Source organism: Mesoplodon densirostris, chromosome 11, assembly GCF_025265405.1.
Source record: "Mesoplodon densirostris isolate mMesDen1 chromosome 11, mMesDen1 primary haplotype, whole genome shotgun sequence".
NCBI classification, from domain to species: Eukaryota; Metazoa; Chordata; class Mammalia; order Artiodactyla; family Ziphiidae; genus Mesoplodon; species Mesoplodon densirostris.
The window spans coordinates 18,606,120-18,658,191 of NC_082671.1; the positions used below are offsets into that span (position 1 = coordinate 18,606,120).

The 52,072-nt window shown below is 35.7% G+C and overlaps 1 protein-coding gene across 1 annotated transcript; it reads right to left on the minus strand.

Annotated features, from left to right (window-relative positions):
- Positions 1-1,258: 1,258 nt before the first annotated feature.
- SLCO1A2 (solute carrier organic anion transporter family member 1A2) lies at positions 1,259-47,880 on the minus strand. Its single transcript, XM_060112837.1, has 14 exons — positions 47,815-47,880; positions 43,047-43,188; positions 40,912-41,044; positions 36,840-36,946; positions 33,780-33,926; positions 31,025-31,123; positions 30,237-30,455; positions 27,474-27,638; positions 25,944-26,139; positions 21,540-21,705; positions 13,938-14,110; positions 8,154-8,218; positions 7,466-7,583; positions 1,259-1,475 (listed from the first exon to the last, which is right to left on the minus strand). Exons 1-14 carry the CDS (start codon positions 47,869-47,871, stop codon positions 1,259-1,261), a joined length of 2,004 nt encoding a protein of 667 aa, XP_059968820.1. The 5' UTR covers positions 47,872-47,880.
- Between the last annotated feature and the right edge of the window lie 4,192 nt (positions 47,881-52,072).

Below are 52,072 nucleotides of genomic sequence, written 5' to 3' on the forward strand. Positions count from 1 at the left end.
AATTCGTGTTTGTATTCTAACTTAGGACACCTTGGGTGACATAAGCATTAGACTAAGGAGGCCTCCTGAATCTGGGAAACTGATTTTTTGGATAATATCTGGCAATACAAACAGCCTTTAAGGACTAGTGTTTTTCGGGACTTCCCTGGTGGCACAGTGGTTAAGAATCTGCCTGACAATGCAAGGGATACGGGTTCGAGCCCTGGTCTGGGAAGATCCCACATGCCACGGAGCAAGGAAGCCCATGCACCACAACTACTGCACCTGCACTTTAGAGCCCACAAGCCATAACTCCTGAGCCCACGCACCTACAGCCCATGCTCTGCAGCAAGAGAAGCCACCGCAATGAGAAGCCCATGCACCGCAACCAAGAGTAGCCCCTGCTCGACGCAACTAGAGAAATCCCATGCACAGCAACAAAGACCCGACGCAACCAAAAGTAAATTAATTAATTAATTTTAAAATACTGAAAAAAAAAGGACTAGTGTTTTTCTAGTATTGACCTTTCACACTTTGACTTAGACATTTGTTTTTAAGAGAGAGTTCAGTTGCCAGGTTTGAATTGCTGAAAAAAATATCCAACAATCTTTGCTACATGATTTTTAATTACCTGTTTAAGTTTGTCAGTACTCTGAACAAAATGAGCAAATATATGACATGAGTCAAAAAGCAGGGAATGAATTGAAATCAAGTGATGGCATATTAGTGAGTAATCTATTTTAAAAGAATCATGTCTGGAATGAATGGGAAGAGGTAAAGAACAATTCCAAAATAGATTAAAAAGATTTACTCTTCTTTCACATGAAGTGATAAATTTGAATAAAATACTTAAATATTCACATAAGAAGATAAGAATTTCAGTCTCTAATCCTGATATCAAAGCAGAAATTCAATGGAATTAAATAGATTTTCACAGTAGGAAATTTTTAGAATCATTTGGAAAAGATATGGGAAACATGCCCTTATTTTGCATGAGTGAAAAGAGAAATTGCTGTTTTAACAATTTAACATAAAAATAAAGCTGGTTCTGATATCTTACTTTGAAGGTTGTGTATAAATGTCCCTCTGAGGAAAATCTCAAATACCATTGTTCCTTCAGAAATACTATCAGTGAACATTTTTTCAACTTGAGTAAAGAAAAATGTTGAGGTTCTTAAAGACAAGGAAAAATTACCTGCAGTAAGTACCTCTATTGATTTTAAGAACAATTAAGTTGTAGTGTGTTCTCCAATTCTGCGAAGCATGATATAAAAGAGCATTATAGTTTAGTTTTCAATTCATCATCATTCAAAACTTTGGAATTTTGGTCCGTCTCTTTGCCCTCATTTTCCTTCCCTGTAAACTTGGCCTCAAGCATAGTTTCTGAAGAGGCATTTTCCTCTGGTAGATGATACTTCCTCAAAATAATGAGGATTAAAAAGGCTGGAATATAGCTTGATCCTCTTAGCACTGCTGGCAATCCAAGGTAGATGTATCTATCAAAAAATGTAAAACATATTAAAACTTATAAAGATAGTTTTGCATATTGTTAATTATTAATATTTTACTCTCATAAGGAGCAGCAGCTACTTGTTTTGCACGTCAACCTTATGAAGTAACCTCATGAACTCACTTATGAATTCTAATGTTTGCTAAAATGCGTTTTGGGATTCTTTATCTAGAAGATGGAAATTTATTTCCCTCTTTGCTTATCTTTTGTTACTGTTTTTATTTTATCTTTTTACATTGAATAGACTCCTCAATTTAAATTTAATACTGACGGGGATAGCAGTTTTACTTCAATATTTAGTAAGAATGCTTCCAAAGAATCACCACTAATTATAATATTTACTCCTGTGTTTTCTTAGATGATCTTAATCGGGTTAAGGAAGCTTCTTTCTCCTCTTCTGAGTTTGCTCAGAGTTTTAGTTGTGAATTTGTAAAATATCACTAAATCATTTTTCTGTATGTAATTAGCAGAATATCTAAGATTATTATTATAATTCTGTAACAAACCCTATTTGTTAGTTTTTATACCTTATTGGATTCAGTTTGATAATCTTTTGCATGTATATTTACAAGTAAAATCAGCTTATACTTTTTTCCTTATACTGAACTTGTCTAATGTCAATATCAAGGTTGCACTAGCTTTGTAAAATGAATTGGGAAATTTTCCCTCTCTTTTCGTTTCTAGGAATAACTCATATAATGCAGGAATCATCAGTTCATTGAAGGTTTGTAATACTTGCCTTAAAAGCTTCTGGACTTGATGTCTTTGGAAGATGAGAATTTTTGACTGATGCAAATTTTTTAAGTGGCTATGAAAATATTCATATTTTTTATATATTTATAGCAAAATTTGATAATATGTATTAATCTAGAAAACTATTTAACATGTTTCCAAATTATTATGTATAAAATTCCTAAGTCTCTGTACTTACATTTCCTTTTTAGTTCCTAATAGTGTTTATTTGTGCCTCTTCTCTTTCTTTATTTGCCTTTCCAGATTATTGTTATTATTATATTTCAATCTTTTAGAAAACACAGCTTTTTGGGAGTTACCTCTATGGTGTGTAGTCTATTTATTAATTTCTGCTTCTTATATTCATTTTCTATTTCTAAAATTTTCTTTTATTAGGAAACATTTCAAGAATGCAGGAAAAAAAGAGTTAAGCATATTTGTACTCACCATCCAGGTTTTTTAAATGATTAAATTTTGCCATTTTTGTTTCAGACCAGGTTAAAAGAAAATATTTAATTCCTGTGATCCTACTACATTCTAACCCATCCCAGGTATAACACTATGTTGAATTTTATGGATTTTGTTCCTAGTTTATTTTTATAGCTTTACAAAGTATGCATGTATCCATTCATAATTTATACAATTATTGTATATATTTTTACATTTTAAATAATTGGCATAATACTATATTTTTATTTTGAAAGTTTTTCTATCAACCCACCATTTTAAAACTAGGCTCATACATGTAGTTCTACATCATTTATTTTTAACTGTTGAACAACATTGTGATGTATGAACATGAAAGCAACTCTTCTGCCCCTTTCCTGTTTACCCATTTCTGTCCCCCTCTAACTTTAAAACCCTAATTATAGGAATGAAATCACTAAACAATTGAAACTAACTCCTGACTTAATGCTTTCTTTAACGCACACCATGCTTTGCCTAGCCTGTTAATTCTTTTCCTAGTTATAAAGAAGTAAGAGTGAAGAATTAAATAGTTAAAGAGTGGTTAGCTCTCTGCTCCCAACAGCTCCCTTAGCAACCTGCAGGCAGATCATTCAGGCAAGATAACATCCGAAGATAGAGTCAGCCAGTGTGCACTCGGTGGGAATGATGCAGAACAATCTCCTGCCTCCATGATTCACTGAGATTCTTCCCACCCTCACCACCCCCCCAACATTTTTTCCTTTAAAAACTGTCATGGCTAAGCAGAATCTTCGGATTTGGTCTCTGGACATGAGTCGACCTTCTCCCCAGATTGGCAGCTTTTCTGACTAAAGCACCTTTCCTTTCTACTGACACTGCTTCTCAGTGTATTGGCTTTTGAGTGGTGAGTAGCCGAACCTGAGTTCGGTAGCAAACACGCCATGGTTTATTATCCATTTTCCTGTGGGACGCTTTTGTTCAAATTTTTTAAAATATCAGCAAAACTGCAACAAGACTTTGTTGCCATGTCTCCTTGTGCATGTGAGCAAGAGTTTCTCTAAAATATGTGTAAGCATCTTAGAGGATGCAGCTTAGTAAATATTGCCTAAAGGTTCTTTTCAATAGTTTTTATTCACCGCCAGCAGTGTATGAGAGTTCTGGATGCTTCCAATTTGTGTTCTATCATTCTTCACTGTCTATGGTGTTTTCTGTTGCAAACATTTTTTAAAATTTTATATGTAGTCACATGTGACAATTTCTTGCTCTCTGGTTTGGGTTTTGGTTTCAACCCAAACCCAAAGCAGTAAGGATCATAAAGATATTAGGATCTATGGTTGTTGATGACCTATCTGCTATTGGTCTAATTGTTATTTCTTTATAAACCACATGTTTATTTCTCTGGGTAGTGTTTATGTTTTTTCTTTATCTTGAGCCTTTGTAATTTCACTCTGATATGTCTATTTAATTTATTCCATTAGTCATTTGAAGTGCACTTTTGATCTGAAAATGTATGTCTCTATTAAATTCTAATGAATTCTAAGCCATTAGTTCTTTATCTCTGCCATTTCCTCTATTCTCTGTCCTAGAAAATTTCTGAAATATATCCCTTTAACTGCTACTTGGTCTTTAACATTACTTATGTAGTTCATTTTTGTTGAATCCGTTCAAATCATTGATTTACATTCTAGATAAATTCTTCTGTACTCTCTTCCATTTCACCAATTCTTATCTTATGTTGACTTGAAATTTATTATGTATTTAGGATTCTTTTTATTTCACTGCTATCCATTTAATTGCTAATATTTCCAAGAGTTCTTTTTGATTTTCTGCTAGAATTTTTTCATAATTTCTTATTCATTTTTAATGGGTATTATGCCATCAATTTATTATTTTTAAACCTATCAAGCTGGTTAAACATACTTATTTTAAAGTCTTTGTCAGATTCTTACATTAGATTAAAATTCATCTGGAATAAAGTCATGTTTCAGTTGGTAGTTTGTGTGCTTGTCTTTCTTACTGTTGCATTTATTCATGTATTTTAACATTTCAGTTCACAAGCTCTTCTTGAGTATTCTGTTGTTGTTCTTTGTTTATTTTGGTTTTCTTTGCTGTTTTGTTTCTCTGTATTTGCTCTTCCAAATTTGATCATTCTCCCTTTGCTTATCCCAGTCCCCCAGGTTCTTAGGCCTTTCCTAGTTCTTTCCATAGTGATACTGGGAATAATCACAGAGGGAGCAGATCACTCAGTCTAGTTCTTGGGTGTATCTGTATCTTATTCCCTACTTAGTATCACTGCAATAACGTGCAAAAGGGTTTCTTTTTAAATCTCTTTTACAATGAGGTTTGCATTACTTTCCTATGGTTGCTGTTAGTTGGGTTTAAAAAAATCACTATATATCTACCAATAGATAATTTTTTGCATGATTGGATGGTTCAATCTTCTATAGTCTCACGAATTTTTCATCTGTATTTTATATTCACTTGTTGTAGAAGTGTGTTGAAAATTTCCACTAATTGTAGATTTCTTCTTGTAATTTTGTGAATTTTTGTTTTATATATTTGAGTTTATGTTGATAGATTTATATGGGTTCATGATTGTTATATATTTTTGGTGAAGTGCTTTTTTTATTATTAAGTAATACCCTTCTTTAATTCTATTAATTCTTTTCACTTTAAATTCTACTTTGTCTTACAGTCATTAATATAACAACAGAAGTTTGAATTAATATTTGTCTGGTATACATTTTCTGACCTTTATCTTCAACATTTCTTTGCATTATATTTTTAGGCTATCTCTTGTAAACAACATGTAGCTGGAATTTGGAAAACTTCAATATGAAAGGCATTATCCTTTAAGAAGCAAGTTCAATTAGTTTACATTTATTGCAAAACCTGGTATATTTAGGCTTTATTTTCAATTATTTTCTGTGTTTTTATTTTCCCATGCCTTACTTCCATCAAATTTTCCTTAATCCTTTCCCCGCTTTTCATTAGATGGTAATAAATGTAAGTGATCATCCTTACATTTTTGGCCAATTTTTAAGTTAGTCAGTATTTCTGTTCTCAAGAACTGTAAAAGAGTCCTAGATCTTACCTGGATTTTAAGCTAACAAGTTAGTCTGCCATAGCTGCATGGAAGCTGGCAGAAGATACAAGCCTCCATGGTCAGAGACAAAGGACTTTTTTACAACAATCAGCACAAGCTTCATGTTCAGGTTAGTTTTCACCCCCCAAGTCCCGAAGTGGAGACTCAGGAGACCCAGGTGGATGCTGTGCACCCACTGGGTTCGGGTCGCAGCTAAGCAATCCTGAGTTTAGGAAATCCCTATCATTTAAATGGGTTGCAAGCAAATCTGCCAACATTTGCCCCAGAGGGAGATGTTACCTTTATCATCCTGGACAGAAATCTCTGCTCCAGAGGGAAAGACCATTTTTATATTCCAAGGTCACTTACTGTTCAAACATCTTTGAAAAGATAGTTCAGAACAAAAGCTTCTGCTGACAAGATATGCCAAAATTCAAGGAACCCATGAAGAATTGTCCATCAACATGTAACTCCTGTTTCTACATTGTATTAGTTTCTGATGAATTTTCTCATGAGTACACTTCATTGGTCACTCTAATTCACCTGACTGACAGAGGATGGTACCAAATATAATAATTTTGTCTGAAATAGCATTTAATCAAAGCTACTATAAACAGGAATCAAAGCAGCAGGATGAGGCCAACCTACACTAGGGATCCTTGGCTTTCCTTAATTGTGATGCAAACCCATTGCATGCACAGCATGTATCTGTGCCCACCTCCATATTACCCCTGTGGAACTTTAGGGGAAAGGGGAACTGATGAAAACATGAATCGCATTCTGTCTGCTCTCTTCACAGTTCTTGACATATATCCTTTTACTGAGCAAGAGAAGACCTTAGACTATTTTAAATAATGCTAAATCATTTCTGGAAAATGAGTTTTCTTACTGCCCCATAAGGAGAAATTAATATAAATTTAAACAAAATCCAGGTCTCCAACTGGAAAAGAATGTGAAAATAAAAAGAGAAAAATGGAAGAGTTTTGTTAAAAAACAGGTTAATATTATTATATGAGGTTTGTTCAAAATCAGGTCTGTTATTAAAAAAAATAAAGCTTTAAGAGACATGAAGAATATTGTGTCAGTGAAATTTAATAAGGGAGAAAAAATACCACTTTAAAGATCAGAAGTGGATAGTGAAAGGAAGTAAGGATTTAACCTAGTAAGATGTTGAAATGATGTAGGATTAAATGGGGATACTTGAGAGTAATATAATTTAGATAGGTAGCTTTTGTACAGCCATGACCTTCAACAATATATTGATTGCAGCCAATTTAAGGAACAAGCTTTTTTTTTTTTTTTTTTTTTTTGCGGTATGCGGGGCTCTCACTGTTGTGGCCTCTCCCGTTGCGAAGCACAGGCTCCAGACGCGCAGGCTCAGCGGCCATGGCTCACGGGCCTAGCCGCTCCGTGGCATGTGGGATCTTCCCGGACCAGGGCACGAACTCGCATCCCCTGCATCAGCAGGCGGACTCTCAGCCACTGAACCACCAGGGAAGCCCAAGGAACAAGCTTTTGAAAGGCACCCATGCTTATATTTATCAAGTACTTTGAAAATATTGAGGAAATAAAATTCTAGTATATAAATAAGTATTGGAGATACAGTACCACTAGCTATTCTGGAAACAAAGGCAAAAGTAATCTAGTCCCTTGACAAAGAAAATGTTAGATATGAATGGTACCAATTTACACACTGTCTATGCTTAGAAAGCAATTTAAAAAATTATCTTTACCTGAAGTTGGTGGAATCATATATCCTACATGCCCCTGACTCACCACATTTCAAAGTACCCCAGTGTAAACATGTGGAGTCCACTAAAGCTCCAAAATATATAGGTGCGGGAATTCCAGCTACAATTAAAAGGGAGAAAGAAGAATCCATTAGCAAGGTAAGAAGATATATTGTTTTGTTGGGAAACATTTTAACTTTATTCGTAGGACAAATAAAGTTTAACAAAATATACATCTATTGCTTTAAATTTTACTTTTACAAACTGGAAGTTACTTTTACTGTAAAGTTTTTAGATTATAAAAAATTAGTAATCTGAAGGATAAATGCAAAATAAAAATCATCAGTAGAGAAAAACACTGAATTAATGATTCTTTACATTTTTTTCTGCAATGTTTTGGGCCAATCACATGCACGTTATACTTTAACAAAGCATTTCCTGTTCCTTTGCTTTTCAAATTGCATTGATGAAAAGCAATTGATGAAAAGTGGAATTAAGGTCAGATAGGCCTTTTTCAAATAAAAAAGAAAAGTTCTCTATTTCTTTTTGTTCTTCATTCTCACACTAATTACAAAGTGCTGTTTACAAGCAGAAGGGATATTTGCTAGACTGTTACTCTGAGGGAGTGATTTCATCTACTTAGAATTTAATAGTGGTCTGATTTGATGTTGGGAAAAATAACTATTTTTACCTAATACCCTTGTGCAAAATGCATGTAATCCCACACCAAGAGACTTCTCTTCAGGCTTGATACACCTAAAAAATAAATGAATTCATAAATTTAAAAAGTAGACATTTAAAATCTACCACAGTTTCTTAAAAGAACTGTTTGTGTGCTAGTAACACACTGAGCCTTAGAAAATTTTCCTGCCTGCTCAGGTCTTGGTTATTCAAGGCCTGATTATCCAGTTCATAACCTTCACAGGAGCCCCACCTCTGGTCCTTGGCATTTTATCCATCACTTTTTGCTCATTCATTTCTATCATAAAGTTATCAAGGAAGAAAATGTTTCATATCAGTTGATTTCTACCCCAGTATCCTCTTCTTGAATAGTATTTCTTGATTCTGATGGTTAAAACTTTAGCCTAAAACAAAAACAATGCAACCCTAGGTGTATTTAAATTATTTGTATTAACAAAATACAGAAAAGCCAAGAATTTTAAAAAATAAATGTAAGGAGAAAAGAAAGCCAGAATAAAAATTTTCAAAGGAAAGTGATGAAAAAAATCCAAAGCAAACATATTTTAAGTGACTTGGTATCTTTTCAAGAGTGGCACAGATTCCTCCATTCTCTCCAGAAATTCCCTGATGTTTTCACTGTTGCCTGAAATTCCTATGAGTAGAAATGAAGACTATAATTCCCTAATGGCATTTTTTGTGCTCCACTCACTTCAGCATCAGCATGGCTACCTGCTCCAAGAATTCACTTGGAGAGTTCCTCTGTATTCCCTTCCCTTCTTTGATTAACTCAAAGCTGAGAAAATGAAAGCAGCTTTCTTCACAAAAGGACACAGTACATTTTTAGCAAAAATATCATATTATTGGCATTTTCTTGGCATAAGTATTTTACCAATTCAAATAACTCTTCAGTGTCATAGACTCAGATACAGTTGATCTGGTCATTATCTATCTAACATGTAGATTATTTAGACAGCATCAAGGATTTTACTAAGAAGGAAGTAAGAAAAGCCAGGAGACATAGCATGACCCTCTTGCTCCCATAGTTACCATTTAATACAGAAAATAGGGCATTTACATTTTACTGAAGAATTTTTCTTTCTCTTCTATTTCTAATATACCACCTTATGATCTCACAAAAGCATGAAATCCTTATAGCTAAGAAATTGTAAACAGTTTAAACTGTTCTCCAAATGCTGTCACTATTTGATATTGATAACAACATTAATTCTAGAATCCAGAAATAAGAAAGAAAAATTAAAATGCAAATTATGGGAAAAGGCTGAGAGAAATTAAAATAGTTCTTAAAAACTGGCAGAGTAGCATAGATGTTGCATCCGTCTACCATCATGGTAGGAGATCCATGAAGATTCCACAAAAATAGAGAAAAGCCCAAGTATATCCATAAAAATCCAGGTGTTAAATTCAACAATGTGATCTTGGCAAGAGCTGCAGGAAAAGAGTAAAGATATGAAGAGAGCTGAGAACATGATTAAGTATTCATCTCAATAGAAAGTAGATATTATTACTGAAAAGTTTTGAAATTGATAGGTAAAACAGAAATGTAGCTAATAATTTCAATAATCAGGCTAGCTATTGGAAAGGTATGACTTTTAAAGCAGCAGAAGAAAATCCAATAAATACAATGGAAAGCAAAAAAAGAAGCAAAAAGTCAAATAAATAGAATATATGAAATAAAGTGGCAAAAGAGCCCTATCACATTAATTACAATAAATATAAGTGGGTTAAACTCACCAATCAGAAATTACAAAATCAGATCTAGCATATTGTCTATAAAGTGAAATAGAAGATTGAAGATTGAAAAGAAAGGGAAGGAAAAAGGTGTAACAGGAAGCAGTGAACCAAAGGAAAGCCAGTACTGCAATTTTAATAAGAGACAAAATAGAATTGCCTGAAAGAAATGACTAAAAGATAAAGAAGAAAATTAAGTGCTACTAATAATAATAGCCTCCAAATATATAAATTAAAAAACTGACAGAATTATAGGAAGGAATACATCAGCAATTTAAAAAGATTTTAACATCCATCTCCAAAAAACTGTTCAATTAAGCAGACAAAAAACAAGCATAGACTTACAAAATTTAGATAACACAGTGATTAACTTCAATCCAAGAAATATGGAAACTGTATATCCAAAATGCAGAAGTTACACTTTCTTTTCAGAAACACATGAAACACTCAAAAATTGAACATGCATTATGCCCCAAAGAAAGCCACAATATTTCCCCCCCAAACCCCACATCTGTCAGATTATATTCTCTGAACGTGAAAATGAAATAACAATAATAAAGGATACCTATAGAAATTTCTCATAGATACGGAAATTATATAACACATAAATAAATTTTGGTTTGGTGGAGCAAACATAAAAGATATTACAAAAGAGTTAGAAGTAAACTTCATGGAAAATACTAGTTCAGATATAACTAAAGCAATACTTGCAAGGAAATGTATGATTTTATTTACATTAATCAAAATGAACAGATTATCTAAGTGTTAAACTCAAATAGTTGGATAAAGAAAAACAGAGCAAACCCAAAAGGAAAAAAAATTTAAAATAAATAAAATTAGGAGCAGAAATAGATGAAATAAAGATTATCAAAACCAAAAACTGGTTCTTTAAAAAAGAAAAATAAAACAGCCTCTGGCAACAATAATCAAGAAAAAAATAAAGAAGATGCAATAAACAAAATACAGGAAAAAATGGAAAATCCTTCAGATATATCAGAGAATATCAGAATGATAAAAGAATATTATAAACACCATACACTGACAAGTATACAACTGGCATAAGCAGATACAGAAAATGTGAATAGACACTAACATTAAATAAATGAAAATAATAACCAAGTATCACTGACCAAATAAGCCCAAAGTACAAATAGTTTTAAGGTGAATTCATAAAACTTTCAACAAACAGATATTTAATGCAACTTGTTCCAGAAGTTTAAAAATAGAAAATTTATTAATTTATTTTGTGGGCCTAGAAAGATTCCAAAAAAACAAACAAAAAAGAATAGAAAATAAAAGGTATGTTTTACTTATCAACATAGATATAATTTTAAATAAATTATTATTTAAATCAAATCATATATAAAAATATATTGTGATTAAGTATGGTTTTTCTTAGATATGCAAGCAGTTCAATGTAGAAAAAAACTATCACTTTTTTCCACTACACTAAAACTACTGAGTTGGAAGATTATATGCAGATTTTTTCCTAGATGAAGAAAAATATATTTGATAATTTAATACTGATTCTATTATTAAAAACTCAGAAACTAGATGAAAACTCATACTAAAAATCTATAGCAAGCATCATATTTAATGGAAAAATTTTACATGGTTTCCATTAAAATTAGAAAAGAACAAGAATACTCACTATCACCAAATAGTTTAACACAGTTTTGGAGGTCCAAGCTGATGCTGTAAGAAAATTTTTAAAACCTAAGATGTGTAAGGTTTGGAAGTGAAGAGATAAAACTCTCCATATGTGCACATATTTCTACACAGAAAACCTAACAAAATCAACAAGTTATTAGAACAAATAAGAAAACTTGCTGGATAAAAAGTAAACTTTAAAAAATCAACAGCATTCCTCTAAACCAACAATAACCAACTAGAAAATATAAAAGAAAATAACATCATGTTAAATTACAAATAAGTACATCTCCATATATGTATGTTTGGATATATATGGGTACATATATATTTGCAATTGTACATGGTACCATTTTGTGTGTGTGTGTATATATATATATATATATATAATATACGTGTGTGTGTGTGTGTGTGTGTGTGTGTGTGTGTGTAGTATCTATAAAGGAAATTTTAAATAAATGGAAAAATATTCCATGTTCACAAATATTTGATGTCAGAGTTTCTCCAATTAATATATAGAATCCATACAATCAAAATTCATATGTGAGTATAAAGATCCATGCATTGATAGCTAAATCAATTTAGGAAGAAAAGAATAAAGGAAGAGTGAAGGTGAAAGTGGTGGGTGGGTGAGGAAGAGCTACTGTATGAGACATTAACATATGCAATGTCACTGGTATGAGAACAAGTAAACTGTGGAACAGAATAAGAATGAAAATGGCCCATGTTATATAAGAACTAAATATGATAAAGATGGCACCACAAATCAATGGAAAAAAGACCTCTTATTTGTGCTGTGATGCTGGGAAAGCTACTTTATCTTTTGGAGAAAAATAACACTGAATATCTCTCTCCCTTGAGCCACACATAAAGATAGACTTGTGATGACTTAAAGAACTAGGTAAAGCTGTATAGCTGGTAGGATAAAATTTAGGGGAATACTTTTATAAATTAGGAATATGGAAACCTTTTTGAAATGTGACTCCCCAATACGCAAACCTTAAGGCAAGAAAATTGTTAGATTTCACTACAACAAAATTTAGGATTTAATTTCATAAAAAATACTATGAAAAAAATCAAAGGAAAGATGAGAGACCAGGAAAAGATAATTGTATCAAGTAAACAATATTACATTAATGTCTATAATTCACCAAGAAAAGTATAGGAATTATAATGAAAATGGGCAAAAATAATGAATAAGCATCTTGAAGCAAAAGCATTAATAGCTAGAAAAAAGTTTGAAGAAATTCTTAAACTCATTGAATTAGGAAATCACATATTAAAACATCAGTGAGCTACCAATTTACGCCCATTGGAAGAGTCAAAGTCAGAAAGTTCAATAATTCTAAGTGTTGGTGAGGCTATAAGGAAGTAGAAATTCCCATGCATTGATGGTACAAGAATAACTCATAAGTACTAGCAGTACTTGGTGAATTTATGTATCCATGTGCCTTTTGAACCAAAACAAATTTATGGCACAACACTATTTGTTTGAATATAAAACACAATACACAAAAAACTTAATATTTTACAAAGGAAAATATGTATTTAAGAACGTATGTCTATCATATTAATATAGATGCCGGTGGTGATAGGAAGTGGGGAATGGAATGAAAAAAATTAAAATAAAGTGAAATAAAACAAGAGGGAAACCTTACCTCACCTAGGATAAACTATGAACTGAGAATTATGATCAACTTAACTCTGCTTCAAGATGAAGAAAAGAGAAAACAATGCACTTTGTTTACTACACATGTTTAGAATTGTTTACAAGGCATGAAGCTGCTGTAATTGGAAAAATACATGTAATAAAACTAAGTCTGAATCCTAGCTCTGCAATTTCCTAGTTTCAGTAAGCCCTTCAATGTTTGTGTCTCACAGTAGCCTTATAAGACAGTTGAGCATTCATTATATATCCATTTTTTAATTAAAGATAAAAGGAGCTCAGAAAGATCAATTGACCTGCCTTTTGCCCTGTGGGTAGTAATTGGTGAAACTGAGACTTCCGACAGCATTAAACTCTGCTGTCCTATAGGTTGAACTATAAGAAATGACAGCTAGGCAACCACTCTGTACCTAGGAAAATGATCATTTCATATGGTTTACCCTAAAATATAAATGTGTCTCTTCTTGCATTAAACAATGAGAGGTTCACTAATTTAACTCTAATAAATAAGGTAGGAAAGATAGGGAGGGAAATACCATCAGATAAACATTTTTATTGCTAACTTTAAAATTTGGTAAAATTCAACAATGCTTAATGGGAAAGTCTTAATAAATGGTATATATAGAGCACCAGGTTCTTAGATACTGTGGACTTAAGTGGCTTTCTTAGAAAAAGCTCCCTAACTAAACAACCAGAAATAAATCTAAATAAAGAAAATAATTCTTGTACCTCAGGAGAACCATATATCCAGGGATGGCAGATAAAGAATAGATGAAACTGCTGACCACTGACAAGATTAAAAAGTACTGGAGCATCATGGAACAGTCCTGTCCCTTGTCACATAGCCCAAGAACTGCAGATGAATTTCCTGGTGTTTGAATGCAGCTACAATTTTGGAACACCTGTCAAAAATAATATATTATCCTATTTAAGGAAGGAAAGTTTTGAATACAAATCTCAAATATTTTCTGCATTCCCAATTAGATCAAGATAGACAGTTGGTTCCCTTTGTTCTCATATCCTTTATTGTGTCTCAGGATTATCTCGTGAAACAAAAAGTAGAAGGGTGGTTTCCGAAAAAGGGTATTTCTTTCTAAATTTCAGTACATTTGCAATAGCTCTGTTGCCTAAAAGTCATGCTTTTTAGAAACACATGCTGTTTTGCCACATGATAAATATGACAAATAAAATTTGTTTCAGAATGCTCAGTTGAAATATTTACTTACCAATAAACAAAGTTTTATTTCCAAAAATATAGTTTATTTCACAAACAGAACAAAGTCAACCCTTTTTGAATTCTTATGTTCCCAGGTTTCAATAAGAATCAAAATTTGGAAGGCGGAACTTCAAGATGGCGGAACAGTAAGACGTGGAGATCGCCTTCCTCCCCATAAATACATCAGAAATACATCTACATGTGGAACAGCTCCTACAGAACACCTACTGAATGCTGGCAGAAGACCACAGACTTCCCAAAAGGTAAGTAACTCCCCATGTAGCTGGGTAGGGCAAAAGAAAAAAGAAAAAACAGAGACAAAAGAATAGGGGCAGATCTGCACCTCTGGGAGGGAGCCGTGAAGGAGGAAAGGTTTCCACACACTAGGAAGCCCCTTCGCGGGCAGAGAGACTGCGGGTGGTGGAGGGGGGAAGCTTTGGTGCCGTGGAGGAGAGCGCAGCAACAGGGGTGCGGAGGGCAAAGCGGAGAGATTCCTGCACAGAGGATCGGTGCCAACCGGCACTCACCAGCCCGAGAGGCTTCTCTGCTCGGCCGCCAGGGCGGGTGGGGATGGGAGCTGAGGCTCGGGCTTCGGTCGGATCGCAGGGAGAGGACTGGGGTTGGCGGCGTGAACACAGCCTGAAGGGGCTAGTGCACCACAGCTGGCCAGGAGGGAGTCCGGGAAAAAGTCTGGAGCTGCCAAAGAGGCAAGAGGCTTTTTCTTGCCTCTTTGTTTCCTGGTGCGCGAGGAGAGGGGATTAAGAGTGCTGCTTAAAGGAGCTCCAGAGACGGGCGCGAACCGCGGCTAAAAGCGCGGACCCCAGAGATGGGCCTGAGACGCTAAGGCTGCTGCTGCCGCCAGCAAGAAGCCTGTGTGCGAGCACAGGTCACTCTCCACACCTCCCCTCCCAAGAGCCTGTGCAGCCTGCCACTGCCAGGGTCCCGGGATCCAGGGACAACTTCCCCAGGAGAACACACGGCGTGCCTCAGGCTGGTGCAACGTCACGCTGGCCTCTGCCGCCGCAAGCTCGCCCCGCACTCCGTGCCCCTCCCTCCCCCCAAGCCTGAGTGAGCCAGAGTCCCCGAAGCAGCTGAAGCAGCTGCTCTTTAACCCCGTCGCTCTGAGCGAAGAACAGACTCCCTCAGGCGACCTACACGCAGAGGCGGTGCCAAATCCAAAGCTGAACCCCGGGAGCTGTAAGAACAAAGAAGAGAAAAGGAAATCCCTCCCAGCAGCCTCAGGAGCAGCGGATTAAATCTCCACAGTCAACTTGATATACCTGCATCTGTGGAATACCTGAATAGACAACGAATCATACCAAATTGAGGAGGTGGACTTTGGGAGCAACAACATATATATATATATAATGTATTTTAATCCTTTTTCTCTTTTGTGACTGTGTATGTGTATGCTTCTGTGTGTGATTTTGTCTGTATAGCTTTGCTTTTACCATTTGTCCTAGGGTTCTGTCTGTCCTTTTTTTTTTTTTAAGTATAGTTTTTAGCACTTGTTATCATTGGTGTATTTGGTTTTTGGTTTAGTTGCTCTCTTACTTTTTTTTTTTACTTTTTATGACTTAAAAACATTTTTTAATAAGTATTTTTATTTAAATTATTTTATTTTATGTTATTTTATTTTATCTTCTACTTTCTTTCTTTCTTTTTTTTTTCTGCCATTTACTCTGAGCTATGTGGATGACAGGATCTTGGTGCTCCAGCCAGGCGTCAGGGCTGTGCCTCTGAGGTAGGAGTGCCAAGTTCAGGACACTGATCCACAAGAGACCTCCCAGCTCTACATAATATCAAACGGTGAAAATCTGCAGGAGATCTCCATGTCAATGCCAAGACCCAGCTTCACTGAATGACAAGCAAGTTAGAGTGCTGGACACCCTATGCCAAACAACTAGAAGGACAGGAACACAACCCCATCCATTAGCAGAGAGGCTGCCTAAAATCATAGTAAGGCCACAGACACCCCAAAACACACCACCAGACGTGGCCCATCAGAAAGAAAAGATCCAGCCTCATCCACCAGAACACAGGCACTAGTCCCCTCCACCAGGAACACTACACAACCCACTGAACAAACTTTAGCCGCTGGGGACAGACACAAAAGACCTACAATAACAAACCCAAAACAAGAAAATGGGAATAGGAACATACATATCGATAATTACCTTAAATATAAATGGATTAAATGCTCCAACCAAAAGACATAAACTGGCTGAATGGATACAAAAACAAGACCCGTATATATGCTGTCTACAAGAGACCCACTTCAGACCTAGGGACACATACGGACTGATAGTGAGGGGATGGAAAAAGATATTCCATGCAAATGGAAATCAAAAGAAAGCTGGAGTAGCAATTCTCATATCAGACAAAATAGACTTTAAAATAAAGACTATTACAAGAGACAAAGAAGGACACTACATAATGATCAAGGGATCAATCCAAGAAAAAGATATAACCATTGTAAATATTTATGCACCCAACATAGGAGCACCTCAATATATAAGGCAAATACTAAAAGCCATAACAGGAGAAATCAACAGTTACACAATCATAGTAGGAGACTTTAACATCCACTTTCACCAATGGACATATCATCCAAAATGAAAATGAATAAGAAAACACAAGGTTTAAATGATACATTAAACAAGATGGAGATAATTGATATTTATAGGACATTCCATCCAAAAACAACAGAATACACATTCTTCTCAAGTGCCCATGGAACATTCTGCAGGATAGATCATATCTTGAAATCGTATCAAGTATCTTTTCTGACCACAATGCTATGAGACTAGATACCAATTACAGGAAAAAAATCTGTAAAAAATACAAACACATGGACGCTAAACAGTACACTACTTAATAACCAAGAGATCACTGAAGAAATCAAAGAGGAAATCAAAAAATACCTAGAAACAAATGACAATGAAAACACAATGACCCAAAACCTATGGGATGCAGCAAAAGCAGTTCTAAGAGGGAAGTTTATAGCAATACAATCCTACCTTAAGAAACAAGAAACATCTCAAATACACAACCTAACTTACACCTAAAGCAATTAGAGAAAGAACAAAAAAGCCCCAAAGTTAGCTGAAGGAAAGAAATCATAAAGATCAGATCAGAAATAAATGAAAAAGCAATGAAGGAAATGATAGCAAAGATCAATAAAACTAAAAGCTGGTTCTTTGAGAAAATAAACAAAATTGATAAACCATTAACCAGACTCATCAAGTAAAAAAGGGAGAAGACTCAAATCAATAGAATTAGAAATGAAAAAGGAGAAGTAACAACTGACACTGCAGAAATACAAAAGATCATGAGAGATTACTACAAGCAACTCTTTGCCAATAAAATGGCCAACCTGGAAGAAATGGACAAATTCTTAGAAAAGCAGAACCTTCTGAGGCTGAACCAGGAAGAAATAGAAAATATAAACAGACCAATCACAAACACTGAAGTTGAAACTGTGATTAAATATCTTCCAACAAACAAAAGCCCAGGTCCAGATAGCTTCACAGGCGAATTCTATCAAATATTTATCAAAGAGCTAACACCTATCCTTCTCAAACTCTTCCAACATATAGCAGAGGGAGGAACACTCCCAAACTCATTCTATGAGGCCACCATCACCCTGATACCAAAACGAGACAAAGATGTCCCAAACAAAGAAAACTACAGGCCAATATCACTGATGAACATAGATGAAAAAATCCTCAACAAAATACTAGCAAACATAATCCAACAGCACATTAAAAGGATCACACACCATGATCAAGTGGGGTTTATCCCAGGAATGCGAGGATTCTTCAATATATGCAAATCAAGCAATGTGATACACCATACTAAACTGAAGAAGAAAAACCATATGATCATCTCAATCGATGCAGAGAAAGCTTTCAACAAAAGTCAACACCCATTTATGATAAAAACCTTCCAGAAAGTAGGCATAGAGGGAACTTTCCTCAACATAATAAAGGCCATATATGACAAACCCACAGCCAACATCGTCCTCAAGGGTGAAAAACTAAAATCATTTCCACTAAGATCAGGAACAAAACAAGGTTGCCACTCTCACCACTATTACTCAACATAGTTTTGGAAGTTTTAGCCACAGCAATCAGAGAAGAAAAAGAAATAAAAGGAATCCAAATCAGAAAAGAAGAAGTAAAGCTGTCACTGTTTGCAGATGACATGATACTATACATAGAGATTCCTAAACATGCTACCAGAAAACTATTAGAGCTACTCAATGAATTTGGTACAGTAGCAGGATACAACATTAATGCACAGAAATCTCTTGCATTCTTATACACTAATGATGAAAAATCTGAAAGAGAAATTAGGAAACACTCCCATTTACCATTGCAACAAAAAGAATAAAATATCTAGGAATAAACCTACCTAAGGAGACAAAAGACCTGTATGCAGAAAATTATAAGACACTGATGAAAGAAATTAAAGATGATACAAATAGATGGAGAGGTATACCATGCTCTTGGATTGGAAGAATCAACATTGTGAAAATGACTCTACTACCCAAAGCAATCTACAGATTCAATGCAATCCCTATGAAACTACCAGTGGCATTTTTCACAGAACTAGAACAAAAAATTTCACAATTTGTATGGAAACACAAAAAAACCCGAATAAACAAAGCAATCTTGAGAAAGAAAAAGGGAGCTGGAGGAATCAGGCTCCCTAACTTCAGACTATACTACAAAGCTACAGTAATCAAGACAATATTATAGTGGCACAAAAACAGAAATATAGATCAGTGGAACAGGATAGAAAGCCCAGAGATAAACCCATGCACATATGGTCCCCTTATCTTTGATAAAGGAGGCAAGCATATACAGTGGAGAAAAGATAGCCTCTTCAATAAGTGGTGCTGGGATAACTGGACAGCTACATGTAAAAGAATGAAATTAGAACACTCCGTAACACCATACACAATAACAAACTAAAAATGGATTAAAGACCTACATATAAGGCCAGACATTATCAAACTCCTAGAGGAAAACATAGGCAGAACACTCTATGACATAAATCACAGCAAGATCCTTTTTGACCCACCTCCTAGAGAAATGGAAATTAAAAAAATAAACAAATGAGACTTAATGAAACTTAAAAGCTTTAGCACAGAAAAGGAAACCATAAACAAGACAAAAAGACAACCCTCAGAATGGGAGAAAATATTTGCAAATGAAGCAACTGACAAAGGATTAAGCTCCAAAATTTACAAGTAGCTCATGCAACTCAATATCAAAAAAACAAACAACCCAATCCAAAAATGGGCAGAAGACCTAAATAGATATTTCTCCAAAGAAGGTATACAGATTGCCACAAACACATGAAAGAATGCTCAACATCATTAATCATTAGAGAAATGCAAATCAAAACTGCAATGAGATATCATCTCACACTGGTCAGAATGGCCATCATCAAAAAATCTACCAACAATAAATGCTGCAGAGGGTGTGGAGAAAAGGGAACCCTCTTGCACTGTTGGTGGAAATGTAAATTGATACAACCACTATGGAGTACAGTATGGAGGTTCCTTAAAAGACTAAAAATAGAAGTACCATATGACCCAGCAATCCCACTACTGGGCATATACCCTGAGAAAACCATAATTCAAAAAGAGTCATGTACCACAATGTTCATTGCAGCTCTATTTACAATAGCCAGGACATGGAAGCAACCAAAGTGTCCATCAACAGATGAATGGATAAAGAAGACGTGGCACATATATACAATGGAATATTACTCAGCCAGAAAAAGAAATGAAATTGAGTTATTTGTAGTGAGGTGGACGGACATAGAGTCTGTCATACAGAGTGAGGTAAGTCAGAAACAGAAAAACAAATACTGTATTCTAACACATATATATGGAATCTAAAAAAAAAAAAAAAAAGGTCCTGAAGAACCTAGGGGCAAGATGGGAATAAAGACACAGACCTACTAGAGAATGGACTTGAGGATATGGGGACGGGGAAGGGTAAGCTGGGACAAAGTGAGAGAGTGGCATGGACATATATACACTACCAAATGTAAAATAGATAGCTAGTGAGAAGCAGCCGCATAGCACAGGGAGATCAGCTTGGTGCTTTGTGACCACCTAGAGGGGTGGGATAGGGAGGGTGGGAGGGAGAGAGACGCAAGAGGGAAGAGATATGGGGACATATGTATATGTATAAAGGATTCACTTTGTTATAAAACAGAAACTAACATGCCATTGTAAAGCAATTATACTCCAATAAAGATGTTTTAAATAAATGAATAAATAACCATTATAAACGTTAGAATTTTGTATATGTTTTGACCCAGCAATAAAAAAATATATCAAAATTTGTATTTTATTTTGATCACCAACCAACATTATAAGTGACATTTTTTAGGCAAGAAAACATGCCCAATTCTATCTTCTTAAGAAGCTGTCACAGTGTAAAACACAGAAAGTACATGTGTACATATACACAGGAAAAAAGAAAAAAAAAAAAAAAACAGCAAAGAGATTGACTGAATAATTGAGAGCAAAACTGCCTACTTTAACTCAGTCTAGAATATTTTTTTTCAGTCTAGAGTATTTTTAAATGAAATTAAGTAATAATGTCAACTGTTATGAAATTAAAGATCAGAGGTCAGACATGCAGAAGAATTCAAATAAGAATTAGGAAGTAGGGCCTCCCTGGTGGCGCAGTGGTTGAGAGTCCGCCTGCCGATGCAGGGGATACGGGTTCGTGCCCCGGTCTGGGAGGATCCCATATGCCGCGGAGCGGCTGGGCCCGTGAGCCATGGCCGCTGGGCCTGCGCATCCGGAGCCTGCGCGTCCGGAGCCTGTGCTCTGCAATGGGGGAGGCCACAACAGTGAGAGGCCCGCATACCACAAAAAAAAAAAAAAAAAAAGAATTAGGAAGTAAAAGATAAATTAAGTGAGCACATAGAAAGTAACTTATTTTTTACATAAAAAAAATTTAATTTGGTTTTGAGGAAAGACTTTAATTTTACTTTTGTCAAATATGGACCAGTTCATAGTTGGAATGTGCCAATGCAGTGCATAAAACAAAAGTTCTGTATAAAAGGCCAATAAGATGTGTTACCATGTTTATTCCTGTTCCAGAGGATGTCTCACAACCTGCAAGACAAGCTGACATGTATGACAAACCATCGTTTCCACATACAGGGTCCCATATTTTAGTTGGACAGTTACAATCCATGTTGCAGTCAGCAAGGAGGACATTTCCCACATGTAAATCTTGTTGCACTCTGAAATGATTTAAAATAATGCCATGGATATTGAAAAAATATTAGAGCATTTTCTTTTTCTTTTCAGCTCAGTTCCCAATTATATTTCTTCTACTCCCCAAAATAGAAGCAGAAATCTTCCAACTGTCAATGTATGGCTTGGATACTATAACTCTGCAAGAAAATACACCTTACTTTGGTGACCACAGCTAGTTTTTCAATGATTTCTTTCAGGTACACAAAAGCCAATAAACAAGCATTACCTGAACACCTACTACATAGAAAGTATTTTTCCAGGTATTAATTAGAACTCAAAAATGAAGATGAACAAATCCTGGTGTTGGTCCCCATGGTGGAAAATAACAAGAGAGATCATATTTTACAAAAACAATCTCAAGGGCTCAAAACCTGTAAGAGCAAAGTCTGTAAGTACAATTTATAATGTATATAATACATTTAGCTCCAGAACCATAAATACTTGAGTAAACAAATATATTCTCCTAGTATGAAAAGTGTTCAGTGATCATCAAGAAGACCAATGAGCAGCTATCCATAAACAAGACACCACTATGAAAGTCCCAGAACACAGTTGTGAGGCTGAAGCACCTCCTGAGCCACAGAGACCAAGAAGGATGACCTTAGAAGGATAACAGGAGCAGTAACACTCTGAGCAGATCGCCCCTCCCCCTGGCTAGCACAACACCACATCAAGACAGCCCCCGTAAGCCTATGGTTTTTCCAGTGGGAAAAGAAAGCCCAGTGCCCCCAGATTGTGGAATGCTTTCCAGGAGGCCCACTCAGATCTTTCCACAAGGGGATCACTGGGAGAATCTGCGAGGTTTGACCACTGGAGAAGGAGAGGGGGGAAGGACTTACAGCAACCAGCAGTCAGATCTTGGTAAACTGAATTCCTGCTTGCAGCAGTGCCCAAGCAGGGATCCCAGCTAGTGCCTCTGCCCATCTGCAGAGCTGAGTGGTGACCCCATCTGGCCAGAGAGCTCGGTTGGCAGTTCTGCCTGGCTTGGGTTCCCAGTCAATGGGCCACCCTGGCCATGGAGCTCCACCCAACTCCTAAGTATAGCCTCCAGTCCTACCCATCCAGAAAGCCTGGCCAGAGAGCCTGGGCAGCCACAGAGCCCATCCTACAGCCACAAAGACCCTGAATAGTCAAAGGAATCTTGAGAAAGAAGAATAAAGGTGTAAATATCACACTTCCTGGTTTCAAACCATATTACAAAGCTATTGTAATTAAAAGAGTATGGTATTGGCATAAAAACAGTCACATAGATCAATGGAACAGAATAGAAAGCCCAGAAAAAACCTATGCATGTATGTCAATTAATTTACAACAAAGGAGCCAGGAATATATACAATAGGGTTGGGAAAGTCTCTTCATAAATGGTGGTGGGAAAACCAGACAGCCACATGCAGAAGAATGAAACTGGATCCTTATCTTACACCATACACAAAAATCAACTCAAATTGATTAAGATTTAAATTTAAGACCAGAAACCATGAAACTCCTAGAAGAAAACATAAAGGGTAAGCTCCTTGACTCCAGTATTGGCAATGAGTTTTTTTGGATTTGACAACAAAAGCACAAGTAACAAAAGGAAAAATAAATGAGTGGGATGACGTCAAACTAAAAAGCTGCTGCATGGAAAGTGAAACCATCAACGAAATGAAAAGGCAACATATGAATGGAGAAAATGATTGCAAATCATATATCTGATTATAGGTTAATTTCCAAAATATAAAGAAGTCATACAACTCAATAACAAAAACCAACTGATCTAATTTAGAAATGGGCAGAGGACCTGAATAGACATTTTTTCCAAAGAAGACATACAAACAGCCAAACAGGTAAATGAAAAGATGCTCAACATCACTAATTATCAGGGAAATGCAGATCAAAACCACAATGAGATATCACCTCACACCTATTAAGATGTTGAAAGGGATGTCTATTATCAAAAGGAAAGAGATAACAAATGCTGGCAAGAATGTAGAGAAAAGGGAAATCTTGTGCACTTTTGGTGGGAATGTAAATTGAGAGAGCCACTGTGGAAAACACTATGGAGTGTCCTCAAGAAATTAAAAACAGAACTACCATATGATTCAGCAATTCCACTTCTGGGTATTTATCCAAAGGAATGAAAATAGACGATTGAAGAGATATCTCTCTTCCTGTGTTCATTGAAGCATTATTCACAATAATAACCAAGACATAGAAATAACCTATGTGTGCATTGACAGATGAATGGATAAAGAAAATGTGGTATATGTATATATATATATACACATACACACACAATATGGAATATCACCCACCATAGAAAAAGAAGGAAATCCTGCCATTTGCAACAATATGGATGAGGCTTGAGGGCTTTATGCAAAGTGAAGTAAGTCAGAAAGAGAAAGAAAAATGCTATATGATCTCACTTATTTGTGGAATCTAAAAAAACTGAACTCATGGAAACAGTAGATTGGTGGTTGCTGGGAGGTAGGAAAAGGAATGGGGAAAGGTGGTCAAAGGAACAAGCTTGCAGAGACGAGCTGAATAAGTTCTGGGGATACGATGTACATCCTAGTGACTATAGTTAACAATACTGTATGTTTTAAAGTTCCCAAGAGAGTAGATCTTAGAAGTTACCATACACACACAAAAAACTGTAAATATGTGAGGTGATGGATGTGTTAACTAACCTTATTGTGATAATCATTTTGCAATATATAATGTGTCAAATCATCAGATTATACACCTTAAACCTACATGATGTTTTTTGTCGATTATATCTCAATAAAACCAGGGAAAAAACGTTTTTTAAAAGGGGTCTAACACAGAGAAAGACAAATATCATATGATATCACTAAGGTGGAATCTAAACAAAATGATACAAATGAACTTATTTACAAAACAGAAACAAACTCACAGATGAAGAAAACAAATTTATGGTTACCAAAGTGGAAAGAATGGAGGGATAAATTAGGAGTTTGAGATTAACAGATATACACTATAAAAAATAAATAGAATTATATAAAAAATGAATAGTTTATATAAAATAAACAACAAGAACTTCTTATAGCACAGGGAACTATATTCAATATCTTGTAATAACCTATAATGGAAAAGAATCTGAAAAAGAATATATATGTGTGTGTGTGTGTGTGTGTGTGTCTGTAACTGAATCACTTTGCTGTACACCTGAAACTAACACATTGTAAATCAACTATGCTTCAATTTAAAAACAGATCTAAAGATCTAACAAGATTACTTTTCTTATGTTCAATGTAATATGATGAAAAGAACGCTAGCATGGGAGTCTAGAAACTGAATTAAAGTCCTGACTCATGACTAGATTATGCCTTTTTACATATATGCTCTGGGAATCAGGATAATTGGAGATGGAGATAATCTTTAAGATTTTACCAATTTTAAATTCTATTTTTATATATTGATGGAGTTGAAGAGGTTTTCCATGACCTCCCTTTGTCATTTAATCTCTCTGAATCTCAATTCTTCATCTGTAAAATGGAAATAACAACAGCTATCTTAAATGGAATTTGCAAGACTCAAATAAGATAATACATAAATTACTTTTATGATTATGTGTTTAATATTATTCCAATTGTATAGTCCTTGATAATCTTAAAGGGACCATTTTAGGATGTTCTTCATTTCAACTAATCACTCTATTATCTAGATATGTCCTACAAATGACTTTTAAAAATTCATATCACTATGCAAAACCTTCCTGTGAACCCAGGTAACCCTCAAAATGCAAATCTAAAACCATTCAAAAATATAGATATACCTATACAAATAAAATATACAAATTTATATAAACATCGATATATCATGTATTAGGATCCAGTTACGTTAAATTTAAGCCCATTGTGGAACCATATAAAGGTGATTGAGACTGTATAGTCAACTCTTAATTTTACCTATTTATGGTTGTATAAAATGTATGAATAACACATCCTAATACAACCTAAAACCATAACTAGTTTCTGTGATATTCATTTTACTATCTACTAGGATATCACAAACACACACACACACATACACACACACACACACGCAATCACAAGCTCACTAACTCTGTGATATATTCCCAACCTCTTTAATAAGATGGAGAAAGACCACAAATTCCTGCCATTAACTCCAATTAGCAAATAATCTGGTCATGAGTAATCACTGTAGAAAATGTTATTAACTTTTGAAAGAGTATGACATTCATTAGAAAACAACATACCCTTCATAAGAGGTGGTTATGCCAGCAACTGAAGAATTATCACAGATCATGAGAAAACACAAAAAATAGAGAAGATACTCAATTAAAGATAACCAACATCCTATGTGGGCAGCTTGTATGACAGTAATCTTGAACTTCTTCATAATTAAACCACCAACTATATATCCAATGCATATTGGAGGTAAGTTATAAATACCTATAAATGCAAGTAAAATATTATGTACAAAGTGACTTAGCAAAGGAAAAATATGATAACACATTTATCTAATATATCTCACATAAAAAACCATTTAGGTTCAACTCATAGTGAAGAAGTCTAATTTAAATTTATCCCCACTTAGTTATGTATTACATACAGAGAGATTTTTAAATGCCCCACAACACTGAAATATATTTTGGAAGACTTATCATTGTCATTCATTTAATTAATAGCAGTAAGTTGTAAATTTCTTGTATGCAGGGATCATGGTCTATATCTCTTTTCTTCGGATCTAGGTAGAAGTGACAAGTCAAAGTCGACCAGTCATTTGTTGCTTTCCATTCTTTCGGGTGGGATTATATATATAATGATTTGTATATAACATATACAGTATTATATAATCATACATAGAATGATTTGTATGATTCGGCAGCTTTTTATTCCCACTCTGATTGTTAAGAATTTGACTCAGCTCAAGGTATTTTAGAGGTACTTTGCTGAGCCTGGGATTGTCAAGTGTCTTTACATTTCATGTCTTGCTGCTACTGACTAGCACTCTCCCTCCCCCAATCCTCCCCCCGAAAAAAAGGAAAAAGAAAGGGAAAAGACAGCCCTAGGTTTCATCCTTACAGTGCCAGGGTCTGTTCACTGAATCACACTCTTGGGAGAGCTTGTTTAATATCCAATCTCAAGTCCCATTCCAGAGAGTCTAATTTAGTATATTTGAGATGGATCCCAGGTATCTGAACTTTTAACAAACACTCTAGGTGATGTGGGTACATGTAATCTGGAAATTCTCTTTTCAAAACAGTAAAAAAGATCCCAGGAGAAACTCAGGGTGGAGTAGAACCACCGAGGTTAGTGTGGTTGCAGGAAAATCAGAATGTATGGGCTGCAGAGACATCTCAAAACACCAGGGGAGCCAGGGAACTAATTTAGAAACCACGGAATTCATGAATTGGAGCCAAAAAAGTAAAACCTGGATGTGAAACAAAATTCCTGATGAGTTAACTCTGTCTTCCTTTTTACATAAATGAGTTACAAATCTGAAAATTGTATCTAACTTGTACATTCCCTAAACTTTCCACAAATATTTCAGATTTGCATTCTGACTACAAAAAGAACCAAAGAAAGATGAAAACCAGGATTTTCTGGCTTCTTCCCTTCCTTACCCTCTCTTGTTTTCCCTGGAGAGCAGATGGGGGAAGATTACCAGAGGCAAAAATATCCTAACAGATTTCAATTGAGGAGTTTCCTAGACCCATCATCACACTGTTCACCATTTCATGGGGAAAAAGGTGGGCTACAATTGCAGAGAAGAACAAACATACCAATGAGAAAGATTGCATCTGAAGCTGATTTTCCATAGTGCTGTTCCAGATATTTAGGCATGAAGGAGATCATATTGACAAATGCATTGAATTGCAGCACACTTACTAGTATGAAAAGCATATAAACTGGGTTGCACAAAAGACTTTTCATGAATGGTAAAAAATCTGAAAGGAAAGGATGACAACAGTGTCATACAAACTTGGCTTTGCATTTTATGATTGACTGTTTCTGAAACATCAACCTCCTCTCTAAAGTATGTTTTCCTGTTTTATAATGCACTTGCGTTTCTTGATTCTTTTTGCCCCTTGAAAGTTAAAGTTGTATCATTGTTTTGGTAGCTTCTGCAAGACAGTGAGGCAGCTGAGTGGGAAGGGATCAGAACACAGTCGTTTTGCCTTCACTAAGTTACTAACATGTCTTAAGGAAAAAGTATAACTATTACATGACAAAAATATTGTCCGAGTTCACACCATTTCTTTCTTATCCTTCTCTTTTACTTGTACTAATATCCTCTCTTCTGTAGAGATCATCTAGAATGAAAGATGCTTGTTCTCCTGTTCTGTCCTCTAAAGCCAGGAAGGAAATCAATTTGATAAAGAAGTTCACACTCAAATATTGATTAATCATTCCTGAACATTTAAAATGTAGTTAGATGTGGAAATTCATGACATATAAATTTTCTCAAGTACTAGGCATTTCTTTGCTTCTAATGGTTCACAGTCTTTTAAAATACCAACCCCCAGGTCTCACTCCCTGAGATCCTGATTCATTTGCTATATACTAAAGACCATATAAATAAGTTAACCGAATGTTTTCCTGTTTGTGTGGACAAAGCTCAGAGCCAAATTTGTGGCCAGCTCTAACAAATATTCTAGGTCACACTGTCTCCATTTGGGGTCAAAGTCTCACTTACAGTTTCTTTTCATTTTTCCTATCTTCATGTTCCCTGTCTTGATTTCCTTACCTATTATGTATTATCCTGGTTTGCTTAATAAACAGCCTAAAATCCAATCTAGCAAAGTATCAATCAGTAAACAACTTGGAAGAGGAGGAAGCATAGTTTAGTGCAAATAAATGAATTCTAGTTGCAGAATTCATATTTATGAAGAAAGTACGTGGCAGAGAAGTGACTTGTGTTCACAGCTCTTTGGAGCTTTTGAGGTCACGCATGTTTGTTGATGTACTGTCCTAATAGATGAGTCTCAGTAATTTCAATTTCTTTTCTAGATGTCATGTACTAAGTTAAGCCCTTTCCTAGTTTATCTTGCAGACTATAAATGATATTCTGTGTTAAAATTCCCTACTAGTCCATACCGGCCCTTTGACAAGAGTTGTGAATATAATCGTAAGGACTCTGAGAATTTGTAAGATTCTGAATTGGCTCCTAATGATATGAGAAGTATTAAATTATGTTCAATTGTGGTTTAAGTGAATTTGTAACTGCTAAAAATTCTGTGCAAATTGATATTATAATTTACGGGTGATGGTAGCAGTGGCAACATCAACAATAATAATACTAGTAAGCAATAATAATAGTAATATGTGTCAGAACTCCTTTTACCTTCGCCCAACAACTTTATAATTATACATAGTATTTTATCCCTATCTTTGAGGTAAGGAAACTAAGCCCCCCCACCACCTTCCAAATGGACACTCTTTAAGAATTCCAAGGCCCAGGCCATACCTTATACTAATTAAATTAGACCTCTGGGTAATACTAGAAAATTTCCATGCATCAGTAATTTAAAAAATTCCCTAGGTGATTCCAATATGTGGCCAAGTTTGAGAACGAGTATTCCTGAATACTATACCTAGATTATCTTACTTAGTTTCCCATAGATACACCTTCTGTAGATTACTCTTTGAGCTTTTATTGAGGATCTATACCAAAAAAAAACCTGTTACATGAAATATGCTCCTGAATTTGCTGGAAAACAACTATGTGACTCAATATTACCTGTATTGTACATCATATAATTTTTTTCTTTTTTTTACAACTTGTTACTTGGGCAACAATTTCTCTTTAAGAATTGTTATCGGGCTTCCCTGGTGGCGCAGTGGTTGAGAGTCCGCCTGCCGATGCAGGGGACACGGGTTCGTGCCCCGATCCCGGAGGATCCCACATGCCGCGGAGCGGCTGGGCCCGCGAGCCATGGCCGCGGAGCCTGTGTGTCCGGAGCCTGTGCTCCGCAACGGGAGAGGCCACAGCAGTGAGAGGCCCGCGTACAGCAAAAAAAAAAAAAAAAAAGAATTGTTATCCTTTCCACTTTCAAATAGAGATAATTATATGACCTATAATTGAGGTGCCTTTTTTCTTTTCTGCCTTAACTTCCAAGAAGCTCACAGCTCAGCTAATACTTTTGGTTTCAGACCTATATGGTACTTATTTGGATTAGCGTATATTTTTTCCTCCTTTTGTTCTTGGTTTGAGTTTCATTTTTAATTAGACCTATGCTCTCTGTAAAATAGATTTTTTAAGGCAGATGGGACCTTATTTATTTATTTATTTATTTGTTGAGTACCCAGATTGACATAAAATTTCATATAAATGCTGATCTAAGTCAGGTTCTAAACTATATCATTCACTCCCATGTGGTAGCATAGGAAAACATTATTGTAGTAGCACAGCTAGACATTATTGACTGCTGACTGTCAGTGACAAATTGTTTTAACTCAGCCTAGCATATTGTAATAGCCTAAGATACAGACACGACTATAGAAAATAAAAATTAAATTGTAAAACATAAAATGTTTATATTTGCCTTTAGTGATTCCAGCCCTTTTCTTCCAGACTTCGCTTTGTTTCTCTTCTTTGTCATTTTTAACGGTCTCAGCAATATCCTCTAGTCCTTCCTTTGGAAGTGTTTTGGGCAAAACGAAAAAAGGAATGGCAGTAAGCACATTCACTCCTGCACAAACCAAAAAGCCAAACCACCATGCACCAACCCAACGAGTATCAGTGGGGGTTATGGTCAGATCATCTGTAAAGAGATACACACATTTTTTATTAGCTTGAGTCATTATTTCCTTTATGAACTATAGAAAATTATTACAATTATAATTGTCAGGTTCTATCCAAGTACAGAATTTGTATATAATTCAGACATTGATAAAACTTGTCTGACAATATGTGGTGTTACAATACTGTCTAGCAATAAACTAGTTTGACTATCTGTCCTATCATGTAAGGAATTTATAAATAGGTACATATTAAAGAGCTACAAGTTCTATTTCATTATCCTCAAATGATTGCTTGATTTAAAAAGAATTCAAACCTATGTGCTTAAATCTTTTGAAAACAAGAAATATGATTAGTGCAGTAGAAAGAACACTGGAATTTGAGGCAGAAGATCAGCACTGTATCTTGCTCTCCTGCTCACTGGTTTGAAATATTGAAAATTATTTAAACTCCTCAACTTCAATTTGGTCACCTGGAAAGTGGAGATTCTATCTAACTGAGGGTCAGGTAAAGTAACAATTAAATGTGATAACATACCTGATGTTGCTTTGTGTACTTTAGACACTGTATAAATAGATTTTATGGAGTTACCTGTGTTCACCGATCCAGTGTCAACATAAACATTTGCACAGAATGACGCTAATGAAAGTCCAATCAAAGGACCAATGATAGCTCCTGTTTCTATAAACCCTAGAAATAAAGGAAAATATGAAGTTATACACCCACATAAAGAGTTCTAATCCCATAAGGAATCTGAAGATTGAATTGTTTTTACCTTAGATATTTTTGCCTTATGTGTTCAATCTGTAAGAAAATTAAACTTGGTGTGCGTATAAGTAACAAGGATGTTTGTTTAAATGTTGAAACAGGAGCCTCCTAATTTGAATCCACTTTCTCTAAGCCTCCAAATTCTCTTTCACACTCGGTTACAGTTAAAGATCTGCAGTTAGAAGCGACTGGCTGCAGCAGGGTGACCATACTGTGTGCAAATGCCCTTCTCCAAGATGAAAATATTCCTTTTCTCTTATGAAAGACTAACTTACTTAAAATTATCAGTGTGTATGTATGACTTCACTCCTTAATAATAATTTTGAAATAAAACTAAGGAAATGGGAATCTTTAAATTCTATTGGGCTTCCCTGGTGGCGCAGTGGTTGAGAGTCCGCCTGCCGATGCAGGGTTTGTGCCCTGGTCCGGCAAGATCCCACAGGCCGCGGAGCAGCTGGGCCCATGAGCCATGGCCACTGAGCCTGCGCGTCCGGAGCCTGTGCTCCTCAACGGGAGAGGCCACAACGGTGAGAGACCCGCATACCGCAAAAAAAAAAAAAAAAAAAAAAAAAAAAAAAAAAAGGATGAGATTAGTGGGATTGTCCCTATTATGATTCAAAGCCATTTTCTCTTGTGGTATTACAGACTGGTTAAGGTGATGGCCTTTTTCAGTGAGTTTTGTTGTGTCTTGTGAGTAAACTATTACTGTGTCTGATATTGGAATAGAATTATCACTACTGTATCATGGGTGGATATTTTGATTCTATGGTTCCTTCAGTATTACAGCTGGGATCTTACTATTGAGAAAGTCACAGTATAGAGCAAAATTCTTTTGTTGCCTTCCACAGTCATATTTTTGAGGATTTTTAAAGAAATACTATGTTATGATAAATATCTTGTGGCATATTCCTCAGGAAAGCTTCACTCCCAAATCTACCACTTGATACAAAACTATACATTCATTTATTCTCTTAGTCTTGTCCCTTATGACTACCCCTTCTTGAGTTTTCTTCCTCTTACTCTATTCACTTAAGTAGAAGCATTCCCTAGTATTTTATCCTAGGGCTCCTCACTATGTAGCATCTGACCTCCTATGGCAACCTCATTTCTCTCTCTTGATTTTACTTTTTGTCTCTGTATGGAAGATTCTTAAATTTTATGTCCAGCTTTTATGTTCTCTCCTAAACTCCAGAGCCATACATGGAACTCTTTTCTTGATGTATAGTTAATTGACTTATAATTATTTAATTATACATGGATTATTAATTAATAATTATTACTTCAATTTTCAAATTTAAATATACACATATTTATCAGATTTTATTGATTTATAATTATGTAGTTATTTACATACTAAACTTTATATGGACAATATCTTATTCATCTTAATACATGTAGAGATTATCCATTGTTTCTATGTGTTATACACCCTAATATTTGTTGAAAAAAGAAATACATATTTTAACAAGGTGTTTGTTAATTTACTGCAGGTGAGCATTCTGTAATCTTTCAATATAAGTATGTGAATGGATTTCAAAGACTGAATAGAAAAACACTGAAAAAGATTATTGCAAAATCAGTGAGTCATCAAAATCACCCAAAGTTGCTTGGGATAATAATTCCTAAATATTTTAATCTCCTCATTACATGTAGCTCTGTTACTGTCTTCTCTCACCCACTTTGACTTTTCTGGTTTTAAAAAGATATTTCTACTTTAACAGAAAAATGTCCCTGTACTCAAAGTTATGATTTTATAACCAAAAACAGATGGAGTAACTAAGGAATATAAGCAAGTTATGCATAATAAATTAAGAATATTCAGTTGATTGTAAGACAACATACAAGGTGGATCTTAAGTTGCTTGTTGTGGGAGATACTGATAGATTTTAGAAAATGAATTTTCAGGAAATATTACCAAAATTATGAAGACAGATATTTGTGAAAAATATGAAACAGCCTGGCTATTATAAAGAAATTGTGATAAAGAGAAACTATATAGGAAACTAAATAGATAAACTGAGTGTAGAGCTAGTAATAAGTGGAGAGCTCATATTTAATAGATAGAGTCAGTATGTTTCATCAACATTAAAGAGAAGACATTTAAAATAGTTAAGAAAAATTATACTGCAAGAATTTTTATAAGAAATTGATTATAAATACTAGAGATAAAATGAGCAATATAGAAATTATAATAACATATACATGAAGTGATGAAGACCTGAACAAAAATAGAAATAATGAAAATAGTGAGAAATATGAGACATTTTGGAGAAAACATTGCTAAATCTCTTAACAGGTTGGGTATAGAGTGGTGCCCAGCAAATGGAGGAGTCAAATAGAACTCCAGGGGCACTAGTTTAATGGCATTTTCAATAGTAAAAAGCAGATTTAGCAAAGTGGCTTATTTGGAGTTAGCCCATAATTGCTCCATTCAACAAACTTTAAATGATGGCCAGTTGTGCCAAAGCACTGTTCATCATTCTGGAAATCACTAAGCATCCAAATAAATAACTAATATCCATGCTCAAGGAGCTTACTGTCCTGAAAAAGAGACTAAGGCAGATTTTTTCCAACTCACCAATATATAAAGGAGAGTTTTCAGATTTGGAAAAATCCTCTATGTAGGAAATACCCAAAGGCATGATGGGAGTTTCACCAATTCCACGTATAATATTTCCAACTAGTACATACACCCACATTAATGATTTAACTTCCTTCACACATTCTGCATTAAAAGAAAAAAAGACATTACATTAGTGTTTTGGTAGTGAAATATTAGCAATACTTAATTCTAAGTTTTTCGTAGGTAAGCATTTCACAGTTCTTATGTGACCATGGCACCTGGCCAACAATTTACTATGCACTGGGCCATCCCTCTTGCACTTTCTGACAGAGTACTTATGTATGGCCAACAATAAGTGGTACGCTGGAGCCAGTTCCTACTGGCTGGGGAGAGATGAGCATATACATCTCTTCCCAATTCAGTATTTAGTGATCGCATGCTGGTAGTTTGATGAGAGTATTTACACCACAGAAATTGATAAACACTAAAAATCAAGGCTTTTTTTTTTCCCTCCAGAGAGTTAGTTTACCAGCAACTACTAAACTTAGTTAGCTGTTATAAGTGTTACCCAATATATATACTAACTTTGGGGAGAGGAAAAAACACAAACATCTCTCCCTAGAATTGAGACTATATTTATAAGATTTATGTAAGAGGCTCACTGAGTTTTGAATTCTCTACAGTTCTAATTACTTTATAGAAATGAAAAATATTTAACTGAGTAGTAATCACATTTTCTCTATAGAGCCCACTGTATACTGTGATCACCAAATAACTTCTTTTTAAATTGAAGTACAGTGACTTACAATACTATATTAGTTTCAGGTGTACAACATAGTAATTTGATATTTTTATAGAGTATACTCCATATAAAGTTATTATAAAACATTGGCAACATTCTCTGTGTTGTACGTTACATCCTTTTATTTATTTTATACCTAGTAGTTTGTACCTCTTAATCCCCTCCTCCTGTTTCCCCCCCCACCCTTCTCCCCACTGGTAATCACCAGTTTGTTCTCTGCATGTATGAGTCTGTTTCTGTTCTCTTATATTTATTCATTTGTTTCATTTTTTAGATTCAACATATAAGTCAAAACATACAGTATTTCTCTTGTTCTCACTTATTTCACTAAACATAATACCCTCCAGGTCCATCCATGTTGTTTCAAATGGCAAAATTTCATTCTTTTCTGTGGCTGAGTAATATATTCCACTGTGTATATATTCACCACATCTTCTTTATCCATTCATCTGTTGATGCACACTTAGGTTGCTTCCATATCTTGGCTATTGTAGATAATGCTACTATGAACATTGGGGTGCATGTATCTTTTTGAATTAGTGTTTTTGTTTTTTTCAGATATGTATATATATATCCAGGAGTAGAATTGTTAGATCCTATGTTAGTTCTATTTTTAATCTTTTGAGGAGCCCCCATACTGTTTTTCATAGTGGCTGCACCAATTTAGATTCCCATCAGCAGCGTACAAGTGTTCCCTTTTCTCCACATCCTCACCGATATTTGTTATTTGTTACCTTTTTAAGGACAGCCATTCTGGCAGGTGTAAGATAATATCTCATTGTGGTTTTTGATTTGCATTTTCCCGATGATTAGTAAACTGTGCCACCCACAGATATGAGGGTCCTGAACACAGCTGAGTCTCAAAATTTCTTGTGAAGCTATCTCTCAATCATTCCCAGTCCAGAAAATCATAGTCTCCATTGCTGGGTATTCATATTTTTATCTATGATGAGCACAGTGTTTATGTCTATAGATCATAGGCAAACTCCAGGTTTCCTCTAGGGCAAAACTGAAAATATCAGGTGATTAAGGAATCAACACATTTCCCTGGAGATACACCCAACTGGGAAGGTTTTGTTTATCTACTACAATGCATATTAGGAAAAATAGGAAACAGGACCTGAGTCATTCTTTGGCAAAAGCCAACTCAAGGAGAGAACGCGGTCTATTGCTGATGTCACTGTTTTCTTTTGTTTCCCCAGGGGGTTCCTTTGATTTAGAGTTTCAGAGACAGCTATTCTTGTATTCATTTGAACTATTTTGATTCCCTCTTATTCCATGCTGGCAGTGAAATTCCCAGCCTAAGGAACCACCATAACTTCCACTAATATGAATCCAACCTGAAAATGTGTCCATCACAGGAAAAGAAGTTGTGGTCTGAGGTAAATTAACAGGGTCACCTATAGACTAAGTATCACCAGATTATGCAGGTCCTTTAGCACATGAAGGAGCAGAGGCAGGTATGTTGGTGCCTGAGACTGCAAGAACCTGGAAGAAACACCATTATTGTACACTATCGTGCTGGATTAGGAAGTAGTCTCTGGTAAAGAGGGACAACTGGGCAAAAAAGACAAGTTCCTAGTTCAGTAGAAAGAGACTAAAGTATTCAGAACTATAGCATATTTGCCTGCTTTGCCTGCTATAGAATATCAATAATATAACACAAATCTTTTGAACTTTGTTTCTACCTCTGTTTCCTATTTAGATAATTGTATAGACCAAATCATCAGTATAAACCCATCCTTCTAAGATGTTTTCTGCTAAGGAATTAATTTTACAGTGGCCCTTGGGTGGAAGTCTTTGACTGATTTTTTTTTTTTGCGGTACACGGGCCTCTCACTGTCGTGGCCTCTCCCACTGCGGAGCACAGGCTCCAGACGCGCAGGCTTAGCGGCCATGGCTCACGGCCCCAGCCGCTCCGCAGCATGTGGGATCTTCCCGGACCGGGGCACGAACCCGTGTCCCCTGCGTCAGCAGGCGGGCTCTCAACCACTGCGCCACCAGGGAAGCCCCTTTGACTGATTTTTAAATAACCATTTTAAAGAACAGACAAGGCAGTCTTAATAGGTATATTCAAATATAAGAGGCATAACATTTTCTGTTATTAGCCATTCCTATTCTCCTCCGTGATCCCCTCTAAAATCCTTTAGAGTGGAAAAAATATCTTTTTGTTCCTCTAGCTTACTTAACCAAACCCAATAACTCATTTAAAGACCCTGCACAGAAAGTGTTCAGTTACAAATTAACTAAAGGAATAAAATGAAGCAGACAACCTGATGGATCTTCTGTTGGTTTGAAAATCTGGGTTCCATTTTCCATACACAAGAAACTGTCTGAGGACAAATTACCAGAAACTGAAACTGTAGATTCATATTCATACCTGTATGAACACAGGGAAAACACATTTGTGTTAAGGAGCCAATGAGGACAATGTGAGCATTGTGAAGATGCTCCTGCTTCACTTAAGATACAACGTCCAAACCCAGGAAAACAGATGTCTTTTCATCTTTGCCACCCAATCATCATAGATTGATATAATCAAAAAGAACTTGCCACTCACGAAAATGTGCAATTCATTGACAGCTTTCAATTATCTGCATGTGTATGGTCTATCCATTAGATTACCTAACATCAATGCTTTGTGGTTTTTAGGTGATCATTTCCTGGAAATAATTACTGTGGATAAGGAACAAAAAGGAAGAAAAATAATAGACTCTACAAAGTATAATAAAGAAGATAAAGCTTTGGGAGGAAAAACAACACAACAAACAAGTTTCCAACTTTGGATTCTCTGAGGTTTGCTCATAAAAAATATACCCCACTTTCTGAGAATTCAAACAATAATCCCTTCATGCATTCATCAATCCCCAAGGAAAACAAAATATTTGCCCATCATAATGAGAGACCTGTGGAGATTCAAACACAGTGACAGTGCAATGTAATGAGTTTTTCTCTTCTCATAAGAACAAAAGGGTTAATACACTGTGACCATATTATCTTAGGCAAATTACCACAAGATCCCATGCCCTTTCTCAGAAAGTAAATTATAAGCTGCAATAATGGAAGAAAATGTGTCCAACTAAGTCTCTCTTTGGTAGAAATTATGCTGGACTGGTTTCTATATTTCTAGTAGATAAGAGAAATCCAAAAACAAAAGAGAACAAAACACACACAGACACACACACAAACAACCTGGCCCTTCTGAGTTCCAAATGAGCTAAAGAGTGCTATGCTTGTATGTCACTGATAGTTCTGATTTCTATGCTATAGAACATAATAAAAAGCGTCAAAATGCCTTCCCCTTTGAACAGTTGTCCAGTCATGGTCACAGAGTGGCTGTGAACTGTGGACAAAGGCTTCTGTCTCCATACCCATGATCCCATGAGACTTGCCAGCTTCAGACAAAAAAAATAACACCTTTGACAGAGAGTGGAAAGAAATGTAAATAATAGCTGAATATTACTTGATGTTGTCTTGGACAGGATAGGAACTAAAAGGACAGTAAAAACTCTTTGCCTGAAAACTTCTGATCCCTTCAGAAATACCTGAGAAGATAACATATCATTTTCATTTAACTTATCCACTAAACCCCAATAACCCATTCAAAGTTCATTCATCCCCAAAACTTCAGCAAAATGACAGTTGATGGATTATAAAATGGTAAAGGAAAAGGCATAATGCCACAAGGATAAAGAAAATGGAAGATTTGACAAGGAGAAAGAGATTTTGAAAATTCGACAAGAAGATAAAGATTTTGAAAATGGGAAAGCAGATGAGTGGTCACTGAACTAGAAAATATGAGAAACAAACACAAGCCTAAGTAAGTGCCTGCAGGGGAGCAACCGAACATGAGCCACATATCCCTGGAAAGTTTCAGGCAGGATACAAGATACTTCTAAAGGCAGGAGTGGGTATGATCCAAAAAATCAGAGGATTGGTTTAAAGTGTGTATAAGAAAAAGTTAAACCCTTATAATAGACACCCTCCACCATCCCAACGAACATGGCCTTAGACAGCAGAGAGTCAAAACAAGCACACTGAGGATAGGAGGCCATACTAAAATCTGGGAATATTAAGTAAAAGAAAAATCTACATAGTGAAAAAGGAGACTCCTGCTCCCACCTGGCTGGTAGCCAAGCTGCCATGTCTCAGGTAACAGATTGGAGAATCCCTGCCTGAGTTAACTGACAGGTTATGGACAGTTTTGAGCCATCTCTAAAACATCCAGTCCCTGTGCTGGGAAGAAGTCCTCCAACAACTAAGTCCTACACATGTACCACAGAACTTCTGGTTAGCTTGTTGTTGCTATTCCTCTCTCTCTCAAATATGAATAGCTAACCAAGGACCACCAGATATACGAAGGAAGCCTATAACATAAAGACAAAGAGAAAACAAATAAAAAACTGTACACTTGAAATGTAGATGGAAAAGACATTGCATTCTTAAAATAAGGGCAAGATGTTCCCTAAAAAGATACATTCAAAGAACAAGAGTCCTTAAAACTTAAAAATATGATAGCAAAAGTTAGAAATCCATTCAAAGGTTTGGAAGATAAAGAAATCTCCCTCAGGGACTTTCCTAGCAGTCTAGTGGTTAAGACTTCGCCTTCCAATGCAGGGAGTGCGGGTTCGATCCCTGGTTGGGGAGCTAAGATCCCACATGCCTCGCAGCCAAAAAAGCTAGAAAACTAAAACAGAAGCAATATTGTAACAAATTCAATAAAAGACTTTAAAAATGATCCACATCAAAAAAAAAGAAATCTTTAGAAATCTCCCCTAAAAGTAACAAGAAGGCAAAGAGATAGAAAATTGGAGAGAAAAGATGAGAAAACTATAAGCTTAACTCAGGATGTAACAATATTCAAGAACAAGTAGAAGTTCTAGAAAGAGAAAGTAGAGGGGTGGAAGAAGGGAGAATATTATCAAAGAAACAATACAAGTAACTTTTACAAATGTCCAGACTGAAGGCACCTAGCACGATAAAGGAAAATCATTTATACCAACATGATTATCATGAATTCAAATTCTGGAGTTTAAAGGAAAATCCCAACAGCTCCTAGAGAAAAGAAACTGGTCACAAGGGTTAGAATGGTATAGGATTCTCAAGAGTAACATTGGACACTAGAAAGTATTGGAAATGATGTCTTCAAAATCCCTAGGGAAAAAACTTCAAACCAGAATATTATACCAGCCAAACTGTCACCAGGTATGGGAGTAGAATAGGAATATTTCCCAATGTTTAAGGTCTTAAAATTATTCCTTTCCTTGCACACTTTCTCAGAAACCTATTAGATGACATTTTCCACAAAAAGAGTAAGAATGAAAAGGAAAGGAGAAGATATTACTACCCAGGAAGTAAGTAACTGAATGGAAGAAAGAGGCAGAACGAATTCCCAAGGAGAATGGTGAGTGAAAATTTCAAAGGAGCAGCCATGCAGCAGGCCTGGAGAGTTCCCAGTTCAGATTGCAGATGGAAAATTGATGATGACAGGAGAGGTATCTCAAAGACAAAAATGAAACCCTCTGATATGTATGAATATATTGAGAAGACATTGTCCTACCCGTAAAGAATTTGGTGATGATTAGTGAGAACTAAAAAGAAAATGAATCAAATATAAAATGAGACAATTATTAAATCCAGGGAAAATAAAAAGTGATATACGAAAGGGAAAATAATAGCTTGGTTCAGCTGAAATATGAAAAATACATAGTCACACACATGGAATAGTGAGTATGATTTTATAGTAGGAAGTCAATATGTATATTATATAACACTAAAGTATCAAAAACTAAAATGATAAACATTTACTTGGAAATATGGAAGCAAATAGAAGAAGAAAGAGCTAAAAGAGTCGGGAGTAGTTGCCTCTGGAGAGGAGTAATATGAGCAATGTTGAAGGGGTGGGGGACAATGCTTTTTTCAATATAATTTTACCTTTCACAATTTTGCACACATATTACTTTGATAAAAATTTAAAATGAAAATCAACCTTCAGACTGGTCTACCCTTTGGTGACCCATAATTAAACAGAAACTCAACTGTAATTAGAAGTGTCTAAATAGTCCCTAGAAAGGTGTAATCCCAAATCTTGCCAGGTCCTAAGAATCTCTTCATCAGACTCAACTCCATAAAAGAGTTGTCCCAAATCTCTATTTCATAAATTGACGTGTAAGTGGAAGCCAGGCAGCCAAGAGCACAAAACAGGCGGGTGGAACAGAATTTGAACCTTGCAGTTTCTATTACAGTGCTCTGTGTCTTTAGGAGCATTGTTCCTAGAAAGAAATCCAAGCTTATTTCCTGCAGAAAGTTGCACCTAAAAAAACCATCAGAGACTGCAGTACTTACCGGTCCATGAGGAAATGAGGTAGTGATTGTAAGAAACACCCAAGGCCCATAACCACACATCCAACACCAATCATTATAGGTCTATGCAGTTTAGTTCCAAAATAACTCACAAATATAATCAACAAAAGATTTCCTAGAAAAAATTGATGTGACAAATGAATATTTCAATTAGTATGAACAAAGTCTAAATTAACAGCCTCACCCAATCATTGACTATCCAGCATTTATTGTATAATAAATATCTGAAATACTGGGATTGGTGCTAGGGATGAATGAAATAATAAATGAATAGGACACAACCCCTGCCCTGAGGGAGAGCTCTGTTTCACAATGTCTTTTAACAGAGGTTCTTGACCTGCTATCTATAAACCTCAAAGGAGTCCATGGATAGAAATCAGGTGCTCCATGAACTTGAGTGAGAAAAAAAAACTGCATCTTTATTTTCAGTAACTTAATATTAGTATTTCCTTTGACTGTGAAAGTAGACACAAACTACATTAGTATTAACAGTATGTATGATTTTGTCATCAATTACCACCAACAGAAGTTACAGGTATTTGCATACGACATTACAGTTGTTGCAGATACTTCAAAATATTATTGACACTGATGATTACTTCAAAATTAGTGTAGATATTGTTATTTAATGTGATGGTAAGAAATACAAGTATTATTATATAAGCTGCTTTTAATATTTTGATAATTTTATTTCAGTATAATTGACTTCCTTTGTACCCTTATGGTTTTTATTTTACGCAATTACATTATTCTGAGATTATATGGCATCAGATTGCCAAAGAGGTCCTTGACACAGAAATGTTAATAACCTCTGCCAATCTCTTAGTGACTCTCCATTACCTAGAGGATAAAAGGTAAGTTCCATAGCACACACACACGAAACTCTCCAATAGTCCATTTCTCATCCCTGCCCATTTCTCCAGACTTATATTCTAGGAATTGCCACCTGAAGTGTGGCCAGTCCATAACACTGGGCTGAGTGTTGCTCCCTACACAAGCTACCATGCTGTTTCAACATTATGCTTCTTCTTCAATTGGAATTCTCTTCACACTTATCTAACCCTGTTTCGTCACCCAGAAAACTTTTACTTCAAGAGCCTATCTTCCTTAAGTGAGGTTGTGTCCCTCCTCTGTGTTCCTATAGGACATTGCATATACCTATGTCACCAAACTTACTGCATTCAGTTAAATTATTTTGCACCTATGCCCTCCATTAGACTGCGAGCTGAGTTTACACAGGGACTCTACAGGGAGTGACTTCTGACTCCATAGCCAGGATCTCCATAGCCAGCAAACGAATGGCACAGAATGAGGTCTGAGAGAGCTGAGCACTGGGAGACAAGATCAAGCATCACCTGTTTCAGTTTTGCCTCCATCCCATCCTAATTTTTCTTTCAGATACTGATTAAAAATATTACAGGCAACTTTCATCTTGAAGGAAGTAAAAGCCATTACAAAACTGTAAAGGAGTGACATTTGTATTTCTATGCGGGTTTGTTCACAGAAGAAATCTTTCCCTTCCTCATTCTTTCTCTCTGTCCTCACATCTTCCCAGTGGGCCACAAAAATCAGAGCCTAAGTATAGGCTTTATTCTTCCCTAAAGGCTGTTTCTGAAATAAATTCAGCGAGATGTGAAAGCTGTTTCTTCTTCCCTCTGCACTTAGAAAGGAGAATTGTCAACCTCCCAGAAACAATAGGAGAAGAAAAATATTTGCTTTTTTTTTTTTGAAAACAGATTTCTTTGTTTCCCATGATATCTTCTAAACATGAAAATAAAGCCCTAAGGGTTATCAAATAATAGATTAAATATTAGTACTCTAAACACTCTGCTACTCATGCTAGCTAACCAAAGAACTATTAGAATAAAAAAATTTTAACTATTAGAATAAAAAGTCCCATGATGGGATATGTGACGATGTTTAAGTGTTATTCAGGGATAATATTGAAATGAATTTTCTCAACATATTTGAAAGTGAGCTAGGCTATTTAAGTCATTTTAGAAAATACATTCAGTCAGTTAAATGGTACAAAGTGGAAAATAAGGAGAGTAAAATTCAGACTAGCTCCCTGGATAAAATAATGTATAAAAAGAAGTAATGGAAAAATAATTCATTACCAATCTCAAAGCTTCCATTAATAAATCCAACTAGAGATGTTGGGATGTTGAATTGTCTCTCTATTTGTGTGAGCATGGAATTCATATAAGATCCGGATAGTGTTTTGGATACATACGCAAATGTTATTGCCAACAGAAACATCTAGGGAGAAAAAAAGTGCAAGAAAATATATGAAAAATTTATTTTTAAATTGTACATTAGCCACCCGTTGACAAAATATCTTCTACCAAAAGACTGATTTTCTCCAGCTCAAGTAACTCTTGTATTTGGAAGAAGCTTTTAAAGTGATCTCTTCTTCTGGTCTTCCATACTATGTTCTCTCTTTGAAAATCCAAAGTGGGACTAATTGATTAGTGATATTGAATTGTGTAGGTCATTTGTAGCCTCATTATTTTATGGGCACGTCTTATACATACACAGAAGCAAGTAATCATTCTAAATAACATGTAACAAACGATTTAAATTGATCTTCAGCATTGCAACACTATCTGTGGTACAAAAGAATACGTATATGTTAATTTTTAGAAAGGAATGTGACGTTACACAAAGACATTATTTCTGTAGCAAATTTGCTTAAGTTCTCTCGAACAAAGTAATATGCAATTTATACAACATTCTATTGCTCCTCATTGCCAGTTAATTTATTTAAAGCAATATTTTAATTATAAACCATACAAAAATGTTTCTAAACTGAACAGGTACTTGCTATGATAAACGAATATGAATACAGTACAATAAATTTCCACATATTGAATTACACTTCCTAGGTATTGATATAATTCCAGACAGCAGTCAGACTGACACCATCTGTAACAAAAAAATCAAGGACAACTTAACAGATAGGACCATTGTGATCAGCAGAAACTAGTATGGTTTTATTAAAAAGTTAAAATTTTGATAGTTTTATTAAATTGGAAGTGAAAAGATTTAGGTCTTAGTAAGGGATTTGAAAAAGGAGCATTGTATAATGGGTAATCATAAGTTAGGTAGATTAATTACTGTTTCAAAATCAACAAATTATAGATACATATATTTATGTCAGCCTGAATGGTAGTCTGCAATCCTATGCCATAGGGCTTTTCCATTTCCTGATGACACTTCCATCCTGAGAGACCATTCGATTTACTCTCCAGCCAGTACACTCATATCCATAAAATCCTCACCCCTCCATCTTCCAATTTCTCAATCTTGAGCCAACCCCACAATTTACACTGCACTTTGTACACTCCCTTCAAGGTTAGTCACAATCTTTTCTATTTGTCAGTCTCCAACTCAGCCCCGTGCTCTTCTTGACCAGCAAATTATCTCAGCAAGTTCACCTTCAAATTTACCCCTCCCTACCTCTCCAATTTCCCTCCCATCTTAAAAGGATGTATTCCTCCTCCTGTATAAGAAACTCCCTCCAGCCATGGTCTGGAATCCATTCTTCCCATTGCTGAGATCCTGATTCATCAATTGTTGACCCCGTCCTCTATTTTCATCCTCATACTCTTTACTGCCTCTCTCCCCACTAACTTATAAATATATCCAAGACATTTCTGTCCTAAAAATCTTCCCTCATCCCTGATGGTAGCTCCAGCTACCATCAAGCTGTTTGGAAGAAGAGTCTAGATTCATTGTCGACACGAACCTTCCACTCACCCTTCAGTCTACTACAGTCTAGCCTCTCTTGAAGCTACTCTATAAAAGGTCATAAACAACTTCCTGATTTCCAAATCCAATAGGTACTTCTCAGTCCTCAGCCAACTTGATATCTCAGAGTCATTTAAGATCATTAATCATTCTTTTCTTCCTGAAATTCCCTCCCCTCCCCCTGTGCATACCTATATCTCCACCTATCTCTAGACTCTTTCTATCCAGTCTTCTCTTCTCAGGCTTTTGTCTCATACCCTTCACCTTTTGCTATATATGCTCTCCCTAGGAAATCTCACTTATTCCCATGGCTTTAACTACCACCCAGATGCTGAAATCTCTCAAATGTATACACAGTTTATCTTAGACAACTGCAATCAATTTTAGTCTCCTCTAGTCTTTCCCACCTCCAATCTCCCTTCCACCTCCTGCCACCACTTATTTGGAGCTTAATAAATGTTTGTCAAACAAATAATAAAATGCATATTTAGCATGTGACTCTACTTCTTGAAACTTTTTAGTGGCTTCCCATAAACAAAAATCCCTACTTCTTAGATGGCAAATAAAACCTCGTATATACTTTGTTATGATCTCTTGCTGCTTGTGCCTAAACATAACGTTCTATTTATAGTTCTTTTAATTCACCATGCCACTTTACATCTCTTTTACAGGTGGTCCTCCACTTGCAATATTTTTCTTCACCTTGTGCATCTGATAAATATATGCTCAATATTTAAAACTCAACTCTATCATTATTTCTATTGTGGAGTCTTTCTTGTTTTTCTACTTCCCAGGTAGCCTTGACCACTCACTCCCTATCTCCCCACCCTGCTGTGTGCCTGCATTTATTACAGCCCTCAGCACAGTGCACTTTATTTTTTTTAAGGACTTTATTTATCTGTTTGGCTGTGCCATGTGACATGTGGGATCTTAGTTCCCTGACCAGGGATTGAACCCTTGCCCCTGAAGTAGAAGCCCAGAGTCCTAACCACTGGACTGCCAGGGAGTTCCCCACAGTGCACGTTATTTATGTGTTTGGATGCCTATAACATTCTCCCTCACTATACTGTGAACAACTCGATGATAGGATCCATATATTATTTACCTTCGTATCTTTGGGGTCTAGTAAATGCCTCACAAACAGTAGGCATCCAGTACAAGTTTACTGAATGAATGACAGAATCAGTATTCAAAAACATCTTGAAGAAGTAGTCACTGCTGAAAGTAAGCTGAATATAAGATGAAATTCAATAGGATTAAATACACCTAAACCAAAAGTTACCCGCACCAATTAGTTTGGGGAAATCTGAATAGAAATGTATGTGGAAAAGACCTGGGAAATTTAAATATCAAGCTCAATATGAGTCTAAATTCATATCGTTATATAGCTGCCAAGATAGTATAACTATATCTCTAGCTATTTATCCTTTTATATTAAATACCAGTTGTAGAAATTCTGTCTCTCATCACACTGTAAATCTTTTCAGAGCACATTGTTGAGAGTAAACAATTTTCACATGGTTTTATAATTCAGATTTTATATTTAAAAGCAAGCAAGGCCTATCAAATAAAGTACAAATCATGTTTGAGAGAATAATTTCTTTTATTTAACACTCTAAGAGAGGAAACTAGATAAATCATGATCCCAGTGCTTTTCCTGAAACATTGAGATGGGCTTCCTAACCTGTACAGCTTTCTTCATAGAGTGAAAGCAACCAGTGGCTATTGTGACTCATGTTTAGTGCAAAATAACCTCTATATTTATAAAGCTAGTCCTACCAGCTTTTAATAATGCCCCAGAGTTTGAAGCAAATTTGTTGAAGACAGTCCTTTGATCCCTTCTAAACATGTTGCTTAATGAGCATATGTCTAAGGTCAGAGAAACAGAGAAACCCGGCTAATCATGAAGCGATTGTCTCTTACTTTTACCTGATAAACTTGTGCTTGCAGTATTTTTCTATCTCATTTCAGATCAATATCTAGTCCTGCCAAACTCCAGTCATAAAAAATTAAGGACCAATTGTTTATAAATAATACTTGACCTTTATCCACAAATGCTATTATTAATAATAGCTAATATTTATTGAATGTTTACAATATTCCAGTCATTGTTTGAAGGATGTAAAAAGAAAAACATTCTATGAGATGAGTGCTGTTGTTACCCCTTTCAGATGAGAAAACTGAGCCACAAGGAGGTTAAGCAACCTCTCCGAGGTCACACGGCAAGTCAGTAGTTGAACTCGACATAAACCAAGCCTGGGCCTCAGTCTTTATTTTTAACCCCTCAATGTTAGGAGGTGGACATGAGAATTAGGAATAATTTAAGGGGATTTTTAAAATATATAATTAACAGAGCATTTCAGGCAAAAGTAATTTTCTAGCTCTATGTCATGATTCTCCCCTTTCCGGTACATGTGTAGATCTTTCCTGCACATGTATAAAGAGAAAACAGACTTTTGATATGAAGGAAACTGGTGGCAGTTTGGAAACCACTTGCAGGCACTAGTTGTGGAATCAAGACAATTATCCAGATTCCTTGGTTTAAAATAAATTTAAATTTTGTTTGAAGGCAAAATAGCTTTGAGGCTATGCAAAAAGAATTTGGTCTGAAATAGTCAAGAATACCAGAAACAGCTAACAAAATGGGCATTTTTCTTATAAAGAATGATTGGTATGTTGCCAAAGCTTGAAATAAACATTTGTTTTAGTGGGTCATTGTGAAGGCATCACTGAATACTGATCAACAAAGCATTTCTGTCCAGTGAACCATTTTCCAGGAGAGACCTCCATACTCCTCTGACTCAGAAGCCCCAGAAGAGTGAACATTAAATTGGCCTTTGATCCAGGAAATTAAATCCTACTGTAATATAATGTGTACTTGAAAGTGTTTAGGATCCTGTCTTCCATTTAAATCCCTCAAAACTATTTCTGATTAAATTGCCTGAATCAATAATCCTATTTAGACACACCCTCAGTTACAAACCAACTTCATTAAAGCAAGAACTTATCAATATATCAGGTAGTATGACATTATTATTAGATTAATACATGAAGATATAAGCAACTTTACAAGGTCTCAGTTTTAAAATATATATATGGTACATATACATACATCCACACAAAGCAAGTCCATACCTTCAACTTGGAAAGACATCTTATTCTATGAGTTTCAGTTTTCTCAGTTTCTCCCATGTTGCTCTTCTGAGTGTTCCAAGATATTTATGCTTTAAATCTTGATATTTCTTAGTTCTATTCTTTTAAGAAAACAAAAATCTATTAAATTGCTGACAAAGTCATAAAGCGTCATTCTTTTGAAGAAAACACTGAATCTGAATAACAGAATCAGAATCCATTGTGTTACAAAAATACCTAGGAAGCTTCTGATTCATATCTAGAAAACAATGACGTTAGAAAAGATTCAGTTGTTAATTTTCCTTTGAAAAAGTTACATCAAATCACTGTAGTAACTCTTTAGTGAAATTGAAGATTAGAACAATTTGTTATGATCCCCTTGCAAAATAATGCCCACGTGGTTAAAACAAAGCTTTTCATTTCTTTAGCCAAAGCAAATAAAACTAAAGTGAGCTCCTTGGACTTACATGAAAATGCTGCTTTTAGGAACACACAGACTTTGATTTTGTTTGTACTAATAATCTGCTTTAGCAAGCCTACAAAGGCTCAAAAATCTCTATTTGGCCAGGCTCCCTCTTCAAGTTCTTTGTGTTCCAAGACTTCCCTGGAGTCTCAGGAAGGGAAACGCTTTCTGGGGCACTGCTGATTCACGGAAACCTGGGGAGACATGGAATTTTAATCGTGGATATCGCCTAAGTAAAAATAACAAATAATTCTATGATCTGGAAAAGAATCCTGCAAGTTAAGAAGTGAGGTTTCAGAGAAGACCAAACATAGAAGTGGAAACCTATATGTATACATATATAATAAATACAGATATATGTGTGTCTATGTGTATATATAATATATAGGTACACTTTTTTTTTTTTTTTTCGGTACACGGGCCTCTCACTGTTGTGGCCTCTCCCGTTGCGGAGCACAGGCTCCGGACGCGCAGGCTCAGCGGCCATGGCTCACGGGCCCATAGGCTCCGCGGCATGTGGGATCTTCCCGGACCGGGGCACGAATGCGTGTCCCCTGCATCGGCAGGCGGACTCTCAACTACTGCGCCACCAGGGAAGCCCCTAGGTACACATTTTTGTATGTAAAATGTTTTATATCTAAAACAAAAAGATGATTTAAACTCTATTAAATTCTACTAACCCTTTGTCAAAGATTTTGTCTGTTTCGTTTCTTGAAATTAGGGCAATATTTTGTACTAAAACCAAAGTATTTCACTCTGACTATATTTAATCTAGTAAATCTACTTCAAGTTGCCAGATGCTATCTTAACAGTATCCCCAGTGTTAGTTGATTAAAATCCTCTGAACAATATCCATTTAACAATATCTCAAATGGCACTAATTTTTAACACCTGAATCCCACTCCCCTATACACATTAAGGCAATGGCCACTGAACAATTATGGATGAGCTTAATTCTCTTTACTCATTCTTTTATGAAGACAACAAGTATCTATCAGAAGTCTACTATATGCCAGTCATTGTGCTAAGCACAGGATTTCAGCAGTGAACAAGACAGACAAGTTGTCCTACAGACAATATAAACTAGGTAGAGAAGTATAAGGCTCTGTGAAAGGTACTTGGACCCAGATCCCAAGGAAATTATACTTTTATTGGGAAAGGTAAAACTTTTCAATAAACACATTGGAATAGAACTGGACAGTGTATGATCAAATACAAATTGTTTGGTATGTAAGTGGTGAAAAAATCCATAGGTCATAAGTGAAAATTATGAGAGACCACTCTTGGCAATTCTGAATGACAATACAAATGAACTCAAGCTGAAATATCTCCCATAAAATTCCAAGTCACCTTAAGTATAGTGCAAGTACATAACACTAGTTTTAGAAAAACCCATAGAATAGCATAAATTTTCAAAAGAGTGGAAACTGCTATTTTTTGGTCTTCATCTATAATACCTCTGGTTTTATCATAAACCTCTCAACTGCTCTCAGTTTTTCCTTCTCGTACATTTAGAACTCAATCTCTCTCCCTTATGTTTTTTCTTCCCCCACTCCCACTTGCTTATATTTCAATATATTAGAGCTCAATATAGCTACCCAGTCAAATGATAAGAGAGGGAGAGAACATATTCCTCTTGGTATCAAAGTTGTCTTCACTCATCTTAGTGGCTAAAAACATCCCTATTCACCTAAGTGTCGATCATTGGATGAATTGATAAAGAAGATGTGGCATATATATGCAATGGAATATTACTCAGCCATAAAAAGAAAAGAAATTGAGCTATTTGTAATGAGGTGGATGGACTTAGAGTCTGTCATACAGAGTGAAGTAAGTCAGAAAGAGAAAGACAAATACCGTATGCTAACACATATATATGGAATTTAAGAAAAAAAAATGTCATGAAGAACCTAGGGGTAAGACAGGAATAAAGACACAGACCTACTAGAGAATGGACTTGAGGATATGGGGAGGGGGAAGGATAAGCTGTGACAAAGTGAGAGAGTGGCATGGACATATATACACTACCAAACGTAAAATAAATAGTTAGTGGGAAGCAGCCGCATAGCACAGAGAGATCAGCTTGGTGCTTTGTGACCACCTAGAGGGGTGGGATAGGGAGGGTGGGAGGGAGGGAGACGCAAGAGGGAAGAGAGCATATGTATATGTATAACTGATTCACTTTGTTGTGAAGCAGAAACTAACACACCATTGTAAAGCAATTATACTCCAATAAAGATGTAAAAAAAAAAAACCAAACCCTATTCTAAATGCCTATTTTTCCTATATACCTGAGGAGGCATAGAAGTTGGAGTTGGTAACACAGAAAATCACTGCATCAGGGAATTCTGTTTTTCCTTCTATGCATTGTGATATTGTGCAGGTTTTATCATCATGCCTCACAGGTTTGTTTCAAAATGTGTTTCCAGCCCTGAAAGAAGTTTTCAAACAGTTGTCTTTTCACTGTAGTGTTTAAAGCTAAGCACTTGGAAAGAATTAAATGCGATTCAATTAACACTAAACTTTCCTTAATTTGCCAACGTATACAGTGAAAACATTTTAGCTTTTCAGATACTTTTGAAAAATTTTAGCAGAGGAAAATAAATAAATGAATGAATAAGATCTATTCTTTTTACTTAAAATTTGTAAATTCCAATAGTTAATGTCACAATCATTATTGAGCACTTTGGCCCCAAATCAGAGAATACACACGTTGTTTCTTCATATTCTCAATGCCGCGCTAGTGTCAGCTTTGTGAACAGTCCCCTTTTGTCAGCACAGCTTTGTTTACACGGTGACTTCTGCTCTTGGGATCACAGCATCACCGACAGTCTCCATCAGTCATCACTGCTAATGAAAACGCCTTGCTGCACTTTTATGAAGCAGAGAATCAGTTTATTTCTCTAACTCCTTCTCGACATTCAAATGGGAGCAGGTAATTCTTCAGCACCAATGTAGCTGGGTTTCTTCCATGTCTACTGGTCACGACTCTGCTTTTTGTGTTTGTTTTTATTTTTGTTTTAATTGTGGTAAAAGCACATTACAGAATTGTTCTCTCCCCGCACACCTTTGGTTAGTGGATTTCTAGAACTTTTTCATCTTGCATGACTGAAACTCTACACCCATGGAACAGCAACACTCTAGGGTCTTTGACACCCCTTGGTTTCCAGCCCTTAATGATGTGTCTCAACGACAAGAGAATACAATTTTTTATCAAACAAATAAACGGTCTTATTGTGTTCTTTCCCCAGTATTAAATACGTAGACATAGCTTTTATTATTATAAATCACCTGGGAAAATGCCTACATTTAATTTTATATTAATCTCTCCTATTGAATTAACAAAATAAAAGCTTTACTTTATCATGGCAAAACTAGTAGTACATACATGAAGAAGATTTAGGAGAACATCCTTTCCCTGGGAAAAAAGACAGGGTCACGCCAGCAAAGATCTTATGAAAATTGTTTATTTCCAGAATCTTCAAATGGCTCCTAGCCCTGCAAGAAGAGAACAGCCTCTTGGTGGTATCCAGCTGATATAATTTCAACCAATACCAAACCAAGGAAGTATGTGCCAAAGAAGCACATGGAGAATTAACAATGACTCTTTGTATGACGCCTACCAAATTATTTTGCTTCTATTAGTTACTTTTCATCATAAATCAAAGAATAAGACAGGGATTCTGCAAATCAGCCTTACAAATATAGGTAGTATTTTAAGTCCAAGCTCAGAGGAGTTACTAGAAATGCATCACTCTGGTAAAACTAAGGGAGAAACTTAACTGGGCCATAGACTCA

Coding starts and splice junctions, on each gene's coding strand:
- SLCO1A2 (XM_060112837.1), bottom strand. CDS start 47,871: ATGGGAGAAACTGAGAAAACTGAAACTCATAGAATAAGATGTCTTTCC. Junction 43,189..47,814: donor GATGTCTTTCCAAGTTGAAG/GTATGGACTTGC, acceptor TTTTCTCCCTAG/ATGTTTCTGTTGGCAATAAC. Junction 41,045..43,046: donor TAATGGAAGCTTTGAGATTG/GTAATGAATTAT, acceptor AATTTTTTCTAG/GAAATCTTTTGTTGATTATA.